This window comes from Nelusetta ayraudi, unplaced genomic scaffold, assembly GCF_046127955.1.
Source record: "Nelusetta ayraudi isolate G7.1 ecotype Tasmania unplaced genomic scaffold, CSIRO-AGI_Nayr_v1 ptg000001l, whole genome shotgun sequence".
Classification (NCBI taxonomy): domain Eukaryota; kingdom Metazoa; phylum Chordata; class Actinopteri; order Tetraodontiformes; family Monacanthidae; genus Nelusetta; species Nelusetta ayraudi.
Window position 1 is genome coordinate 2,176,019 of NW_027466051.1, and position 63,982 is coordinate 2,240,000.

At 46.7% G+C, this 63,982-nt stretch overlaps 2 protein-coding genes and 1 pseudogene across 8 annotated transcripts in view; 2 read left to right on the plus strand and 1 right to left on the minus strand.

Annotated features, from left to right (window-relative positions):
- The window catches only part of farp2 (FERM, RhoGEF and pleckstrin domain protein 2), a 29,576-nt gene extending 29,216 nt beyond the window's left edge, over positions 1-360 (minus strand). For all 5 annotated transcript variants that reach the window (XR_012926697.1, XM_076026714.1, XM_076026629.1 and 2 more), the window contains exon 1: positions 223-360. The gene's annotated coding sequence lies outside the window, so the exon portion shown is untranslated. The remainder of the gene's footprint in view (positions 1-222) is intronic.
- A 3,375-nt stretch (positions 361-3,735) lies between these two features.
- hdlbpa (high density lipoprotein binding protein a) lies at positions 3,736-16,513 on the plus strand. 3 transcript variants are annotated; one of them, XM_076027575.1, is made up of 28 exons: positions 3,736-3,863; positions 5,662-5,733; positions 7,708-7,819; positions 8,080-8,237; positions 8,561-8,776; positions 9,002-9,208; positions 9,300-9,515; positions 9,821-10,027; positions 10,133-10,240; positions 10,337-10,441; positions 10,539-10,617; positions 10,988-11,127; positions 11,205-11,309; positions 11,392-11,505; positions 11,596-11,682; positions 11,784-11,915; positions 12,004-12,222; positions 12,321-12,542; positions 12,625-12,843; positions 12,935-13,073; positions 13,157-13,308; positions 13,420-13,524; positions 13,637-13,771; positions 13,905-14,048; positions 14,142-14,321; positions 14,596-14,712; positions 14,814-14,954; positions 15,194-16,513. In XM_076027575.1, exons 3-28 carry the CDS (start codon positions 7,747-7,749, stop codon positions 15,281-15,283), a joined length of 3,810 nt encoding a protein of 1,269 aa, XP_075883690.1. In that variant the 5' UTR covers positions 3,736-3,863; positions 5,662-5,733; positions 7,708-7,746; the 3' UTR covers positions 15,284-16,513. The 3 variants fall into 3 exon arrangements, with proteins under 3 accessions (XP_075883690.1, XP_075883863.1, XP_075883781.1); XM_076027748.1 differs by having other exon boundaries at positions 7,708-7,816; XM_076027666.1 differs by lacking the exon at positions 3,736-3,863 and adding an exon at positions 4,051-4,117.
- A 20,587-nt stretch (positions 16,514-37,100) lies between these two features.
- On the plus strand, positions 37,101-39,738 carry LOC142889676 (uncharacterized; annotated as a pseudogene).
- The last annotated feature ends 24,244 nt before the right edge of the window (positions 39,739-63,982 follow it).

Genomic DNA, 63,982 nt, shown 5'->3' on the forward strand with positions numbered 1-63,982 from the left:
GGGGAGAGAGAGAGAGAGAGAGAGAGAGAGAGAGAGAGAAAAAAAAATCCAATAAAATCGTCTGAGCTCGGGTTTCTTCTAGAAAAAAAAGAGAGAGAGAGAGACGGGCGGACGGACTCGACGGGCAGCAAGTTGACCACCAGTGGACTTGTTTGAAAACTTTCCCACCTCCGTTAAATCGACATTAAAAGTGTCCCGTAAGTGCGTTGAGAGCCAACTCACCTTCTGCTTGTCCGTATCGAAAGTAAAGGCTAAAAGTTTGCAGGGGCGGCAGGGACTCCGCTCCACTCCATGACCGTCGCCGCCGTCCTCGTCCTCGTCGCTGCTGCGGCGGCGGCAGCCAACCGAGTACGTGCACACTCAGGCCGCGCCCTGATAGGCTGACACGTCCCGGTCGTCGCCGTTCATTGGCTGAGCCGGGACGGCGGCGGATTGTATTGGCAGGCTGCGGGGGAGATATTTTTTTTTTCCGCCTCCTCGTGGCTTTAAATAGACCCAATGGATGGATGGAGGGATGGACGGAGGGTTAAAACTTGTTCGCTTTGAAAGAAATGACACGGTGCGACAGAAGTTTTCGCAGGGAGTAGTTTATTTTAGGTGGCGGTTTGAAATGAGAGGGACTGAAGGTTACGTGTGTTTGATGTGCGGTGCAATGGTTGACAACTCGCTCAGGAAGCAAAGTGTGACCACCTCACATCTGTCTCAGCAGAGACTAAATTTAACCTCGCTACACGGATAAACCACTAAATACAAGGTCTTGTTTAATCTGTTGTGTTTAGAATTTTGCATGCAGTGACACAGCAAGAAAAACATTATATCATAATGTCAACAGGTTAAATGAAGAAAGTTACTAAATATGGATGGTCTCACACTTAATGTTTGAGTTTAGTTAGATAAAAAAAAAAACACCCCAAAAATATTTACTATATTATATTCATAAGTTAATATTCAATGTGTAAACTAAGTTCAGGTTACATTAATATAACTGAAAGCTCTTTTGAGCACGAGTGTCAAAGTAGATAAAGGTTATTTAACAGGCATTGTAGTAAATACTCACCAAACCCACAGAGTAAATATTTGCATGAATAGCTGATATAAAGCCAATAAGAGTACAGTGCCCATTCCACTTTTTTTTTTTTTTTTTTTTTTTTTAAAGAGGGAGTGACACAACACAAATTCAAATAGAAAAAAGTAATACAAACTGACTCTATAAGCCTGAAACTGCTCGTTCAGTCTCTTCAAATTCAGGCTATTTTGGAGCTTGAGAACAAAGAACAAGAGTACACATTTGCTCTCTGGCCAACTAAAGTAAACCTCAGAAATCGACATTATTTCAGTGGTCACAGAGTTCATGTAGAAGCTGAGTCAACCTTTTGCAGTGCAGCCTAGTGGACTAGCAAACAAACATATCAAATGGCCGGAGGAGCCTCAGTGGTCTTTTCATTGCTCTTGTGCCCTCTGCTGGCAAACTAAGGCAACTGAACCTTTGAAAGGAGGATGTGAAGCTTGTTCATCATAAACAAGTCATTTGCACAAAAATTCAAGCTCTCTCTCTCTCTCTCTCTCTCTCTCTCTCTCTCTCTCTCTCTCTCTCTGTGTACTAGTAGCAGCAGTAAAATAATAAACAAAATGCAACTTCAAGCTAATTCAAGCTAATCAAAACGTTAAAAGGCTCTCTCTCTCTCTCTCTCGCTCTCTCTCTCTCTCTGTGTACTAGCAGCAGCAGTAAAATAATAAACAAAATGCAAAAACAAGCTAATTCAAGTTAATCAAAACGTTAAAAGGCTCTCTCTCTCTCTCTCTCTCTGTGTACTAGCAGCAGCAGTAAAATAATAAACAAAATGCAGAAACAAGCTAATTCAAGTTAATCAAAACGTTAAAAGGCTCTCTCTCTCCCTCTCTCTCTGTGTGTGTACTAGCAGCAGCAGTAAAATAATAAACAAAATGCAAAAACAAGCTAATTCAAGTTAATCAAAACGTTAAAAGGCTCTCTCTCTCTCTCTCTCTGTGTGTGTGTGTGTACTAGCAGCAGCAGTAAAATAATAAACAAAATGCAGAAACAAGTAATGATGGAGACAAAAATAATGAGGACAAATGACACTGCCCTCCCGGGGAATAACTGGTAGACACAAGGTTTGAGTAATATTGTTTGATGATGATAATAATAATAATAATAATAATAATAATAATAATGATAATAATAATAATAATAATAATAATAATAATAATAATAATAATAATAATAATAACAGTGACAAATAGTTATAATTCTCAACTGTCGCTGACGCTCCTCAGACGTAGCCATGCAACACGCAATTCGTGCTGTGTTGTGCTGTCCTCTGCGGCCAACAACGTGTTTCTGTTTTCCTGTACCGTGTTTTGTGGTCTTGATACACGGAAAAGTTGAATGACACAAAGAAACTCTCCTCTCACACTCTGAGACAGGTAGTCTGCAGTGGTCTCTGTGTCAGAACCTGATTGCATCACACACGATGAAGCTTCTGCCACCATTACAATATCAACATCACAACAATCACAGGTTATCAACAGTCACTTCTTCCATTTTTATTGAGGCGCCCCCTGCTGACGCAAGTTACAATCCTCATAAGAAATATGATGGGATACATTCTACGAATCCAAAATGAAAAAACAAACAGTTCACATTTTGTTGCAGTGGAATGTGTCAGGAATTGATATTTCCGAAATGTAAACACGTGAGTCTCTGTTGATGTTTACATGCATTGATATGTGTATAAATACATGTGGTTTTTATGTACTTTTTATGTCAACGGTTTGGTGGAAAACCAAATGCATATGTTGCAATGCTTGTGTTCATGCTTTTGAAGCAACGGAGACCACTTGGACTGACTCGCCTTTTCACTAAATGCTAATAACTTATTTATGAACTTCTTTCTACACACCTGGGTGGTGTTTTCTGGACTCCCTGTCACGGTTGAAGGCTGGACTCTGCGACCCTGCTGTCAAACCGCCAGCAGCGAGGTTGGGATTGACTAAAGACCAGGGAATGTGACGCCTCTCCAAACCTGTTTGAGGGAGCACTTTGGTCGCCGGTTCACAACAATAACACCACCACCACCACAGGTCTGTGGACTGTGCTGTGATTCACAGCATTAAAAAAAATGACAGCCATTGATTAAATTTAGTCACGTCTAAAACGGCCATGTCTTTATTTTTCATCCAGCTAAAGATGTTACTTTTCTTTGTTTTGAAATCAAACAGCACAACTTATTGTACCTACTTGTGTTTCCCATCTTCAACCAGAAATACTGTATGTCAAAAAGTGGAATATTGTCAATGAAAAATAATCACATTACTAGTGTCATATATATATATATATATATATATATATATATATATATATATATATATATATATATATATATATATATACATTAATAAATAATGATATTTAAGGGTAGTCATAACATGTCACAAACGTCTGAGGAGACAACATTATACTAGCGAGGAGGCCGTAAACAGAAGGCTAAATGCACAGTTTCAAGGCACCTTGTGCGTTTTTCATCATGACTATTTATTTATTTATTTGCTGCTCTCCTAAAGTTTCGGATGAAGGAAATAAGACAAATTACATTTGGTGGAGCTGAGCACCTTTAAATAATCAAGTGAAGCAAAAATGACGGCAAACTGCCGTCTCCAAGTTCCTCCAAAGTCAGTGAAATTGCATCTGGCCTATTTGGAATCCGACCCCGTGACGTAAGACGTCGGAGGATGTGATTGGTGGGCGGCGCTGGTATATATCCGTCACACTCGGATCCCACCTTCTCGCCAGTGGAATCATCTCAGCTTCTGCACCTTCAGGGCAGACGAGTACAGACAAACAAGTAAGTACTTTCGGGACTTTCTTAAATCAAACAAAAAATCCCCCTCGTCTCAGCGGGCACGAGACGTGTGTCGCGTGCAGGACGGCGTCGGACTTGTTGCGGGCTCGGTCTTTTTTCTTCTTTCTTTCTGACTGTGTGTGCGTGGCCGAACCCGGGACGTTCCAGTCTATCCCGGCCCTGACTCCGTGTCACTCTCTCCCCCTTGCACTCAGCTGTGTGCCTACGTGGACTTTAGCGAGCTAGGAGAGCAGAACGTAAGCTAACGCGAGCTGGCTAGCTAGCGGCTGCCACCTCAAGTTGTACTTTTTCCCCCTTCACGAGCTTGTCACTGTCGGCCACGTTCGAGAAATACTTGTGGTGTTGTGAAAGAGTGGAACGCGTGTTTTATTTTATTTTTGGATTGATTTAGTTGCGGTGCTCAATAGCCGTCTTCGGATTTACCGAAGGCTCAGAGCCAACTTCTGTGAATGGCTGTCTGGGTGAGTGGAGCGACGTTTTAGCCGAGGAGCTACGTGTCACAGTCGCAGACGCCGCACTCAAAGTTTTTAGCGAGTTTGCTAACTAGCTCGAGCCGCGGCGCTAATCCCCGTGCGGGGACTCCCCCCTCCTTCCCCCCCAAACCTTGCCACGCAAGATTCCATTTTTAAGAAGAGGGGCCGTAAGCGTTCGCGTCGATTTTCGAACGCTCCCCCAGTGACATTTTTTCACTCGTACTTCCACGTCGATGTGTGACCGATTTCACGGTCGACCTGCGCTAGCCGACAAGGCGGCTGCTGCTTGCCGCTGCTAGCATTACTGTAATGTGTCAGCTAGTTATCTTGAGATCTCGTTAGCTAGCGACTGGCACTAACCGCACACCTAAATCCTTAATCGGGGATTTGGAAATAACGTCGAGTGGGCTCCTGAGGCTGTCACGCCGATGTTAGCGGTAATGCGTGTCCGACTAGCCGTGGGGATGAACACGTCAACTTGTTCGCAGCTCGTCATTACTAACGATCCTCCCACCCCCCACCAGTGTGTAGGCTTTGCGGATTTAAAAACGGGGCGATGGGATCGTTATTGGAATAACTTTGGTTGGCCTTTATACTACGTGTGTCCGGCCGGAGCTGCCGTCGTTGCGTCGGGAAGGTGAACGTCAGTGGGGACGTGAAGCCACCACGCATTGTTGGTTCTGAAGATGGACAACTTGGCGTGTGTCACGTCACGAAACGTTAGAAACTGTGTTTTTAAAGGCGAAAACCACCGAGTTGAGCTCGTTTTGCCCTTTACAATGTGCAACACCCCGGATGTACACATGTTACAAACGGCAAACAAGGCAATTATACAAAACTCACATCTATTTTATATAGTTTTATTTTTATTGATGCATGTGCAGTCCTGAGTGGGAACATAAAACCCTGTGGATGATCTTTGTGGAGGTAGTTTGTTGACACCGCCGTCTAAACGATTCCAGATGTTGCATCGAAACCCCCTTTTTTTCCCCTGCGAAAGAAATCTACAAACATGTTCGCTTTGCATTTCTGGTTTTTGGGCACCAGAAGGAAGCAGGATGTGTCGGTTTCCATGTCGAGAAGCTTCTGCAGCTGGTCATGGCTGAGGAGTTCCAGTCAGTTCTGCTGGAGTTTCTAGATGGGCCTCCTTGTCTCTTTTGTTTGCCTAAACGGATGAATTCAGTTTGTCTGAAACCAGAAGCAGCTCAGCTGTGCTAACTGTGTTTTGCATGCGGTGGCGTCACTGTTTTAAATGTGTAATTATTGAGTTTTTATTTATTGCCTTTTTCCCCGTTTGCCCTCCTCAGGCAAAAGCTGGCAGGCTGACGGGAACTTGCATCTTTACAGGACGGATTAACTGGTAACTGACCATTTAGCTGGTGAGTTCTTACACTTATTAGCATGGCAAACACTGACACTAATACCGCCTTAAGCCTTTAGCCTATTGCCGGTTTGTTTACCCTAAATGTAATTCTGCCCTCCCTCCACCCCTCCCTTCTGTCGTCTGTTACAAGCAAAAAAGAAAGATTTGGCTCCTCTTAAAATTTACATAAATTTGTTGCCTCACCTTTGGGTTTTGGCTCACTGGGCTCTGTTCTTGTATATTTATAGTCAACATTGACGGTTGCATCGTAGTTTAAGCTGAAGATTTTCCAAAAGTAATTCAAATGTCAACGTTTCCTGCTTGACAAACAAGCTCCGTCCAGGAGAAATCCTGTAAAGGACTTCTTATTGAAATGGTGCAGCAATGAAAAGCAGGCTGTCTTTGTTGCCTTAGTTTCCCTTCTGTTATTGGTGTGTTATTATTTTTTTAGCCTCTCGGGCCACAAAACGGTAATTATTAAAGGAGCTGAATTTCATAAAACGGAACTAATAAGATATCAATAAACACGCGGTTAGGAATGGGCCCTGTTTGTAAATATTAACTCGAGTAACGGCAATAAAAACCCTGTCCTACTTTTCTTTTTTTTCCCCTGAGGTGCCGCTGCTCGCACACACACAGGACGTTTTAGCCACTTTCATGCTGCCCGAGTGTTCAATGCACAGCCGCCTTGACTTTATGAAGCCTGACAAGAAAGAGGCCACGTAGGGGGCGCTGCGAAATGCGAGGGGTGGGAAGACCATAACCACCACCACCACCACCCTGTTACAGTCCGAGAAGAATTCTTTTCACTCGCCCCGATTGTGAAAGGGGAAGGAAAGAAAATAACTCATTCATTCCCCCTCCCCACCCCAATAAGTTCTTGCTTTGAGATTTTGCTGGGCTTCCCCATAAAAGGCAGGTGTCCTCGGGGGGGGCCAGAACCCACCCTGAAACAATCCACATTCCTCTCCTCGTGTGTGGCAGCAGCACAAACAGCGAGGTGGCCGGCCGTGTCTTGCATTTCATCGCTGGAAGTGGCGCGGCTGAAATTAGTCAGCACTTTTCGGAGCGCGGCTGCGGGGTCTCCGAGGAAGCGCGGAACCTTGAGGATCCTCGCCCATAAAGACTCATTCACCCGCAGAGCACAGCGCAGTGTCTCTCTCTCGCAGTGATCCTCCAGCACGGCCGTCTGGAGGAGTCTGGAGAAGAAAACAAGCCTTGCAGCCTCGCTGCTACCTGCCCGCCTGCACAGTCGAGCACAAGACAAACTGGTTTTGCCGAGGAAGCCGCAAAGCGTGGCCCCGCCCACAGCAGGATGACCTCTCCGCTCTTCTCCCCCTCTTCACACACTGTTCATTTTGGGAGGCGGCCCCGCTCACGTGCTGCAGATGCGGTTAATCCAGGGGGCGATGTGACATCTTTTGATCTGAAATAGATTAGATAGTGTTGGACGGCCCAAAGTCCGCCAGCGATAAACTGGTTTGTCACGCCGAGCACGTGCACGCAACTCCTCGCGGCGCAGCTTGTTTACAGGAAGGATGTTGTTTGGCCCCGACTTTCCAGCGGGAGAAGGATTCTGATCAGAACCAGGCGGCGCCGCCACGGTGCTTGTGTGCAGCATGGTCAGGGTGGCGGCGTTTACGCCTCCGTTAACGCAACATTTGTGTACACTGTGACGTAAACGACACGCCGGTTTATTTTTCAGCCCTGGCGCCGCACTCTTGTGGTCCTGCTCTCACACCACAAGGGGGCGTATGTCCTGTCAGTGGCTCTGGAGACGGTGACAACACCTGTCAAGCTTTTATCAACTATAAATCATTTAAAATCTGATAATTAATATTTAACTATTAGTTATTGGAAGGGAAGAGTGAAGCCCTGACGATGTCTGGTCGCCGCAAAGCAAACTGGCACAATATAATCACTAGAAATACTAATTGATCTATTTATTGACTGATCTGTTCCCCTCTCCTCTCTCCTCCTCCTCCTCCAGTGGCACACTCGGACTCTGTGTTAGCGTGGGATTTTGACCATGAGCTCAGTCGCTGTACTTACGCAGGAAAGCTTCAACGAGCACCGCAGCGGCCTTCAACCTGAAAAAGGTGGTGAGTCGTTCTGGTTCCCCGCTGCCTTGCAGCCTAATAATGAGTCCCAGTTGACTGGGTTATGAAAAGAGTCCATCAACTGTACCTGTTGGCTTTACGTTTCTTTTAAACAGAAAAAGTGTTTTTTTTTTTGTTGTTTCGGCCCAAACGTGAAAAGGTTTGAAAAAAACCTCAGTCTGTTTAAAAGATGGATATAAATCCATTAGAAATTGACAACGTCATGAACACAACTGATGGACTGTTGTTGTTGTTTTGTCCAGCTGCGGGGGCCGGCGCTGGAGAGGAAGAGGACGCTCTTCCTACGTACAAGGATGCCTTCCCACCCCTGCCTGAGAAGATGGCGTCGCCCGAGGGCTCCCAGGACACGACCAACGCCTGGAACAAGATCCGCCCTCTCAAGTCTTCCATCATCACCCAGGTACGACGGCGGCGCAGCAGCAGTTTGCTGGAGAACACGCACTGTACTCTGTGCACCAGAGTGCAGGGTTCTGGATGCATTCCTCTTATTAAAGTGACTGGAGTCTTTGTACACGCAAGCAACAGTTTGCTCACTTGCTAGTCAGTGTGTATATCTACATACATACTGACACCCCACCTAGAACCGCGATGCCTGTTCATTTCCACTTGGCCACCAGTCGGCCCGCCCGGCGACCTCCCATCAAAGCACCAGTTGAAAGCGGCGACGGTTCCAAACATCAAAGTGCCGCCGCTCTTGATGTGTCCCCCTTGTTGGCGCCGCAGGTTTTCCACGTGCCGCTGGAGGAGCGCAAGTACAAGGACATCAACCAGTTTGGGGAGGGAGACCAAGCGAAGGTGTGCGTGGACATCATGCACAAGACCGGCGCCCACCTGGAGCTCTCCTTGGCCAAAGACCAAGGCCTGTCCATCATGGTGTCTGGGAAGCTGGACGCTGTGATGAAGGCCCGCAAGGAGATCGTGTCCCGACTGCAGACTCAGGTGAGGAGTCGTCCTGACGGTCGAACCCGCTTCACTACAATGACTTCCTGCTACGGTGCAGCAGAGTGGATGGATGCTGTAACTGCGCTGGTGCCGCAGCTCAGCTCCTGCGCCTGCATTTTGTCGTGGCACATTTTCAAAATGTAATTTTTGCACTCATTATAATGTTGCAGTTCATTTTCAATGAACCTTTTCTTTTGCATTTTAAATCTCGGACTCCTCCAGGCTTCATCGACTGTTGCGATCCCCAAGGAGCACCACCGCTTTGTCATCGGCAAGAACGGGGAGAAGCTCCAGGAGCTGGAGCTGAAGACGGCCACCAAGATCCAGATCCCACGACCTGACGACCCCAGCAACCAGATCAAGATCTCTGGAACCAAGGAGGGCCTGGAGAAGGCCAAGCACGAGATCCTCCTGATCTCTGCTGAGCAGGTAGCGCACGCCAGCCTCCGCTCAGAGCTTTTCTCTCCTCCTCTGCTTCTGGAAAATCTTCTCACTGACCGCCTCTCGCTCGCCTGCCCAGGACAAGCGTGCGGTGGAGAGGGTGAACATCGACAAGGTGTTCCACCCCTTCATCACCGGTGCCTTCAACAAGGTGGTCCAAGAGATGTCGCAGGAGACCGGCGCGCGCATCAACGTCCCGCCTCCAAGCGTGAACAAGACAGAGATTGTCATCACTGGGGAGAAGGAGCAGGTGGCCCTTGCTGTGGCTTTGATCAAGAAGGTTGCTGAGGAGAAGGTTTGTCAATATCTCGTTGTCTTCTGAGGACTTGCAGAAGGAACGGTTGTAGTGCTGGTGGTCGGACCCCACAAAGAAAGATGTAGAGATGGGTGTAGTGCTAATGTTAGAGTTTAGCTTCTGGCTGACTTTAGCCGAGTGCTAACCGCGACTGCGCTGCAATGGGGCACTATAGTATGTTGGCATCATGTGGTATTTAATGTTAACTGAAAAGCCTTTAAGATTTTTTTTTTTTCCTGAGTCATTGAACCTGGTGCACCTGGCTCCTCAAAGCTCATCACAACTTGTATGTGGTTGTCTCGCAGAAGAAGAATGCCACCACCATCGCCGTGGAGGTGAAAAAATCCCAGCACAAGTACGTGATCGGCCCCAAGGGAAACACGCTGCAGGAGATCCTGGACAAGACGGGCGTCTCGGTCGAGATCCCACCTTCTGACAGCAGCTCAGAAACTGTCATCCTTCGCGGGGAGCCTGATCGTTTGGGCCAGGCCCTCACTGAAGTTTATGCCAAGGTGCGGAATCTTGCGTGGCCGTCTGGCACCAACTTTTGAAATTGTGGTAAGGACGAGGGAAGAAAAAAATGTGAGGATTAATTTTTTTTTTTGGCTCTTTTGCAGGCAAATAGTTACACTGTTTCCTCGGTTACGGCTCCTTCTTGGCTCCATCGTTTCATTATTGGAAAGAAAGGCCAGAACTTGGCCAAGATCACCCAACAGATGCCCAAGGTCAGTCAGAGTTCCTCTCCAGAAGCCACTTCCCATTCCAGAAATCCTTTCTTTGTTGAACCCATAGTTGATGTTCTGCTGCTTCTGTGCCTCCAGGTGCACATTGAGTTCACCGAGGGAGAAGATAAGATCACCCTGGAAGGTCCCACTAAAGACGTGCAGATGGTGCAGGGTCAGATTGAAGTCATCGTTACGGATCTGGTGAGTGTTGAGCTGCTGGAACCCGAAGAGTCTCAACAGTTGCAACGGCGATGACCACGATTGTTGTGTTGTGTTAATCTTGACCCTCATCTCACAGGTCAACCGCATGGACTACACTGAGATCAGTGTGGACCCCAAGTTTCACAGACACCTGATTGGAAAAGGAGGTGTCAACAGTAAGTACAGCTACTACGTTGTTATGCAATCCCTCTCGTAATCCAACACGTCCATCTGGTGAAGAGCCCACAGAAAGTATTTGGCCGCATTCCAGAGGGACCAACCAGATTTGTTTCCCCAGACATGAGCTTCTTAGCGCTGCTGCTGTTTAGCAAAAACTCTCTCTGGAGTCGAGCCAAGCGGTGTCACCTATGGGTTGCTCCGTAGGAAGCCGATCGTTTATTCCATTTAAATGATATGAGCGGTCTGTTTGGAGGTGGAAGAGATGGATGAGCTGATGTGCGGACTTGAAATCTGAGCGACTCGTCTGCTCTCCAAGGCTCCCCAACCCCAAACTGTGTTTGTTGACCGGCTTTTGTGCCTTTCCAGTTAACCGCATCAAAGAACTGCACAAGGTGACCGTCCGTATCCCCCCTGACAACGAGAAGAGCAACCTGATCCGCATCGAGGGGGATCCCCAGGGGGTGCAGGAGGCCAAGAAGGAGCTGCTGGAGCTGGCGTCACGCATGGTGAGTCGGGGCCCGATCGAATGCAGCCACGGCGGGAGTCCAACAGGTGCACCGCTAAATACTTTGTCCCCCCGCAGGAGAACGAGCGTACAAAGGACCTGATCATCGAACAGCGTTTTCACAGAGCAATCATCGGCCAAAAAGGGGAAAAGATCAAAGAAGTGCGCGACAAATTCCCAGAGGTCAGTCGGATCGTCTGCGTGTCTGCGCCAAAATCAATATCCCAGTGTGCTTGACCAACACTGTGGTGCTTTTTGCTTCCAGGTCATCATAAACTTCCCTGACCCCGCACAGAAGAGCGACATCGTACAACTGCGAGGGCCCCGAAACGAGGTGGAGAAATGCGCAAAGTTCATGCAGAAGATTGTGGCCGAAATGGTAAATGTGGTCTCACTAGACTTCCAGGTGCCTCTCTGGTGGTTTTTTTTTTTTTTTGTGTCTTAACCTCCCGTGACATCTTCTGCCCAGGTGGAGAACAGCTTCTCTGTCTCAGTCCCCATCTTCAAGCAGTTCCACAGGAACATCATAGGAAAAGGAGGATCGAATATCAAGAAGGTGCCGCGCCGTTCCCACGATCAAAGTCCTCCGTCAGGTTTTGGTGCCGCTCAGGTTCAGTTTGACGTTGTGTTTTTTTTTCCTCCCCCTTTCTGCTTCAGATCCGTGAGGAGACCAACACTAGGATCGACTTGCCGGCTGAGAACAGCAACTCGGAGATGATCGTCATCACGGGGAAGAAGGCAAACTGCGAGGCTGCACGAAACCGCATCCTGGCCATCCAGAAGGAACTGGTGAGCGCTCGGAGGGCCTCGCCTTCACCTGCCATCACCATCTGGGAAGATGATGGGAATTCTCATCTGTGGATTTCTCAATCCCCAGGCCAATATTTCCGAGATTGAGGTGTCCATCCCATCCAAGCTGCACAACTCCCTGATTGGCTCCAAAGGCCGCTTTGTGCGCTCCATCATGGAGGAGTGCGGCGGCGTGCACATCCACTTCCCCACCGAAGGCTCCGGGATCGACAAGGTCACCATCAGAGGCCCCGCTGAGGAGGTGGAGAAGGCCAAGCAGCAGCTGCTGGCTCTGGCCGAGGAGAAGGTCCGTCGGAGCGTCTGTAGCCTTGACGCAACTTTGTTTTGCAAACTGAGCCACTGAGAGGTAACGTCTTTGCTTTTTTCCCCACGTTCCTGTGGCAGCAAACGAAGAGCCACACCGCCGAGCTGCGCGCCAAGCCCGAGTACCACAAGTTCCTGATTGGAAAAGGTGGCGGAAACATCCGCAAGGTCCGCGACAGCACCGGCGCCAGGATCATCTTCCCCACTGCCGATGACAAGGACCAGGAGCTCATCACTGTGATCGGCACCGAGGAGGCGGTGCAGGAGGCCCAGAAGGAGCTGGAGGAACTCATCAGGAGTTTGGTGAGTGTCGCCACGGCAACAACGTTAAAACCTCCCATCCCGCTTCTGCAACCAACCTCCTCAATTTGATTTTAATTTGCAGGACAACGTCATTGAAGATACCATGATCGTCGATCCAAAGCACCATCGCTACTTTGTAGCTCGCAGAGGACAAGTCCTGCGGGACCTCGCCGACGAGTATGGCGGCGTGATGGTGAGCTTCCCTCGCACAGGTGCTCAGAGTGAGAAGGTCACTCTGAAAGGAGCCAAAGAGTGCGTGGAGGCGGCCAAGAAACGCATGCAGGAGATTGTGGAGGACCTGGTATGTAAACGCAGGCAGCTCCTGAAGTCTGCTGAGTCAGTTCAAAACAAACTGAACTGAAGTCCCTTTCCTTTTTCCTTCCTCTTCCCAGGATGCTCAGGTGACCATGGAGTGCGTGATTCCTCAGAAGTTCCACCGGTCCATCATGGGCCCCAAGGGCTCGAGAATCCAGCAGATCACCAGGGATCACAGCGTGCAGATTAAGTTCCCTGAGCGCGAGGATCCACAAGGTAGCGGCGCGTGAATATAGGAATAAAAGAGAACCTGCAGATTTCAGGATGTTTTTCCTCATGAAACTGGGGCTCTTCCACAGCGGCGCCCCCTGCTGAGGCTCCCGTGCAGGAGAACGGAGAAGCCAACGGCGAAGTGAAGGAGCCCGTCGATCCCAACGCCCCCAAAAAGTGCGACGTGATCGTGCTCTCCGGGCGCAAAGAGAGGTGCGAGGCCGCTGTGGAGGCGCTGAAGGTAAAACTCTCCCGATGGTCTTTGAGCAACCAACCGTCTCACCTGAGCGATGAGAAATTCTGCCTCGGCCTTGTGGTCGGTTCATGATGGCGTCTTGTCGGCCCTCCTCAGGCGCTGGTCCCTGTCACCATCGAGGTGGAAGTGCCTTTTGAGCTTCACCGCTACATCATTGGACAGAAGGGCAGTGGAATTCGCAAGATGATGGAGGAGTTTGAGGTGAGCGAATGGATTTCAACCTCCCCGCAGGCGACCGCAGGCGACCGCAGGCGTGACCAAAGTTGCGCCGTCCCCTCCCCCATCCTGGCAATGACCCTTCGTTCTCGTCCAGGTTAATATTCAAGTGCCTGCTCCTGAGCAGCAGTCCGATAAAATCGCCATCACCGGCTTGGCCAATCACCTGGACCGCGCCAAAGAGGGCCTCTTGGAGCGAGTCAAGGAGCTGCAGGCCGAGCAGGAGGATCGGGTGAGTCTCATCTCCTCCTTATTGCTGGGCGTCCCCGAGGCCTGGCCATAAGTTTAGCAATTAGCGGAAGAGTCGGTTGTAAAGATCGCCACCGCTCCTAACTGCGACTGTGCCACACCGTCGCCCCCCGCAGGCTCGCAGGAGTTACAAGTTGACCATCACTGTGGACCCCAAGTATCACCCCAAAATCATCGGCCGCAAGGGCGCCGTCATCACCAACATCCGCACCGAGCACGACGTGAACATTCAGTTCCCGGAGAAGAACGACGAGAACCAGGTACAGATTATTGTGCACAGCAGGGGGGGGGGAAGCACATTTTTCCCTTCTGAGGTTCCAGTGTTGTTGACGTGGCCGCCGTCTGTCCCACAGGATCAAATCACAATCACGGGATACGAGGACAAAGCCATAGCGGCACGAGGCGCCATCCAGGCCATCGTGGACGAGCTGGAGGAGATGATCTCCGAGAACATCACCCTGGACAGCAGGGTCCACGCCCGCATCATCGGGGCCCGCGGCAAGGGCATCCGCAAGATCATGGACGAGTTCAAGGTGAGGCGGAACTGACTTTTTGTCCTCGTCCGATCACACGGAAGGTCACGATACGGCATCTGTTTCAGAGAGGAGGCTGTAGACGGAGGGCTCAGTGCGCAACTGTGTCGGTGTTAGCTGAGTTAAGACCAGGATGACCAGCTTTGTCTTAATGGGCTTAACCGAGAGCTGAAAACCTCCTGGAGGAACCTTGTCTCTGTTTCCTCTGACCCCCACCTGATGACCTGCTCTGACCCCCACCTGATGACCTGCTCTGACCCCCACCTTTCCCCAGGTCGATCTCAGGTTCCCTCAGAGTGGAGCTGCAGACCCCAACCTTGTGACGGTGACGGGCCGTCCGGAGCTGGTGGACGAAGCCATCGACCACCTTCTCAACCTGGAGGAAGAATACGTGAGTTGTTAGTTCAGTGTTAGTTTGTGGAGGCGGGGGTGGGGGGGAAATCAGGAGTGGGAGGTGGGGCTGAAATAACTTTGGCGCTGCTTTTCAATCAGTTGGCCGACGTTGTGGAGAACGAGGCTAAGATGGCCTACATGCGGCCTCCAGGGGGCAGTGCTGCTACCTCGGACGAACAGCGTGGCCAGTCCAACAAAGGTTTCGTGGTGAGGGAGGCTCCCTGGGCCACCAGCGAGAAGGTGAGCAGAGTTTGACATGGAATCTAGTAAAGCCAGAGTTCTGCACTAGTTCTGTCACCAGAACTAGTGCAGAACATGAACTAATTGAAAATGGGAGGATTTTTGTTATGCTCATATATTGGCAAAGGAGGCTAAAACTATCCAGAGTTTCATCCACCTCATGCAGTCATCAGCCATAATCCTCACCAGGAGCCAGGCCAGTGTTCTGCCACGTGACAACATTGTTTTTCCTGCCGCAGGCTCCCGACATGAGCAGCTCTGAGGACTTCCCCAGCTTCGGAGCCCCGGTGCCGACCAAGTCCTCCCCCTGGGGGCCCAAACGCTTCTGAACAGCAGCAACGGGATGCTGAGCTGGAGCCTGAAACTCGACCTGAAACCATCGTCCCCCCCCCTCCTCCCCGCCCCCCCGACCAGGACTGACCGCTGACCCCACAAGTCTTTGCTGCTGCTGAGAACATCCTCCTCCTCCTCCTCCTTCTCCTGCAGATCCATCAGTCTGGAAGTGCTTTCACATCATGTGCTCGTGAGCTTTGTATTTCGCGGTCGACGGCTCCGTCGTCGTGCCGAGAGAATAAACAAAAGAAAAAGAAAAAACAAGACGACAGATGCGGCGGTTGGAGTCTCTTTGCCGACATTGACGGTGTTTATGTCAGACCTTCACGTTTCATCGTGGTCCCAACTGTAAAAAAGAAGAAGAAGAAAATTTAAAATAACGGTGGCTGTGCGTAACTTTGATTGGAGCTGCCCGTATCTCAGTTGCCTTGGCAGGCCTCCGGGGGTCGTCGGGGGAGGGCGGGTTCCCCCCACCCCTCTTGTCCCCAGTCCTGCTTTTTTTTTTTGTTTTTTTTTTATGTAGCCGAGTGAAACGTGTTCCTCAGACGCAGTGTGGTCGTCCTGTCCTGTCCTGTCCTGTCCTGTCCTGTCCTGTCCAACATCCGCCGTTGTTCTGCTCGCGCACCTCCGGAGCCTTACCAGTCGACGTACAACACTAGAGCCCTCACACTAACACACACGAACGCACACAGTTTTTTTTCATATTTACAAGTCATTTAAAAATTAAAAGGAAAAGGAAAGGAAAAAAAAAAAAAACGCAACTGTATAGAGCAGAACGTCTTGTGCCAACCATCAGTCCAGTGACATCCCGTGTTGTTGTGGTTCTCGCCCGCTCTACCGGGTCAGTGTCCAGTCCCTTTGTCTTCCAGTTGATGTGCAGGTCACTTTTCTGTTTGTTAGCAAATGGCCCTCGTCTCTCTTCCTTTTTTTTTTTTTTTTTTTTTTTTTTAATTTTCTCAAAATCAGCCTTACAAACTAGAAAGATGCAGACCAGGTGGAGGCGGTGACGTCTTGATGAAAAGGTCTAACAGAGCCGCACGCACACGTTCTCCTGCCAGCTGTTGGACGGGGTCGCCTGCCCGGCCGGCCCCTGCCCCGCCTCGCTCTGTCTCCTCCTAGCAACCAACGAAAGATTATGCAAAATATACCATTGAAGTGAACCGTTGTGGGTGACACTGGAAAAGAAACTGTCCAAAAAACAAAAGTCAATAAAAATTGAAAATATCTGGCGCTTCCTCCAAGTCTTTTCTTTCCTGGATTCAGTTGCTGGCTGTTGAAATGAAACCTGCAGAAAATTCAGGAGGAGGTAAAAAAACAAAACTGGTATGTGGTTTTGAATTTTATTCTTAATGCATGTAAAGGTTTGTCCACAAGGTGGTGCCACAGTAGAGGTCGTGCTCAAGAGTTTCAGGTTTCCTTGTGGGAATCAAAGAGAAGCTCAGCTGTTTAAATGACCGAGTCCGTTTCCTGTGATGAACAGCAGGGAATCTTTCATGTTCTGTGTCTTCAGTTTGCGCTGTGGACAGAAGGTCTGCCTAAAAGGTCGAATTCTGCCCAGTTTGAATTTTTTTTTTCTTTGTTGTTGCTGTCCTAGACTGCAGTAAAGCTGTGAACTGTGACTATCCAAAACAAACAAAAACCAACTATTTATCCACTGAGCTGTATTCGGAGTCATGACTAGCAGAACTGTTTTGTAAACACTTTTTATTTTGCAAAGTATAAATACATGCTTTAATATTTCCTCTCAGATGTGTTTCTGATTGAGTTTGTACTAACTACGCTACTCTAAATCCTTAGTCACATTTGCGCGTTTTGCGCAGATTAAAATCTCCCTCAGACGTGTTGAGTGTTGAGGTGAGCAATGTTCACTTTCCTGTCAAATGCAACTTGTCTGTATGTAACTGCCCAGGCCACACGGCCGCCTGTGGCCTGGGGGACAACTTGAAGGTGTTGAAACAAGGTGCGATTTGATTGAAACGGGCCAGAAATTAGCCGTGTGCTCATCTTCAGCAGGTTGAAATCAGTCCAGAGGGGAATTTGTCTCCTTCAGACTGAAACTCAGACACCTGTGAAGCATCCCAGCATCAGTGTCAGACACTCCGTCTTGGTTTTCTCCGGAATATCAAACCTCTCCTCCCCGTCAGGGTCGAACACGTGTGTGCTTGCGAGACTGTAAAACCTGAATTTTATTTCTCTCCTGAAGAGCTGCTCCTGTGTTGGAGTGTTTGGGGGGCGGCGGTGGTAGTGGAACTCTCACCAGAGCTCTGAGGCATAATCATGACACAATTAAGATAATTTCCCGACGACCGCTGGTGGCGAGAAAAGCAATTTTTACGCCTTGTAATCGAGTCTGGCTGTCAGATTAAGATAGCAACTGATTGGAGGGAAATTGTCTTGGCGAACTCTTTGGAGTGGCATCCAGGTGGCCTCAGGTGTCTGCGTGCACGTACCAGGTTGCCCGACAGGTTTTTTTTTTTTTTTTTTTTTTTTTACCACCCCCCTTGATTCTTCACCAAATGAAAGAAACATTCTGAGGGCTGGATTTGTGTCTCTGGGCACTTTGTGGTCTTATTACCTGCCTGTGCTGCCATCTCCTCCTGCATCTTCTGACTTAAAAAGAGCCAAGTGGGGCCTTATCGTCGCAGCGCTCAATGACAAACTTAAAATTCAGCACAAGCGTCTGTTTGAAGAGGTTGAAGCCCAGTAAATGGTAATTTCAACAAAAAAAATGGGGAAAATATCTTCTTTAAAAGTCATTTCAGGTCTCTCCAAGGCGACACAACTATTTGTCATGACAACTTTAAACAAAAATGGAATCCCCCCCCCACCCCCCCCAGAAAAGTCTGTCAACATGTAGCTTTATGTGCAACAAATAAACAATATCATAAGATTTAAGCAGATACATTTTAATGCAACATGAGCTGAGAAAATCAGGGGACGTTCCAGGTGAAAACAGAGGATTAGAAATATTTGTCAAAATTATTATAAATTATGAATTTAATCTAGTTTATTAACGTTATTAAATCCATGCTGTTCTAAAAACGCTACAACCCTCTTGGCCCAAAATTTAGAAATAGTGGAAAAACAGTGGCAGTGACCGGATGGCACAACTTCATCTGGGACCTAACATTGATGAAGCACAATACTATCCTGATAACTCCCTCCCCCCAAACAAATAGGAGAATTAATCTGGTCGAACTGGTTTGACTTAGAAAGGTTCTTGCTGGAACATTTGACATTAAATTAAATTAAATTAAATTAAACTGCTGTCTCTCCGTAAGTCCTAACTCTGATGTTTCAGGTAAATGCTGGATTCTGTTCTTGTGACAAAAACAACAACAACAACAACAAAATAGGCCATTACTGATTCTTTTAAGCTCTCTGGGCCTTCAGCAGCCGGTTGACCTTGACTGTGTCCTCTGGGACATTAACACTGTTGTCAAAAAAAATTGAGAAACAAGCTTTTGAAGCTTTGAGGTGCAACCTGATTCATATTATTAAAAAGATACGGTTCCTCAATTAGAATGAATCGTTCTGTGAAATACCCCAAAAATTGAATATCAGATATTAAAAGTACATTTCCAGCATCTTCTGATGTGACGAAGCATCTCTGGACTTTTCAAGAGCTTCATTAGGATAAAAGACACAAGGAGCTATTCGCCCTCCATCCACTAGGTGGCAGTGTTAGACCTGATTTTGGTTGTTCTGGCACGAGGCCTCACCGGTTGGTTTAAGTCAGTGTGGAGGCAACAAATGAGCTAAAATGTGAGCTTTCAAATCCAGGGTGAAAAAAAGATAATGGAGAACCGCTGTTTAATATTTACCAATCAGAGGCACTCATACATTCACAATATAATCCTGGAGATTATTGGACGCATTGCACTGTTATAAGGATTATTATTCTAGAAAATTCTTCCCATCTTCTCTGAATTGTCTCTTGGCGAATCTTTCTTTGGATGTTTTTTTTTTTCGTTTTATTTTAGCACAAAAAGAGAGAAAAAAAAAAATCTGATGATATTTTGCCCCCCCCTGAAGGAAAGCTGGTGTAAAAGCAGGAGAACAATCAAGCCAGACGGCCTGATGACTCTGGAACAGGTTTATTTTTTTAGGTTTATCCCCGACGGACTGAGGGCAGGAGCTCGTCATCACGGCTGCGGCATCACCCGTCTTGGAACTTTCTCTGCAGTTTGGAGGAGGAAAAAAAAGAAAAAATTGAAAAAAAAAAAAAAAAATGCAGAAGTGTCTTTGGACTCGAACCTCTAATTTCAATATTTTATTTTGCCCATAAAAGAAGAGGAGCCCTCTCGTCTGTGCGCCTGTCGAGGTCAATTTGGATTTCAGGGCGGCAGCGGTTAAAGGCCCGGGCGGACTGTGGAATCCCCTGCGACGGGAAGGGCCCAATCAAACGATGAGAGGCGACACATTCACATGCCAGTGATACAATGTTCCCCGACACACTCGGCCAGAAAAGGCTCGCCTATGTGAAATTTGGCCAAACTTAAAGACTTCTATTAAAAGAAAAAAAACATCCAATTTGCCTCCTGATTTGTCCTGCACCGGCTTTTTTTCTGCCTCGGCCAACTCGCAAATCAGCGACACACATTTTTTTCCTTCTTCTTCCCTGGCCCTCTTCCAGGGTCCGTCGATGGGACACGAGCTCCATATTTCTGAAGATTTGGGCGAGAGAATGGGCCCGCGGACCGCCGGGGATATAAATATATATATATAGAAATATACGACTGTGTCAGCGCTTCCGCAGTTCAAAAGAAGAAATGGGAAGGGGTAAGAGGGGAGGAGGGGGTGAGAGGGTGCTACAAAGAGAGAGATGAGAGAGTGTGTGTGGGGGTGGGGTGGGGTGGGCGGGGGTCTCTAGCCGGAGGAAGGGGTGTGTACTGGTGTGGTGCGGTGCAGGGACCAGTCACTGTGCATCAAAAACGTAAACAAGAGGGTCAATGACTGCTGAGCTGCAGGTTCCAGAGGAGACCTGCGGGGGACAGAAAGAATGTTTAGGGTTAAAAGTATGGCAACAAAACCATGGGATTAGAGGAAAAAAAAAAAATCTAGTAGCTTGGATGCCAAATAGAGTGACAGTGTAAGAGTTGTGGACATTGACAATCACTTTTGTTTTATGAGCAACAAAAGAATTACAACAAAAACTTTATTTATTTATTTTTTTTGGATCTCATGTTCAAGGTCCAAAGAGTTGGTCCACAGACCGCCGCCTCCCCACCCCGCCATCATCAGACTGTTGCATAATAAAGGATTCAAGTTGTAAAAAGTCTCATCAGTTGGTTTTAAATCGAACATATGACTTCCATTCACGGCAGCTCCGAGGATCCAGTGAGCAAAGACGTTCAAACGGCACATAGAGAGACTCATGGTTTTGCCTGTTGGTCCAGCAGGGGGAGGGAGAAGAAGCCGCGGCAGGATGGTAACAACTCCACACCGCAGCAGCTTCTAAAGAGCCTCGGCAGCTTCTCAAAAGAACCAAAACCAGTGACCTCATGGCTGCACACTGCCAGTAGACTTTAAACTGGAATCCTGAACCAGAAAGTTTTGCAGAAGGACAAACAGCTCCCTATGGTAATCAGCTGACTGTGGTGTGGGTGGTTGTGGGTTCAGGTCTCGTCTTTCAGAGACAAAGACGTGAGTCCGTCTGGACAGGTAGAACAGGGAGTTGGTGGAAATTCTGGGTTTGGTAGGTGGGGTCAGGGTTGGGGTCGGGGTCAGGGTTGGGGTTAGGGTTGAGGTTGAGGTTGAGGTTTAGGAGTTAGCATTAGGGTTAAGGGTTTAGTGTCGGGGTTAGGGTTAAATCACCGCTACATTGGCTGATTATCTAGTTAGTCGCAGCACTGACAAGTTATGAACAGTTTAGCAGTTATCTATAAAATGCCTCTTTTTTATTTTCGTCAAAAACAGACACAAAGGAACTTAACAGTCTAATCAGGATGTGTGCATACATACAGATCACAGAGAGGCTCATTGAAAGGAAGTGGAATACTAATCACTCGTGGTTTACGGCGGGTGGGGGCTTCTAACCACACCTGATTCATTTTGAGAGGAAATGCAGAGGCATGTTTTGGATTTTTTAAATTTCAGCCCTTTTCTTTGCGGCTTTCGCCACCATGCGGCTCTTTCTGCGGCGAGTCCCCGCTCCAACACCCACAGTCCTGCTTTCAGCCCAACAAAAAGAGCTCGCCCGGAATTATAATTTCATCAAATGTCGCTTTCTTGCCCTCTGAAAAAGGTTCAATTACAGACTCTTAAAAGCATATTTACACCTCCGAGCTGACTGAATCCAGAAATCTATGAATATGCAAATGGATTTTTATTCATGGCTGGATGTCGCCGGCTGGACTTCAGGGTTCATCCTGGGGGTAGCGGCAGAATGGGGGAACGGTGCCTTTCAGAGCTCAGCTGAAACAGAAAGTTTGAATTGGAAGTCACACCGGGTTAATAAATGTGGCTCTCCTCAGGTGCCTAGGAAAATGACCACGAGGCTTCCTTCCAACGTCCTAAACCAATGGGTGACACCGTGATGACCCCACCCATCTATACATAAAGTCAATGGGAGACACGTCACGGGAATGTGTTTGATATTTTTAAAGCCTATTTTGTGTTAAACTGATTGTGGTGACAGACTAGTAGTGTGTATTTGTCCATTTTCTCCTTCCAAGCACACACACGTTAACGCAGACCGGGTCTGACAGTGAATGCATCCCATGCCAACGTGTCCCACGGCATTGTGGGAAAGCATGCACTGGGGTCAATGTGATGAAGAAGAAGAAGAAGAAGAAGAAGAAGAAGAAGAAGAAGAAGATCCCAGCTGTCGGCCTAAGACAGCTGGGATAGGCTCCAGCAGACCCCCGTGACCCTGAATAGGAATAAGCGGGTATAGAAGATGGATGGATGGATGGCAGAAGAAGAAGAAGAAGAAGAAAGGGAAGAGAGGATTTGGTGAGGCGACGTCGCACAACGATGGCGTCTGAAGTGCGGCGCGGCGGCGACAGCCCTTTAGTACTTCCTGTCACACGGCGCATTGTTGCCTTTAGTTCACCTTAAGTGTCTAGACAGTGGTTTTGCTGCTCCGTTGGCTCCCCTGGATTGAGGCCAAATCTTCACTCTTGGGGGAGATAAGAGTCTTATCTTGCCGTTAGAGGGGCGAGAGACTGGAGCGGCGCTCAAGAGAGAGTGTCACTCAGGTGGGAGTGTGGGCACCTTGAAGAGCAGCGGCGGCGGCGATGGCGGTGGCGGTGGCGGCGGCGGCGGTGGGGACAGTTCAGCCGGCTTACAGCGGCGACGGGCCAGCGCACACGAGAGGCATCACACCCTCGGCTCTCACTCGGAGGCTCCGAGCAGCACGATTTTTTGTTTGAAATGGGCGCCGGAGGAAATCATTTTCCCCAGTTTATTTTGTCTCCGCCGAGGGATTTCTCCTCCGCTTATCTTTGTTTTTTTCTTCTTCTGGCTCTCATCACAGAGGAAGCTGCGGAGCGTGGAAACAGCAGCGACAACACAGAAGCCGCCACCAACACACACACACGCGCACTTTTTTTTTTTTTTTTTTAAAGACCTTGAGTTTTACTGACCTTGATAAAAAAAAAATAAAATTCAATGAATTCAGTCCTGGAAAATCTCACACATCCGTCTTGGAAACGTCTGATCTGAAGCATTTTCCAGCTTCCTTTCAGTTGCAATCAAAGCAGGAGGTGACTGCTGGTGGCCGGCCTTGAAAAGTCCAGAAGAAGAAGAAACCTGCTGCTGCTGGAGTAGTTTGGATGTTTATCTTATCTACATAAAAACTCCTCAGTGGTCTCTGTGGTTTTAATCCTTGTGCTCGTCCAACAATTAATCAAATCTTCTTCCGTTGGATGTATTTTGCCCTCAAATAAACGTGTCAATGCTTTTTACTTTGAAAATACAGTTGACTTGATTTGTTTTTTCTGTGATTCTGTCGATGTTGCCGCAGTACATTTCTGTTAGTACTGTATGTTTTTACATTATTCAGTAATGTACATACATTTAATTCAAGTCAGATTTAAGTGTTTATTTAATTTTGAAGCGTTTGGATTTTTTTTTTTTAATGCTGCTGCTAATGTTTTATTGTCACATTTGTGTTGCTCTATCCCCCCCCCCCCGTGACTGCTTTATGATTTATCGTAAGGTTTCACTGCAGTTCAATGTTGCTTTGGTGCTCTTTAGTTTGGTGAATGATTATTGTGCATGCTGTATTTTCACTCTCTGTGATTTTCTGGTCGCTCGTAAAAAAAACAAAAAACAAAACAGGATCTCGGCCAATTACCAGCTCAATCGTCTGGACTGGACTGCAGGAAATGTACCTCAGTGCGATTCACTTGTACCTTGAACTCAAGTAAAAAAAAAAAAAAAAAAAAAATCAGCCTCACTGCAGAAGATTTCCTTCCACATTGTGGTCATAAATTGTCTATTTCTGTTTTTTCCCCGCTCTGTTGTCTAATCAGAGGTTTGTTTTGACGCTTCAGCGCTCTGACAGCTGATGGCGCCTCCTGTCAGGCCTCGTCTCCTCAGGATTAAGGACAGCGTCAGCCAGACGTGTGTCCTCACGGCTTTTGTATCGGCCTTTTTTTCCCTCTTTTTTTTCAACCCGATCTATCGGGCTGAAATATAATTTTTTTTATCTCACTTCATTCAGAGTGACAGTTCCTCAAAACGCCAGCACAGCGAGGGATATTCATTACTTTTTGTGCAGCTGCCTGGGAAAGCCGTCAACTTTCCATCTCCCTTCATCTCTCATCTATTTCACTCTCTCACTCAGGAAGCCTGATGCCTTTTTCTTCTCTATTTCCCACCTCCTCTCTCTCTTTCTCTCCTTGGCAATATTTTTTTTTCTCCTCCTCGCCTTACTTTGCTATGACCTTCCTGCTCGGATTGCCCGCCGTGTGCCTTATTCACAGTTTGAGATTTACAGAGAATAATATTGCACCGCAGGATTTCCCGCGCTCTTAGCTGCCCAATAACTTGTGACAGAATTCCTGCCACCCGCTCGTCTGTATTTTTCTCCTGCTGAGCTGCAGGTGATGGCAGAGTAGGAGGAGGAGGAGGAGGAGGAGGCACTAGAAGCTCATCCGGCTAAAGCAGAGCATGTTTGTGGTGGAAGAGGGGATGAAATAAATAAGGAATAATAAAAGATTATTGCCTTCATTTCAGCCGTGCATGCACGTTAGAGCCGCAATGAGGCTGGAACATTCTGGAAGCCTGGACCTAAACATGCTAACATACTACAGCTGGTGATGAACATCAGTAAAGATTGGTCGAGAGGCACTGAGGCAGCTCTACTGAAAAATACCTTAAAAAACCCGTTCTGATGAAAAGAACGGTGAATGAATTGGCAGATGGCGCTAAAGTCGCCTTCATGTTGTTTCAACAAGAAACAACGGCGCCTGCCAAGAAATCCATTAATTCACGTCTCTATTAGCGGCGCAAAGTGACTTAACTGAAATAATTTTTGTCATGTAGCAATTAAAGTTAGCATTTTTTTTCTTTCCATCGGATTTAAAATAGTCTATTATCTCTGGAGAAAATTAGCGTCATTAGCTCAAGCATAATTGGCCTAAACTTAAGCCGGCTCCCTTGGTTCCCCAGTAGTGCTAAGAAGGCTAACACGTTAGCCACAGCTTGTAGCAGCTGGTGCGGAGGAAGCGCCCTGTGCCAGAACTTTTATCGAGGCGGATCCGACGTCAGAAAACGCAACTTTCTGCCGGGTCAGTGCACGTGCTACCAGCTAGCCACAAGCTAACTGGTAGGATGTGGAGTTATTTGACAACTGGTCTGGTCATCCGTGAGAGCAATGGACCATCAGGTTTAAAGATGGGATAGCGCCACTTACAGTAGCAAGTCTGACCCCTGTACCTCTGTGGCTTGGACCGAGGTCAGCTGTCCAATCAAACACCTGGAACTAGCCGGAGCGGAGGCGAGCGAACCGTCTGGCAGGCAGAGCCGGCCATGTACAAAATCCTCTTTTAAACTTTTTAGTCCATTTAAGTCGGCGGGGCGCTTATCTCTTGTCTTGTCGCCGCTGCACAAAATGTATAAAAAGCGGAGAGACGTGCGCAAGAAGCCCTCATTCGACTTCCTCCGCCTCAATCTGCCAAAGAGGCTTTTTCACATTGTCACTGCCTCATTTTGGGATCATAATAGTGTCTGGAAGTCTCTGTGGTCCATTGTCGAACCGCGGGACTGGTTGTCCATTTGGAGCATCTAAAATACTGGGGGGGCTTTAATCTTTCTTCATTATTTCCCAATTTGGGATAAATGTGCTCATAATGCCTCCCTCCTCCTCTAAATGAAACTCTTTGACTCGGCTCCACATCTTTCGGCTTTTACTCTTTTTCCAGCTTTCATCTTTTTTCATTCTTTTTCTTTTCTCCCCCTGCACAGGACAAATAATCCGTCCAAAATGTGTGCTCCCGAAAAATGTGGAGATAGAAGGATAATTGAGTCGATAAACATTCGGGTCGGGGTGAGATCATTGTTGGGGCTTGTTCATTCGGGCGCTTAGTTCCAATCTCCACGGCCGTATTATCATATTTTTTTGTCATTTCTGGCCCCGGCAAGAGTGGGAATTGACCCGGGAAGGGCTGCGATTGTGCGGCTGCTTAACGGGAGGGTCGGGGTCGCGGCGTGGACACCCGCCTGCCTGCTTCTCTGCCTGCGCGTCTTAATGCAACATGCAACCGCCGTGCAATTCATTCTGATGTCTGAGATGGAAAATTCACGGGCCGCTCTTAATCCCGCGGAAGGACTCGCGCTCGCCGGGCAGAAATTTGTAATAATTTGTGACATACACGGTGGAAAATGGGCCACAGGAGATACGGACGCGCCTTGATCTGACCCCGCCCCTTCCCTCCTCCCCCTCCCACGTCGACGCCGTGACGGATGTGATGTGAATATACACACGAGCCCCGAGTGGACGGCGGCTAGAGGCCGCTAACCAGACCGGCGCGCGGCTCCAAGTACGGAGACACGAATTACTGGCCGCCATGGCGCCGACTTATTTCTGTCGGTTTCACTTCCTGGAAACCGTCCAACGGGAGGCCGTCTTGAAATAGTTTGGAATCAGGCCAAGTGTGAAAAATGGTCACATCTTCACATCATCTGCATATCATGAAAGGCAAATTAAATGGGCAAACGCATTTACACGCAATAAAATCAAATACATGTTTGAGAGTGCCGCTGATTTTCACTACTTGAGTTCATTTTCATTTTTGTAATTTCAGAAGTTTGGGTGAAAACTAAAATGTTGCAGTTTCCTGGTTTGAAGTGACAGAAATCTGAACTTCTTCCATGAACGGCAACAAAGTTTACATTTGTCAATGCTGTGTGTTTCAATTTTACACTTTGTTGATGTTTTTTTTGTTGCTGTGTTTCAACTTTATAAAGTTTGTTTTTCATGTTTGTACGTCTGAGGTAAAAAAAAAACCCCAGCAACCTTTGACTCACAAGAATTAATTTACCCAAAACATGAGCTTTCCTAATTTTGTTTTCCAAGCCACAAAGTACCACAAATAGTGGACAAATAATTTCTTTGGTTGTTTTTAAATCAATCAATCAGTCAATCAACTTTTATTTGTGCAGCCCTAAATCACAACCAAAGGCGTCTGGAAGCTGAACGGAACCCTCCAGGGCGAGCGAGGTGCGACAGTGGCCAGGAAAAATGACGCTCATCTCGTTCGAGGGGTTAGGTGAAAAAGAAAATTAAATTCAAAAAATGAGGAGACAGAGAGAGACATAGAGACAGAAGTAGTCAGAGTGACGGAAAGACCAGAGTAAGTTGCAGGGTGAGTAACCAAACACTTACAAAGCTCTAATAATATAGATATAGACATAAATATGAACATAAATGATTTAAATACAGAGATATAGAATGACATGCATGACTACGTGTACTTATATGCAAATATAAATACGCATAGAGATAAATGTTATTGTATAATTATACCTCAAATTATTATGCATTTTAAACAGTCCTAAATGTATAACAGTGGAGTGTTTTTGCTGCTGCCCATATAGAAAGCATTAGTCCTCGATGAGAAGGGGAAGAATTTTGGGAGGGGGGGAGGCCAGGTCAAAAAAAAAACAAAAACATTTTGGATTTTTTTTTTTCCCTTCAAATTTCACCTCCTTTTTCAACAAATTGTTCTGAGGAACTTGTGTTTGAATTGGACACGGCTGCGGCTCTGTGGAGGAGCTTTTCAAAGATCACCTCAACAACAGACGGAATATGATGAATTACATCTCGCTGCCCCACTTTCTCCACGCCGGGGATTTATGCTGACGAGTTCTGCGATCTGGAAGCCAAAAGCATCACCAAATTACAAAGAAAGCTCGGGAGCGGCGGCGTGGCGACACCCCGCTAATTAGAAGTGTCAGTGCTTCCGACGGGATCACCTCAACATGGACGACTTCCTCTCCTCTTAGCCGCTGCAGATCTGAGGAAAAAGGAATTAAAACGTTTAAAGAGATCAGTGTTCGTTCGCCGCGGCGTCGCAGACAGCTGCACAAAGACGGGCGTTGCGTTTTTTTTCCTCCTGCACGTGCTGCAGCACCTTCACTGGAAAAAAAAAATATATATATTGAAATGTTAAGGTAGAAATCATTCGGACTGGCCTGAAAGGTAGCCGGTACTAGGCCAAGGGGTCAAACCGCTAGCTGTTTTAAATCATTAAAACTTGTATAAGAAAAAAAAAGAAGGAAATATAAAATGGAATTATTGTCGACTTGTTACGAGCATTTTACTTCGTCCAAATCCTCCCAGCAGCAACAGTAACCACGCGGCAGAGGTCATTTTGCTCCAGTTCTGACTGTCAACTTAGCTAGCAGCCCGGACTGTAGCGTTAGCACTAACACAATAGCTAAACAAAACACCCCAGCTACTGAGTGAGTTCCTGTTCTTTAGCTATTATTGTCTTGGTGTTGCGGAAAGCTAAAGTGCGTCCACATTTCTCCTTGAGTTTATTCTACTTATGTTTAAAGTTCTTCTTTCCGGGGGCATACACTACCATCTGTGCCACAAGCAAAATATTGCGGTTTCTGCTCTCTGATGGAAGGATTCACCCCACTGATGAAGCTATGGACATTTAATAATGTCACTTTTTTTTTTTCCCCGACAAAAGAATCAACTTCTGCCTTCTCAGAAGGTAGGCAGTGGCGTCCCTGAGGAAGAAATCACGGAGACAAGGTGAATAAGTATAATAATAATAATAAGGAGGCCGAATTAAAAGCAGGAGGAACATTTTTGAATTAGGCATTCATTGAAAAAAGACGTATAAGAAGGAAAAGACGAAGTCGAAGAAGGAGACAGAGAAGAGGGCGGAGGAGGTGGAGGAGGAGGAGGAGGAGTGAAAATATCTAACATATGAAATGTGAAATTCCCCGGGTCCTAATCTTTAGCTCGGAGCGCCGCTCCCGCTAAGCCCTGCTGTCGGGATGACAGGTCCCCCACCTGGACAAGCTTGGACAATGTCTCTGCCGTGTCTGGTTTTCTGCGGGAACAGTGCGCCGCAGACGGCTAATCACGTCCGGAACCAAAGGCACCTGCCCTATCTGCTTCTCTTTTTTTTGGGTGGTGGTGGTGGTGGTCGGGGGTGGGGGGTGGTGGTGGTGGTGGTAGTAGGGGGTGGGGGGTGGGGGGGGTTTGGGGATCTGCTCGCAGAGAGAGGCTAAAGCTTCATGCTCTTCATGCTTGTCTCTTATTCACGCTAAGTGCTTATCGAGCAGCGAGCTGTTGCCTTCGCTGCCGCCGCCGCCGCGGCCCCATCTTCCCTCCCACCAGCTCGCAGGATGCTTGACGTAAGTACAGCCAATCTGGGTAAATACCAATCTGTGCTCGCTGTCACTGCTGGCATATTATGCCCCTGAGGGAACATTCTTTTCATAATATCATAAGCTGCTTAGCGGTGTGCTTCTATTTAAGGCATACATATTAATAGCTATAAGGAAATCATATTTGAACTGTTCCCCGCAATCAATGTCTTTGGCTCTTTTTTCCCCCCTTCTTCTTCCTTTCCTCCCCTCCGCTGTTACACTTTGTATAAGAAGGTGCTAATAACTGGGAGGCCCTTCACACCGGCCCATCTAATCCGCCTTTGTGCGACGGGGAGAGCCGGCGTTTGGCAGATCAGAGGACGAGGCGCCTGCATTCCCCCCCCCCCGCCTCCCTCCCTCTCTTCCACCTCACCACTTCCTGCTTCCTGGCCCACTTCCTTCCTTCTTTCGTTCCTTCCTTCCTTCGTCCTGCGCTTCCTCTTTTCAGACGCGAGGCCATAACTTGGTTGCGTGCGATGCAAAAATGCTGCAGTCTGTTTTAAAAATTATTTGAAAAAAATTGTTTTCTTTAGGGATGTATCACCGATGAAATTGTACATTATTGAACATGGTTGAATGACGGAATTAATGAGTTATATCTTCCAGGAACAGAGATAATTGTCAACTGATGTAACTCAAGAATCAACTAAGGTGTATTTTTTTAAAAACTGAAAATAATATATACAGTATATATACATTTTTTTTTCATGATTTTTGCAGCTTTACGGGGATCAACTAAGGATAACGATCCTTGATTTTGCTATTTTTACGATATATTATTTTCTAGAATAAAGTGTAATCTTACATTAGCTATGAAAACGTCTTCTCACTTTTGTCGGCGCAGTTACAATGAATATTTATGTGTTTCAGGAAACTTGAGACTTGACGTTTTGGGAGGATCATGTGTTTGTGCGTATGGCTGAAATATTTCCACACACAATAATTTTGTGGGTTTTGAGGCAGAATTTTCTTCCCCCCCACTATGAGAAGCCTTGAAAAAAAGCCAAATCCAGTAGATAATGATGATACCGAAGAACAGCCTGTTCTAGAATCATTATTGGAATTCATTTCTGTATTTCCCCCCCACCCCCTCTGTTCCGGATGAGATCAAACAGGTTTGCTGTCTGTGAATCAGAGAAAAATGTTTTGCATTTAAATTATAATTTCCTCTTTTTTCTTTGTGTCAAAATTCTGTTTTTTTTTTTTTCACCTCGAGGGGAAATCAAAATCCGTACTGGAGTTTTTCATTCTAACCTGGGACAGAACAAGTCAAATGTTTGCACTGTAACTGTACAATTTTGTTCTTTGATGTTTTGTTATGTTCTTCATCAAAAATTATTCTTCCTACCTCATTTTTTTCTTTTTTAGGCAAAGCACCCCAAAGTGAAACCACACAAAAAAGCATCATTAGACATTTCTAAAATGTAAAAACGCACCACTTAAAATGTGTTCCTGAAAAACAACAACGACCTTCCATTAAAAGCTTTGCGTCACACCGACAATGCAAACATTTAAGACCTCCGTCGGCTGTGAAAACTCTGCTGCTTTACTGACTGCCTCACTTCCATCCTATTTCAAAGTTTTTAAAGCGCCGTGGCAACTTTTTCTCCCTCCTCCTGTGGACGGAGGGCCGCTGCAGTATCCGCACACACCAGCAGGGGGTGCTGGTCCACAGGCCTTCGGCAGCAGCCACTGAGAGCGGCTGATGCCGCGGCGGCTCCGGTCGCTCCCTGAGCCCAGATGAGTGCTTCAATTGTGGGGATATTTTCCTCTAAGCCCGCGGTTGACAGCAACACAGTGCACTTATTTAAAGCAATTTCAAACATGTCTTGTCTGACAAGTTTTAAATCCTGCTTAACACCCCGTAACAGCCACCAGTTTACTGTCAGAATTAAAGAAGAGAAGAAGAGTGGGGGGAGGAGGGCCGTGTGCGGGAAAGGGGGAGCGGGGTGAGGAAGGGGGGAGAGAGAGAGAGAGAGGGAGAGAGAGAGAGAGAGAGAGAGAGAGAGAGAGAGAGAGAAATCATCACGTGCATTCCGTCGGTTGTTTAGAGAGGACGAGGCAGCCGTGTTTACCTGCGAAGCTGTTATTACTCAGAATTCAGTTCATCAGCAAGCAGGTGTGCTGCTTAAACGTCAGTTGCAGCAGCAGCAGCAGCAGCAGCAGCAGCAGCAGCAGCCGAAGCATCATCATCATCATCATCAGCAGCAGGAGGAGATAAATTCTATTATTTCCCCCCCATTAAAGCTCTTTATTTCCCACTCTCTCTTTTTTAAAATAAAAAAAAAAATTAAAAAAGGTCTTTAAAAAATAAAAATAAAAACAAGAACTAAATATCTTATCTATTTTCAAACACTCGTCTCACCAGTAGTCACCTTTATTTTTTCGCTCCCCCACACGAGGACGGGGAAGTGGACGGATCCAGGCCTGCCTCCTTCCCGCTCGGATTCCACACTCTTTATCAGCAGGAGGGAGGAGGAGGAGAAGAAGAAGAAGAAGAAGGGGAAAAAAAATGAGAAAACAAATCGGCAAATGTAACAATCTGGGTCCTGTCCCTCCTTGTGATTGCGTGTTAGGCGGTGGCGGCGATAAGCGGTGGGCTACGTGTTGTTGCTGTGTGAAAGACACCCTTTATCGGCTCATACCTCCGACTTGTGCTTAGTCTAGTCAGCCGGGGAAATATGACGGAGATCTGATAGAGGGGGGGGACGGCAGGGGTGTGTGTGTGTGTGTGTGTGTGTGTGTGTCGCTCCCACCATCTCCACATCAGGAGCAAAAGTAGCACGTTGAGACGTTTCCCTCCCGCAGGCCCTCCGCTGTTTCCTGCAGCGTGCGGCCAATAGGAGGCCCTGGAAAGACAGCGTTGTACGGAGATTTTTCTTTTCTTTTCTTTTTAGCATAAAGAAAACATTTCACCATCTTTGAATGAATTCACAGCTTGGCGCTGCAGTAGCTGAAATCCCCTGCCTGTGTGTGTGTGTGTGTGTGTGTGTGTGTGTGTGTGTGTGTGTGTGTGTGTGTGTGTGTGTTTTACCTCACATGTTACAATGAAATAGAATCAAGACTAAATCAAAAAACGCACTGTGGAAATGTAATTTTTTTTTCCAACTAAATTGTTATCAAATTCTTTTTTCTTCTGAACGTCATATCCAGGAATGATGATTGTGTTATTTCAGGAGCTGCAGGATTTTCTTTTAAATCATATGCCAGAACAGCAGGCCTGGGAGATTCATCCTGCAGGTCTCTACGTTAACCCTGAGTCGACAAAATACCTTCTTTTTTAAAAAAAAAAAAAAAAAAAAGCACAAAGCAGGTGTCTGAGAAAACAAAACAAAACACACAGGCACAATTTTACACAATGCACCTTTAGATGAAACTACACTCTCTAAATTAATATATATATTTTTTGTCCTCGTAATTTTTCAGAAACTGACCGAAAAATTCAGTAAAATTAAGGATCCAGGAATGCTTCAGGAACCTTCTGGAAAAAAAAACTTTCCTGAAGATGCAACAGATCTGATCTGAGTCACACCGTCCATGACCTGTCTGCATGTTTCAGAAGAAGAAGAAGAAGAAGAAGAAGAAGAAGGAGAAGAAGAAGAAGAGTGACCAGGACGCGAGCCACCCTCCCCCGCCTTTTCCTTATCTGGTCCGCGGGTCTTCGCCCGACTCTTCCCAGCTGACTTTGTGCTCGTCTCTTTGAGCACCTTTTGATTCCGTGACTCTTTCCAAGGCTCGCCAAGAAAAAAAGGAAAAAAAGGAAAAAAAAAACTGTGACCGCGGGGGTCTGCGGGAAGGTTGGAAAAAAAAAGGCGGAACAAAGGCGTTTGTTTGCAGCTACGTCGCCACCATCGCCGGCAACATCTGGCCCCTGTGACGGCGAGCGGCTGGGATGCGGGTGGAAGAAAGGAGATGCTATCCGGCTAAATGAGGGAAGATTCACGCGGAATAATGAGATGGCCCGAGCCGATGGGTATCTCGAAAGGCCGGCCGGTAAATACTGTTTCGGAACGCTGCCAGGCTTTTATCTGCTGATATACATTCCCCCCCACCGCCACCAGAGGCCCCACATGAGGGCCGGAGATATCTCCAGCTAGCATCGCCGGCTAGCACTGCCGGCTAACATCGCCGGTTAGCATCACCATATCAATCCCGCTGAGAGGCGGAAGCACGTAAGACCTCGCTGCCCGAACTATCGGAGAAACTGTCGCAAGACACACAGAGGCTACGACACGTTTGTTATTTTTGTCGGAAATCTTTGGGGAAAATTCTTGCCAATTTTTTTTTTGTCCTTTTACAAATTTTTTGTCAAATGAAACAACTGAACCGAAACGGCTCATCTGCCGCCAGAGAAACAACACAATAATGACAAAAAACAACAAAATCCACAGATTTCTTTTTTTTTTTGCGGTATGATTCACCAAATTTCCTGTTCATTCCATTGAACACTGTGTTTGTTGTGTCCGTTGTACAACTTTACTCTGCAGGAGACAAAATTTGCAGACAGAACACAGTCTGTAAATAAATGTTATGTTTTGAATCAATAGAATCTGTCAAAAAATTATAAAGAAAACAGGTGAAAGATGCTGTTGCAAAATTCATCAGTGTGTTTTGTAGATTTTTCATTTTCACTGCCCCCTGTTGGCTGTTGACGAGTTGTGCAGGTATATCGGGTAAGGCGTTGGAGCTACAGTTGATACACGAGACTTCTAATATCGCCACTTCACTCAAACGTGAGATCAATTCAAATTCCAAGTATTCAAATAATTTCAGAACTCTCGAGAGTTTCAAGTTTTCTAGTGGCTGCTGTTGTTTTCGCTGAAGGTCAGAATCTCAAATCTCATTATTTATATGTTACATATATCTGTCTAAGAATATATACAGTACTAAGTCCTCAATAAGGCTGCAATGGAAGTGCTTTCATTTTTCTACCACCAGTCCAAATGTTCAGCAGAAGTACCACTTCGCTTTCCAAATGAAAAGATGCTTCTAAAATCGCTGGAATTAATGAAAATGAATGCCTTGAAAGAAATCTTTTCAGCTGAGTAGCTCCTTAAAATAATAATAATGTTTAATAAATCAGACCCCAGGTCAAAATTAATTCCGGCTAATAATTGAAGCCACACGTGTCCTTGTATCAGCGGTGCTTTCACCAGGTTCTCCTTCATCGAACATTTTGCCGGATGAAAAGATAGAATGTCTCTCTGTCCTTCTGTCGTCAAATGGGTCTATTTTAAAGTTTCTCAACTTCTTTAACTTGTCACTTTTCTCACAGAGCGACAAGTTAAAGGAGGTGTCAGTGCGTTGACACCTGGACCAGAACTGACTCGGAACTGACTTATAACTGAGCCCAATCATTTTCAGGCTGAGAGACTCAGAGTGAAACCAGCAGCATGGGGAGAAAACATTATAATCATCATCTTCATCATCATTATCATTATCATCATCATCATGGAGCTTCTGAATAATACTAGACAACAAAAGACAACTGCTTATTAAATGTAAAAACACAAACTGACAACATTAGTCATTAAAGGTTAAGTGTGTCATATATGGAAAAGTTTGAAGAAGAAACAGCAACATCAAGTGGTTACATTTTAGACTGCAGCGTCTTTCACTCCCCCTCCCCCTCCTGAGCTTGCCAGTTAGCTACGCTGGCCTGCGCACCCAAACCTGGATACCTTGTCCACCTTCTTCTTTGTTGGTTTATTTGCATACACAAGCGTTTATATATGTATATATGTATATGTTTATATATATATATATGTATATATATATATATATATACACATACATATGTACATATATATATATATATATATATATATATATATATATATATATATATATATACATATATATATATATATATATATATATATATATATATATACATATATATATATATATATATATATATACATATATATATATATATATATATATACATTATTGTATTTGTGGGCAGAATGTTAAATTGTTCACCAATATAAAAATCACAAATCAAGCCAAATATTACACACTGGACCTTTAAATCCTTTCAGGGGAGTTTGGTCAGTAAATATTAGCAGTATTGCATAGCATAGCATAGCATAGCATAGCATAAAAAGTACAACAAGCACAAGTTGTGTGATTTCCAGGAGTTTGTGCGACTCTGGAGACCCCGACGATGGAAACTGATGGACGAGAAATAACGAGTGTGAAGCCATTTGATCTCTTTGAGGCCCGCAGGAAATCTCAGCGCTGATGACCTCTGGGCTCAGGTTGTGTGTGTCCTATGTGTGCTTTTCTTGCTGCGCGGCAACGGCGCTATTGCAAAGAAAGAAAATAAATAAAGAAAAATAAACCCCCTGGACTGCCTGCTGTTATCTGCCATCTTCCCTCCGTAAGCAGCTTGTTTCTGAGCCGCCGCCGAGTCGAGCGTGAAAAGAATATAATTTCGGGGCCAATCTCCCGCTAGCATGGCTGCACACGTAGCCATTGTTGGGTCTGGAGGAGTGGAGGCAGCGGCCGGTGAGATAAAGATCTGCATCGGCGATGCCGACATTCAGCCTCCGACCGACCGGCTGACCGAGCGGCCGAGCGAGAAAAGGTAGTTTTTGTTGGGAGTAATTACTTGAGTCGGCGAAGTCTCCCGGCAGGACCGTTAGCGCCGTTAGCCTTTTTAGCCTTTTGACCACTTGTGCTGTGCTGTTTAGTGGAAGAGCCGCCAAGGGCTGTCTGAGTGACTTTGACAGATCTGAAACACTTTCAGGGCTTTTAGCAAAAACATTTGGATCAGGTTAAAGAAGCAAAACCTGGGAAACAGTTGCTGCTTTGGTTACGTCTCCAGCAGAGGATTCAACAACTTTGTTGGAACATAATTCAAAGAGGAAGAAGAAGAAGAAGAAGAAGAAGAAGGGAACAAAGCTGTGCAACCAAATCTAAACCTGTTTCTGAAGTGAAGAAAATGAAAGAAAGCTAAAAAAAGATCTATTTTTTTTAAAAACAGCTGTTATTATGTAGTTATTATGTAACTCGGATACTTGACGGAAGTGATGTTAACGCTTTGTTTCTTTGCAGCAAGATGGCAAAGAGGAAGTACAGAGGAAAAGAACGGACTGCTGCACAGGTCAACTGTGTTGCCATCTTGTGGGACCAACTGGAACAACAGACAATAAGACTTAAGTCTTCATTGCAATCCAGTTGATACAATGATCAACAAGCTGGAGTGAAAGAAAGAAAACAGCCAACAGGCTGCAGTTCATCCATCCATCCATCCATCTGTCATCCATCAGAATCCTGAGTCAAAGTCTCAGATAAATCCCCCGATTGTAAGGTGAAAAAAAAGCCGAGACACTTTTGGGCCGTTTAGCAGGAAACTAAGATCCATGTGTACGATTAACTTTTTCTTCTTCTTTTTAAACAGATTTTCAAGGACGGAGAAAAGTGAAAGACGAGACTTGTTTCATTGCAGGCAAGCAGGAGAGTAAAAGCAAATTTTTGGAGACCTGACGATGACGAGCCTTGAGTCTATTTTTTTCTTTCCTCCATCAACGTTAATCAGTGAGAATTGCTTGTACAGCATCCATCTGCGGAGCCTCTCAGAAAGAAAAAAAACCCCACATTAGTCCTTAAAACGGCGTCGGACTCATAAGTGCGATCTCACCGCTTTTCTTTCCTTTATTCCTCATTTCAGGGTTCACATGTAGAGGGTGCCGTTTTGTATTGCCATTGTAAGAGAAATGAAAAACAAAAGCTTTTTCTCTTCTTCCTCTTTTTCTTACGCGCGGCCTCTCTGAATGGGATTCCCGACGTTTTCATTTAGACGAAATACACAGGAAAACAAAGTCAAGAAAGTAAATATTTGTGTTTGTGTGTGTTTTTCTGTTAACATGAACATTGTCAACACTTCACTTCACTTTATTAGATTATATTAGATAGATACTTAATTGATACCCAGGAGGAATTCATTTTGATTAATTGAAATGCATGCAATGTTCTGAACTACAGTATATTATACAGTATATTAGTATACCATACCACAGAAAGAGGCGAAAAGAGGGAGCCAGGAAGAGGGCTTTCTTCCTGGCAAATCCCTTCAAGTTGACCAAGCAGCTCCTTGGTCAAAAGAGGACCGGCCGCCTTACCTGCTCAAAGGAGGTCATGAACAACCACCTCAAGGCCACGTACATCGACCCGGCCAGAGAACAACCGCTAGGTCCATGCGATGCACTCACAACACCACCAGAACCAACAGTGGACTTCAACGTGAAGGAGCCCCGCTTAAGCGAAGTGGAGGAAGTAGTGCGGAGAGCAAGATCAAGCTCAGCACCAGGCCCAAGCGGAGTGCCGTACAAGGTGTACAAGAACTGCCCGAAGCTACGGCATCGGCTGTGGAGGATCCTGTAGGTGATATGGAGGAAGGGAAAGATCGCCCAGTCATGGAGGTACGCGGAAGGAGTGTACATACCAAAAGACGAGAAATCTGAGAACAGCGACCAGTTTCGGGTCATCTCCCCTGCTCAGTGTGGAGAGCAAAATCTTTTTCAGCGTCATAGCCAAGAGACTCTCCAACTTCCTGTTGAGCAACAGGTACATCGACACGTCAGTGCAGAAAGGAGGAATACCGGGAGTTCCTGGCTGCCTAGAACACACAGGCGTGGTAACCCAGCTCATCAGGGAGGCAAGAGAAAGTGGGGGGGACCTGGCTGTTCTATGGCTGGACCTCACCAATGCCTATGGCTCGATACCCCAGAAAGTGAAACACCTCATCCTGGACTACTACGACAGGCTCAGTTTGAGAGTCTCCTCTGGCCAGATGACATCGGACCGGCACCACCTGGAAGTGGGCATAATCACTGGATGCACAATCTCATTGACCCTCTTCACACTGGCAATTAATATGCTGGTCAAGGCAGACCAGAATGCAGGGGACCCTTCAGCAAGGAGTAAGGCAACCTCCCATCAGAGCCTTCATGGATGACCTCACGGTGATAACAACAGCTGTACCAGGAGCCAGGTGGATCCTCCAGGGGTTGGAACGCATTATGGCGTGGGGACACATGAGCTTCAAACCTGCAAAGTCCAGGTCTCTGGTTCTAAAGTAGGGGGAGGTCACAGACAGATTCCGCTTCAGCCTGGGAGCGCAGTAGATTCCATCAGTCACGGAGAAGCCAGTGAAGAGCCTTGGAAAGGTATTCAACTGCAGCCTGAATGATAGAGAGTCCATCAAGGCAACCAGTGCTGATTTGGAGGGCTGGTTAAGGACAGTGGACAAGTCCGGGCTCCCTGGAAGATTCAAGGCCTAGATATACCAGCATGGAATCCTCCCAAGAATCCTCTGGCCTTTGCTCATCGACGAGGTCCCCATGACTGGTGGAAGGCTTTGAGAAAAAGGTGAGCAGTCATCTCCGTAGATGGCTGGGATTGCCACGCAGCCCGAGCAGCATTGGACTGTATGGGAACACCAACAAGCTCAGGCTTCCCTTCAGCTCAATGAAAGGAGGAGTTCATGGTGGCATTGGAACAACTGCAGTACTCTGGATCCAGAGATGCCAAGGTGTCTGGAGCAGGGATTGTTGTGAGGACTGGGAGAAAGTGGAGGGCAGCCGCCGCAGGCCAGCAAGCGGAAACGTGACTGAAGCACAAGACCATCCTAGGAACAGTGGCGCAAGGCAGAGCTGGACTAGGGAGTTCTACAGCAACCCGGTACGACTGTGCCAGCGGAAGGGAGAGGCAGAAGTTGGTGCAGGATGAGGTGCAAGCTTCAGTTGAGGAAGAGCGAACCAGCAGAGCAGTGGCCATGTGGCAACAGGGGGCCTGGATGAGGTGGGAGCAGGTGATGGAGTGGAGTGTCACCTGGAAGGAGACCTGGCAATGGGATCCCCAGAGGATCAAGTTTTTGATTCAGGGGGTCTACGATGTCCTTCCAAGCCCATCCAACCTGTTCAGATGGGGAAAAGTAGAAACACCTGCATGTCCCCTGTGTTCCAAAGCAGGGACATTGGAACACATCCTTAACAGCTGCTCCAAGGCTCTGTCTGAGGGTTGGTACCGATGGAGGTACGACCAGGTCCTGAAATCCATCGCTGAAGAAATCAGCAAGGGGATCAAGGGGAGCCGGTACAACCAAGCCAGAGCCAAGGCCATCCGATTTGTCAAGGAAGGACAAAGGCCAGAGAAGCCATCAAAGAACTGCACTGCTGGTTTGCTCTCCACGGCCCGCGACTGGGTGATGACAGTTGACCTGGAGAGGCAGCTGAAAATTCCACCACACATTACCCAGTCCACACTGAGACCTGACATTTTCTTGGTCTCAGAGGCCACTAGACAACTTGTTTTGTTGGAACTGACTATTCCCTGGGAGGAGAGGATGGAGGAGGCGCAGGAACGAAAGAAGGAGAAGTACCAGGAGCTGGTGGAGGATTGTCGGAGGAATGGGTGGAAGACCAGGTGTTTGCCAGTGGAGGTGGGCAGTCTGGGATTTGCAAGCCACTCCTTGAGTAAAGCCTACGGCACTCTAGGCAATACAGGTGCCAACTGGAGGAAGGCCAAAGGCAACAACGTGGAGGCAGCAGAAAGAGCCTCCACATGGCTCTGGTTGAAGAGGGGTGAGAAGTGGTTGTAGTTGTGGTGTAGTATGCCACTTGGACACAGGCTGGGATTTGATCACCCCAGTCGGGTCGCCAGGAGGAGGGCGTCCGTTGTGAGACCGAAACACCCCATGAATCCAGGGAACAATGCTGACGATGTGTCCAAGTTTTTGCATCAGTAGATGTATCGTTCACAGTATATTAGGACATAAAAATGTTCAATTGCAATTAATTAATTAGTTAACTAGCGATTAATCACAAATTAATTGCAAATGTTTTACCCTGCTCTATATGTAGCTTAAGATTTTTATTTTATATATTTATTTTGCACTGAGCCAGCTGCTCAAACAAGTCTTTTGACATTTCCGAGATTGGCCATTTCACTGTGTGCCTCTCCATCGCTTGTGTGTGTGTGTGTGTGTGTGTGTGTGTGTGTGTGTGTGTGTTTCATCTCTCTCGCACTTTAATACTAGATACTGACAAATATAACGTGCAGAAATATGATCTCATTTGTCAATCACGGTATTTTATTTTGAACATTAAATTACTTCCTGTCCAGCTTAATGTGGATTGCTCGCTGCTCGAGCATATTATTATTATTTTAAGGAGCTGTTCAGAAAAAGAGACAAGGACAATTCAAAAGAAAGTCGTAACGAGGAACTAAGGAACAAAAGACCTGAAAACAACTGAACACCGTGGCGAGAACAGGAACTACAATTCACAAACCGGGACAGAAAACAATGAACCGATAGGCAAAGGGAGACAAGATTATTTATAACCTAGGGCAGGGGAACACAGGTGAGAGCAATCAAGGGCACAGGTGAAAGACATCAAGAAAGACACACAGGAAGTAAAACAAAGGATGTTGACAACAGAATAAACAGATTTCAAAATAAAACAGGAACGACACAGAACATGACACACAGTGCAGTTGTGCATAATGACAGTGTGTGTCAGTTGTGAAGTTGATGATTCGGATTAATATTTAAGATTCATGCAATTTTAAACCGAGCTAATAACGTTCTCAGATCATTTCTCATTTCTGGTAAATGAATGAAATGAATATTCTTTTTGGGGGATCATTATTAAAAAGTCACTTTTTGCTGCACTGTGCTGACTAAAATCCAGCACTGGCAGCAACAGAAAAAAATCTCAGAAGAAACGTAAAACCAGCAGAATTTGCGAAGTGACATATTTGCCAACAGCAGCGTGTCGGGATCAGCTGCTTCTCGACCGCTGCCGTGTTTTGCTTTGCCGATGCTCACAAAGGCGGTGGCGAGATAGCCACCTTAGACAAAACACAGGGCAGCTCCTGGGCAGATAAAATTCTCTCCGTCCTGTGAAGTATCACTTCCAGCTGCTGTCACAAACACACGGCGGCCCACACCGGCCCTTTGTCTGCAGCCTCCGTAGCCACAATAAAGATTCCACTCGCCGGCTAATCTAGCGCACACATCCAGAGAGCTGCGGCCGGCCGAGAAGAATGTCCAGATAGCAGCGTTTTGTTTTTTCCCCTTTCGGGAGCAGGAATTCCTCCTACGCGTCTCAAGCGTGAATACTCGCTGATCGGTCTTTGAAAAAAAGCACCTGAGTTTAGAAGAAGCAACGAGCGGACCAATTGGGGGAAAGGAGGCGGTGCTACAGCCTGGGAGTTTACAGGAAGCTGCTGTGTAACCCCTGACCTTCCAACAGTGGCTCCAACACTGAGAGTCCAGCTCAGAATTTTTGTAGATGCATGTTTTCAGTCAGTCGGATATTTGAGACCGGACCAATCAGAACGCTTTGACGGGGGAAACAGGGCGGAGCTACAGACAAGGTAGCTAGTTTAGCTGTGACGGTAAACAGGAAGTTGCTGTGTGACCCCGACCTCACCACAAAGGCTAGAACACCAAGAATCCAGTTCGGAATTCTTGTAGATCCACATGGAAAAGTTCCAGACTCAGTCGTTTTCAGCCGGACCAATCAGCCTGCCTTGAGCGGGGAAGAGAGCGGAGTTACAGTCAGGTCAGCTTGCTAAGCTGTGATCAGAGGACAGCTTTTCCTGTCTCAAATGTGCTAGCCAGCCAGCTAGCTGGCTCGTGGGTATAATTTTGGGTGTATCGTGTGACTCAGGCCCTGTGTGCACTTGGTCATTTCATGCGTTTTTCGTATTCCGATCGGCAAAAAACACACAAAGTAACCAAGTGCAAACAGTCCAAATCCGTTTTGTCATCCAAATACCAAAACCCGAGGTGGTTTTGGTAGTCGCATCGCATAAAAACGCATTCGTCACGGATGTGCGAACAGAATGCGAGCTCAGTCCACATTAAGGACCGCCTACTCCACCCACCTCTCCCGTGTACGTGCTGGGTCGGCGCCCCACCTCCCGGCGTCGTCATTATAAAGTTACAAACAAGAAGCGAAAACAAATCATTTTTGTTAGACTCGTTTATTAGCATGCTAATAAATTTCATTCCGGATTAGCGTATTTTGTCAGCGGAGCAGCGGTCGCAGTTTCCCCACATATGAGATTAAATGTGCGACGTTGCATCCGAAAATTTGCCAGCCACTGTTGATCCGAAAATAAAGTCGTCACCCCTCTGTCCCACCAGTCGTTACTCCTCGTTCGGATCCATACGAGCTGCAGTAGAATTAAAACCAGTGACTTGATATAGTCCGCAAACAGGAAGTTGATTCTTATTCACTGTCATGTAAAACTCGCCGTGGTTTTGCGCTTTACTGCCCCCAGTGGTTAAAAACGGAAATGACGCATGTTGCATTTGCATAGGTTCGGCGGGAGGGGGGGTGTGATGCGATCACAAATGGCACGCTCGAGACGCATGTTAATGGCTACGTGCGAACAGATGCTTCGAGATCCGTTCTCGTGATCCAATCCCCAAAAACAGTTCCAAGTGACCCAGTGCAAACAGGGCCTGAGAGAAGTATCCTGAGAGAATTTTTTTTTCCCAAATGAAAAATCTTTCAAACTGACAAATAAATAATGAATTCTTCCTGTGCAACACAGTTACTGTATCAAATCAAATGAGCCACTGACCTATTTGACTCTTGAATCTATGACTCCTTGTTTACTAACGTCGCTTTCGTTATCCAGTGATTCCCGGTCAGGGAATAAACTGAAGTTCAGAAAAACAGAGTCGCGAATTGAAGTCTCGGACGAACGAAACCTCCCGATTGTAACGCGACAAAAGCATTTAGCCGTTTCTCTTGAAAAGAAGATTCGCATTTTGTGTCTCACTTTCTCTTTTTTTCTTTTTTAACACTTTTGCAAGGACGGAGCAAAGTGAAAGACGACAAGGCTTGTTCCACTGCCGGCGAGCAGGAGAGTAAAAAGCTAATTATTGGAAATGAGCTTTATGACGGCGAGCCTTGACCCTTTTTTTCTTCCCTCCGCCAATGTTAATCAGTGAGAATTGCTCGCACAGTATCACCATGCTTTTCAGAATTATCTGTGGAGCCTCTCAGGGAAAAAAAAAAAAAGAAAAAAGAAAAGAAAACATTTGTCCTTAAGCGCCGGCGGACTTGTAGGTGCGATCTCGCCGCTTTTCTCTCCCTTCTTCCCCGTCCCAGGGTTCACAGGTAGAGGCCGCCGTTTTGTGTTGCGATTGTGAGGGAAATAAAAAAAATCTTTTTCTCATAGATGAACCTTTTTTTCCCCCCCTCCACCGTCTTCTTTTTTAACCCTCAGCGCTCGGGAGTGAAAAAAAGAAAAAAGCAGCACACGTTTCGAGAATAAAAAAAGGAAGGGAGGAAGAAAAAAAAAAAAAAGCCACATTCTCTCACGTTAGCCCGTCTGGCGGAGAAGAATGCTGATTTGCTTGAGGTAAGGAGAAGCAATGGCCGTTTAATTAACCTCTCCCGCTTCAATCTGCTCACAACACTTTCGCCCGCGACTCCCTTTAATAGTTTAATGACCTTGCTGTCAGTAAGACTGAGGAGGAGCGAGTTAAGGTATGATTTAATTAAAGGAGTCCATATGTTTAAGGCTGGATGTCTGCACAGCAGCAGCAGCAGCAGCAGCAGCAGCAGCAGCAGCAGCAGCGAGTGACAGCGCCTGACCTCACCGGCGAGTTCGCCTAGAACGCCGGCGGTGAGAAATTTTCCATCTCGTCCCAAAGTACCCACCTCCTCCACACGGCGGTGCCACTGTTGCTGAGACACTTTCTGCATCCGAGGCTTGGAGAACAAAAGATTAAAAAAAAAAAACGACTGAGGAAGGATGAATAAACTAATGATCGAAAGTATTATCAAACCTGATTTTTGCAGTGAGGACTGAGTGGGAGGAGCTAACTAGGCCCAGTAGTTAAAGCTATGCTGGCATTAGCATGTCCCGAGCATGAATTACTCGCTGAATACAACCATGACAATGGCTTGTACAGTTTGTCATTGTGCTGTTTTAACCTCTCGTAATAATAATGCTTGATTTTTTTCTCTCACAATACTCACTGTGGAGTTTACGTAGGTGAATTTTGTTTTTCTATATCTTTAGCTAGCCACGGCAAAAACAGGGACTTGAACTGGGCTATCGTTATCGCGTACGTGCCCTGTTAGCTCGTTTGTATATCACAGCACAGAGCAAGTTAGGTCTTCCAATGTGCAGTCACACTGAGCAGCGTGTGAACGACAGTGTACAAACTACAATGTGTGAACTACATTGTGGAAACTACGGTGTGGTTGCATCTCTGCCGCTGTCAACCACCACAACACCTGTCGTTATGCTAAAACTGGCGCAACTTTAAAGAGTAAAGGCACCGCTGTAACCTTATTTTCCCACTCACACGAGGTTTACACGGTGCCAGACCGAGTCTGAGTCTTTGACGGGGAGGTGCGTTGGATTCCGACGCCTCGCCGTCCTCCTCTGAGCCGCGGCTGCGGTCACCTGCGACGGCTCAGCCGAGTGTCGTGCACGGCAGCGGCCGCGGCCGGCAGATGAGGGTGAAATTACTTCATAATAGTCGGGGTGTTCCTGGGTTTATATAACGATATGATAATCCTCTTTTCACACAATGATGATAATGATCGTTATTATGGCAGGGGAGTAGGGGGCGAGGAAACCGCTCGGAATGGAGACTTTGCCGCATAATCCTCATGCCTTGAAAGGTTAAATACGGATTTGAATACTATGATCCCCCCACTCTGAAAATGATAGTTCCGTATTTGAAGCAAATGTGCTCATTGTGCACTTTAGCCGGCGGAGCGGCGCACTTCTGCCAGAGGAGACTGTTTCTGCCCGTGATTGGTAAAAAAAAAAAAAAAAGAAAGAGAAAGAAGGAAACGTTGCTACGCTAAGGATGACTGACTGACTCAGTGCCTGCAACAAAAAAAGACAGAGAAAAAGTTGTTGTTGCACTTTGAGTTCAAGTTGGGCTGCAGTTGCTTAAAAAAAAAAAAGCAGCTTCCAGAACAGAAAGGATCAGTGACAGCAACTCATGTCTTCAGCTCATGTTTGTTCGTTTAATTTCAACTGAAAACTTAGCAAACATTCCAGCCCATGACTCCGTTCTCTCCTTGGATGGACGATCGCTATTTTGCACACCGCATCATTTCCACTATATGACACCATAGCTAACTAGCCAGTCCATCCATCCATTCAGGTAGCTAGCTAGTCAGCTAGCCAGCAAGCTAGCTAGTCAGCTAGCTCACTTCCTGTGGATTTCACGCACTTGTACGACACAGAGGGAGTGTTTTCATCTCCAGAACCAGAGTTGAGAGCCGTGTTGGAAGTTGTCGTTCTCCTCGCTAACCAAAAGCTGGAGCCACTTCAAAGACACGGCAGACGGCAGCGGGTGGGACGGCCTGCCAGCCAATCTACTCATAAAAAAGACGGGATGATTGGCTGAAGGTGGGCCACAAGTTCATCTGAATCAAAGTTGCCAAAAAACCTTTTTATTCACACAGCAGGAGCTCTGTTGCACAGTGTCTTGCTTTTTTTTTCTCACCAGGTTGAATCTGAGCGACCTGCCCGACTGACCAATGACCTGCTGATCTGTTTACAGCTGCCAATCATCATCCTGCGCTGGGGTATCGAGTAGGTGGAGAGTATTGCAGCGGTCACACCCTGGACCAGCCATCCAGGGGGTGGTCCCATCATTCAAGTTCAATTCAAGTTGAGTTTCATGTGTATTTTTCTGGTGGTTATTGTAACGTCATTAACAATGTGCTAAAATAATTAAGAAAAACTAAAAAAATTTTGGAATGCTTTGCTCACAGACCAATGGTTTTTTTGTGAGGTCGGTGCAGTTACAATGACAACCAGCTGACAAAAATAAACAATAAATAAATAAGCTTCAACTTCATGTTTCTTGTTGAGAATTTATGTACATTTTTTTTTTTAATTAAAATAAATAAGTACGTTCCTGAGAATAAACAAGCCAGACATTCAGTTTGGGTTCAGCAGCAGCAGCAGCAGCAGCAGCAGCAGCAGCAGCAGCAGCAGAGGCCAGGGATCCACGATGCACCTGCTCGCTCTCTCTCTCTCTGTCTCTCTGTGTGTGTGTGTGTGTGTGTGTGTAGTTGTGTGCACGCCCTCAGTGTCGTGTATTAACAGGAAGCGGCTTCACAAGATGCTGCATTAGAAACTCAATTTCTGTGATGAATCGCCCCCGAGCCACTGAATTACAAACTGCTCCCCAACACCTTCACCCCCCCCCCGCCCCCCCCCCCCCACCCCCGCCGACCCCTCCCCTACCCGCCGTGGCTCAGAGCGCCCTCCCCCTCCCCACTCCCCTTCCTCCTGGTGCCGTGTCAGAATCTTCTTAAAGCTCTTTCTTAATCTGATCTGCTGAATGTGAAGAGGGTGAAAGGATTTTTCTTCCCCACTCAAAAGCACTCACTTCATTTTTTAGTTCATTTCATTCCCCCCCCCCCCCCCTTGTTGTTGCGTCGCCTATTCCAATGCCGCCAACTGCTGGGTCAGTAATATTCACAAAGTTGCTGCTGCTGCTGCTGCTGCTACTCTTCCTGTCTACGGGCTTATGGATGTGCACACACTCCGCCTCCAGTCATTATGTGTGAAGAGCTGCCACACTGCTGCTAAACACCAAGTGTAAGCATTATTAACTAAACACCCTAACCCCCCCGCCCCCGCCCTCACTCCACCCCATATATAATTATATATATAGGTGTGTGTGTGTGTGTGTGTGTAGAAGGTGAGAAATGTGTCTATAGGCTGCAGCTGCTGTGATCAACTCGCTGCCCAACAGAGTGAATTTCAAAAACTCTGCGGGTGATCAGTCAGCCAGGCGGGATTTATTACTGTAGTTTATTATGATTATTTTTTTAAATATGGACGAGATGATCAGTTAGCGCCGAGCTTTGAGCCGCCATGAGTCATTTAGGAGCAGAGACATAAGGCAGCCGTTACCTCAGATTCATTTATGAAGGATTTTCGGGATCGGCTGCACCGAAGCTGCAAGCAGCGTTGAGGTTTGGTTTTGTTGTCTTGTTCTTGCTGATTTGATGTTGATAGAATGAGATTATTTGGATTTTCTGGTGCTGGTGAAAACTTTCTGAGGAGAGATAATTTTTTTTTTTGTGTGGGGTTTCATTTTTAGAATTTACCATTTTGGTTTAGCAAACATTTTCCCCGCTGCTTGCAAAAATTAGCGTACACAATCACTTACGCTCCGTTGTTGGGGTCTTATTGAAAGACACTGAGGGAGTTTTTAGCAAACGTTAAAAATGCTGGTCCCCACGAATGGATTTGGTTTCATTCTGAAGCTATGTGAAGCTATGTGACGCCACATCATCATGGCGCTACGTGGTCACAGGAAGTAGCAACAGTGTTTTTTTGTTGTTTTTTTTGTTTCTGCTTCGGGGTCAAAGACGGTCAGAGGGTCTCAGTATCACGAAATGAATCCAAAATACGATGCAAGTCTGGAAGTTCGACTCACATTTGTTGGACAGAAGGTTCTGATTGATTTTTATCACTGTAAAAAAAATGAGAGGACACCACCAGAGGACAAATGAAGCAACTCGGCTCTTCTGGAGTGGCTCCCCCCCGCTGGCCGGAAATAGAATTGCCAAAAAAACAACATAACAAAACCAAACAAAGCAACAAAACTGAACAAAACGCTTGGCGGATAAAGACGACAAAACGGCCGCAGGCGGAAGAGAGGAAGGGGAGAACTTTTTCCGCTGCGTCTGATTGGCTGGCGCTTGGCTCATTGTTGCCGCCGCCGCCGTGGTGGCTGCAACAACGACAACAACAACAACAACAACAATGGCGTTTGCGGTGTTTGTTCGGCTGCGAGGAGATTGTGAGTCACGCAAGTCGTCCTTTTGTTTGTCGCCTTGATTGTGACAAGCCGTCAGATGCAGTGGCCAATCAGAAGAGGAGGAGGAGGGAGGAAAAAAATAACAGATTTAGTTCACTGCTACACACACACACACACACACACACACACACACACACACACACACACACACACACAGGCATTAACGGAAATCCAAATATTCCAGCATTACGAGAGGATGATAATGTAAATTCAAGCTAATATTGGTACAATGTGTGCAATTTGTGTGTGTGTGTGTGTGTGTGTGTGTGTGTGTGTGTGTGTGTGTGTGTGTGTGTGACAGCTCCGGCTGGATTAGTCCTTCATTAAACAGGTTCTCCATGCAAAGCCACTGTCAGATTCTTGTCATGCAGGACAGAAGGAGCTTCGCCAGCGTCGACGCTCACAATTAAACAGCGGCGGCTGATTAGCGGCGAGCGCTAACGCTAATCTGGAGGCTGCCACTTCCTGCACAAGATGAGTCCCGCCGCCAAATAAAAAAAAAGGGGGGGGAGGGAGGGTGAGTGGGGAACAAAGCGCTGCGCTGCATGGGGCTTTGTGGGCCGTTTTCACATTAGATGTTGGAGAAGAACGACGTCTATTTATATGAGTCTTTTCTCCAGTTCACATTTCAGCAGCGGCTTATTGTCCACATCCTATGCAGATTTACAGCAGTGGTTTTTGTTGAAATAAAACAAACAAAAAAACAAAACAGACCCAACAACAACACGTGAGCTTATTGTAGTTGGAACTGTGGAAACAGGAAGTGGTGCCACACGCTGCTCAGGGGCCGTCAGTGCGGTTCTGGTTCCGTCTTCAGTTCTAATCAAACACAGAGACCCTGAAATGGATGACAGTGACTCAAAAAGGAAAAAAATGGGAAGAATATGGGAAATTCACTTCAGACAAAGTACATACATTTTTTTTTTATGAATAAATATGTTATTGTGTTGCTCCTATTGGAACTAATTGAGTAAATATGATATGATAGGATATAATGTAATATAATATATATGGAAGGGCATTGCTGCCACCCTAGAAAAAAAAAAACAGGGCTCAGTATCACGTTATAACGTGATAGTTTCATGTTTTAACGTGAAAATTTTCACGTTTTTACGTGATAATTTTCACGTTTTAACAGGAAAATTAGGATGCAGTTGAGATGGTGGAACTCGTACCCATGGAGCCTTCCGTGCCCCTCCAGCTGATTAATGAGAAAACAACGCAACTTCAATCGGGTGGGATTCATTCTTCCTACGATACAATCCCATACTGTTGGATTTTGTATGTTCTCATATTATTTTGCTTTAAGATTTTATTTTGAAGTTAATCAGTCAGTGGGGGTCACATGATCCACTAACGCCAATAAGGTGTATGAGCGCGTTTTGTTGTTCTCTGTTGTATTATGGGATGTTTCGATACCGTGAAAGAAGAGCTCTGTCCACGAAAGTTTTCATGTGATATATATAACAAAGAAAAGTTATTAAAGAGAGAAACGGTATCAAGTATTTCCCTCCAACTATGGACGAGCTGTGAGTTCCAACACATACTTACCTCCTCAAAGTACGCAAACTTATGTTAATTTCATCGATGGTGCTTAATAAATTTAAGGTCTCACCATGCCTCAAACCACATTAAAATACAGTTTAATCAACTCATGCAGACGAGACACGGTGCCTCAGTTTGCCTCGCTCCATTTAGTTTAGATTCATTAGGAAATTATGTGAAAATTATCACATAAATAAACATGAAAATATTTTACGTGTATCACGTTATAATGTGAAACTATCACGTTATAACGTGATACTGAGCCCTGTTTTTTTTTTTCCTAGGGTGGCAGCAATGCGCTTCCGTAAATATAGCATAATATAACATCATATAATAAACTATAGTAAAACAATCTGCCCGTTAAAATAGTTGGTTGATGAATAAAAACCAGCATCATGTTTTTTTTTAGTTTTTTTACCATATGATTATTCTTTATATTGGTCTTTTACAGCCAGTTAAAATGTGAAAAATGTGCTTTTAATTTTAAAGGTCACAACCCGTCGCACCTTCAGCCCAAACGCATCAAGCATTTTTCTTTTCTTTTCTTTTCTTTTCTTTTCTCCCCTGCACTGCACCGACTCGGCTCTTTCCCACTCTGCGCCCTCTAGAGGCGGCTCCGAGCAGCTGTAGATCTTCTTGCCAGAAGTCGACTTGCCCGCTTGCGGCAGGAATAGCGGCGTTCTAATCTTCCTGCTGTCATATTAGTACGAATTTAGAAAAAAAGAAAAAAAAGAAAATAAAAATAGTCGGCGCTTGACAGGAAACATTTAAATCAAGTCTGTTTCTTCGGCCGCCTGAAACCAGATTACAAGTCTGATTTCTGCCTCTTTATCTGACACCACACACACACACACACACACACACACACACACACACACACACACACACGGATCAGCAGATCAGTGATGAGGAGTTCAGCGCAGTTGCCAAGTGTTATTATGACACCAGATGCAGCTCTCTCTCCCTCTCTCTCTCTCTCTCTCTCTCCGATAACAGAACGAAATCTTGGGCAACTTTAAATATTCATCTCTTCGAGTCTCCAGCAGCAGCGAGACACAATCGCTCAGCCGCAGCAGAAGACAGACCGGAGGAGGAGTCCTGGAAGCCCCGCCCATAGACATCGACCAATGGGAACGCTTGTGCTCTCAGACCAGGACTGACTGCCAGCTGACGCGTTTTGCTGCATCATGGTTAATTTGGGCCAATCAGAGGAAGTTTCTTTTTTCTGTTGCTGCTCACATAAGTTGTTCTGGTCCGATATTGTTCAAAACTTTGATGATCCAATGGGAAAAAAGCTCTTTGACAATGTTTGCAAATTGAGGGGCCTCTAATAAGCAGGTTCGTTAATTGGTTCTTTGGATAAAGCTTTTCAGAAGGGCCAATCACAGTTATGCACCAGTGGTTGAACCACCTGGCAGTAGTATGAGGGTTCTGATTGGTTCTGAATGGAGAGGGGATGGGTGGAGCGTGGCAAGTAAGGAAATGGGCGGATTTTAACAACAGCAAGTCCAGAACCAATCAGCAGTCAGGAGGAAAAAGAAAACTGCAGTGGCTTCCGTTTCTTTGCTCCATTTGTGATCAGACGGACCAATCAGCAGCGCCCACGACGTCACTGGCTGAAGCCTCTTTCTCCTCCGAGGAGAGGACACTGATTGGTCCGGCCGCACTGTGACCCGCTAGCGGCTAACGCAGGCATGGGAAAACTATGGCCCAGGGACTATATGTGGCACGTCAAGGTTTTTAATCCGGCCCGCCGAACTTGGAGAAATTTATATTTGTAGTAAGTTAGTCATAATACAGCTGCATTTTATTCACTTTTTCAGTGTTTTAAGAGTCATCTCAATAAAGAGCGAATCACCGTGGGGCTTCAGAGACACATATTTTGTTGTAACTTTGCTTTTGCGCTTCTCCAGTTGACATTAAAGCAAACTATTTCTACTGATGTCATGATGCATTTTGTTCTGCTATGAGATGGGTCACCAGAACACTCCATCTATATGCTCCTGCGCCGGCCCCTCTGCCAAATTCTAGAACCCATTTTGGCCCATGAGTCAAAAAGTTTGCCCACCCCTGGGCCGGCGGCAGCTAACGATTCAGACTGGAGCTTTCCAACACGGGCTGAGAGTTTAGCAAGGAAAATTCTCCCTCCTCTTGCAGCCATTTTATGCTTTCCCTTTCTTCTCTTTCTCGCCTTCTCTGCCCTGTGATTGGATCGGTTGAGGATTTTTTTCCCCCTTTCAGCCTAAGAAACCTGTCGGGAGGTGGGGAAATAAAAGAGGTTGAAGAAGGATGAAGATTTTTCCGCCGGTCGACGGCTTTTGTCCGGACGCCTTCAGCACACACAGGCTGTTTGTCAGTGAGGGCGGTGATGAAAGCTGATTGGTCCCAGGGGCCTCGTGTCGCTGTCGTAAAGAGAAGGACACGTCCGCGTTGTCATTACTGGTTTTTATTTATTTATTTCACTCCCCCCACCCACCTCCTGACACACACACACACACACACACACACACACACACACACACACACACACACTGCAGGAGGCGCCGGGCGGCTCTTTTTTTAATCTGCTGCTGTGCTGCTGGCCACCGCTCGTAACTCCGCCCCCCTCAGGTCAGGTGGTCAACATCAGATGGACGGTCAGTGGTGCGACCAAACGCATCACTTCACCGCCAACAATGTGTTTAAAAAATATGTCAGGTTTTATGTCTGAGCTCACCAGTTTCTGAAGACCAAGAATTGACTTTTTTTCTTTGCACGTTTCTCTTCTTTTGTTTCGTCTGTTTTGTTTCTTGTTTTATATCAGCTTCTGATGTATAATGCATGTGTGTGTGCGTGCGTGTGTGTGTGTGCGTGTGTGTGTGTGTGTGTGTGTTCCTTTCAAATAAATCATTTAAATCTTTTGAAATTGTAACTTTGCTTCCGTTTATGACAGTGTTTAATCTATTTGTTCAATATTTTTGTTGAATTCTTGTCAATTATTATTGATTTTCTGTTTTTTTTTTTAAGAAGATTTCCTTTGGCGAATTTTTAGACAAATTTGTTTAAATATGTTGGTTGTAATTTTCAATTTTATTTCTTGCAGTATTAACAGGTTTTATGATGTCTTCTCAATTGCTGCTATACGAGACTCTATACATAATGATAAAAATAGGAAAAAATATATAAACTATTTCAGTCACAATTTATATTATATTGGATAATTGTGGATTGAATTTGGAATTTTTGTCTTCGAGATGATGATCAATGATAACATGTGTTAACTATATTTAAACTGGACTGCAGAAAGTGTTGATGAAGCATTCCGGCGGCTGAAACGACTTAAAAACTGTTGATTCTCCTTTCAGGTGTTTGATGGCTTTAAAAAAAACATGACAGTGGCGTTGAGTTAAAGAGACAAAGGGCGGCCGGGAGGAGGGAGGCGACCCAGCTGTAGGGGGCGCTGGCCCCGCCCACCGGCTGACTCTGGTTATTGTGCTCACAGGGCCAGTTTGCTTGATAATCAGTCAGGTCGCGTGGCTGCTGCGAGCTGTCACGCCTCAAATGGCTCTCATATGGAGCGCCCCCGCGGGACGGACGCCGTCATTAACTCTGGAGCACCCCACTCCTCCTGCGCCCCCACCCCCCCCCAACCTCATTGATTCCGAGATCAAGCGGCAAACGGCTCCCAGTGGTGGCGGCGGCGGTGGCGAGCCTGTTGTCTGACCTGCTGCTCAGCGGCTCAACGGCTGCACGCCGGCTGTCGGAAACAATTTACACCTCGTAAAGAGCAACAGGGCGATGGAGGGTGGTGGTGGGAGGGGTGGGGCCGCGTGAGGTGGGGGCCAGGGGGCGGGGCTGGGATGGTTTGGATTGGCGGTGAGATGAAGGAAAGAGGGGGCAGATCAGGGGTCAGGTAGCGCTAACGCTAACAGCGTTTGATTAGATTGTGAGGAGACGTCGCAGTGAGACCGAGTCAAAGGAGGCGTCCAATAGGAAGCCGCCGACAGTGGACTGGTGGGTGGGGCTTTGGTCGGTCGAACCTGGGACTGGTTTCTTTGAATCAGTCAATGTGACATCAGAAATGGTTTTATTTTAGCGCTGACACTGCTAAGAGTGGAGCTGCATGAGAAGGTGGGGTTTTCTCATTGGTCAGAAATTCTCTAAATACCATCAGAACCTTTTTAAACCTGGGAACTATTTCATGGGTCCTGAGTCATATGCGGGGCAACCAGGTTGCTACAAGCGACTAAAATCGTAAACTCTCTCAGTTATATATTATTATTAATGATACTGATCTATGTGAAGACACTGATCACGTCAATGGGTTCTCAATCATTACCAACAATGACTCAACAAGGTTGGATAAAATTGAATTTTGGACGCACGTCAAAGAGTTGTGCTATTTTTCCAAGAGGCCTGCAGGGGGCGACTCATGTGGCCCTGGGGTGGTGGTGGTGGGGGGGGGGTTGGGATGTATCTGGTGACAGCGGGCATAGGGTTGGTGACCCCTGCTTTAAAGACTGGAAACTGTTTCCACTCCGCTACTTAAAAATATTTAAAAAATAAAAAAACATATTGAAGTGCGTTTGACAGCTGCGCGGCCTTCAGGACATCTGACGAGCAGACACGCGAACCTTGACCTCTGCGGCCGCTTTTTTACATTTTTTTTAATCAGGTTGACTCAGAGAGAAATGAGTGGAGGCTCAAAACGACGTGAAAGAAGTTAATTAAAAATACCACTCCCACCCCCCGAGACCCTCCGAAAGAATAAATAAATAAATATAAAAACTAAAAACTAAAAAGCCTACTTTTCATTAACTACCACTTCACCATTGTGGGAGTGAAGAGGTCAGAGAGAAATGTCTGCACAAGGACCAACTGGCGAGGTAAATAAAGAGCGGCGGCGGTGGGTGGGGGGACGGGGTGGGGAGAGTGGGGGGGGTAGGGGGGGGGGGCAGTGGCCAACGGCTGGAACCAGCGAGGAGGCCGAGTGAAAACGATGCATTTAGGGGAGGAAACATTAGCATGTGAAACGGCCTCAGCTGTTGTCTGTTAATGAGGCGTCCTTGAGCGCCGAGGCCTCGAATCCCCGAAGCCACAAAAGACTCTTTTCATGCTTTTCTATGGTGCCGCCATTTAGGCCGCCGCCCCCCTCCAGACTGTTCAAGGCGACCGACCACGACGAGAACCCCCCCCCCCCACTCCTCCTCCTCCTCCTTCTTCTTCTCCTCTTTTTTTTGTCTATATCGTTTAGAGTCACTGTTATCCTTATCTAGATATTTCAATTACATGGCTTCTTTGCCACGATGTCATTTATTGAATCACTGGTCCACTGAGGATCAGTAATGCTTTTTCTTTTTTTTCTTTTTCCCTTTTTTTTTTCTCCTCCTCCTCCCCCGCCGGCGAAGCACAAAAGCCGCCACTCGTGTGTCTGTATCGGCCACCGTCCACTCCACGAAGCCACTCCGGGTTTATCGGGAACGCTGTTGCTTCACCTAAACGTGACTTGTTGCTTTGTTTAGTGTGAAAAACAAACGCAAAAACATTTATGGTCTTGATTTAAACAGATTAATGAATATCAGCATATGTTGCTTTAGCCGCTATTAGCGTAGTTAGCACCACTGCTGTTAGCTAGTTAGAAAAAGTTCAAAACTGCGACATCTAGTGGTGAAATCACGTTGTGGTGAAAGCACATCTAATGTCTTTGTTCGTGCTTGTGAGCAGTATTGTGTAGGGCTGCAACCAACAATTGTTTTTGTTGTCGACTCGTAACGATTATCTTCTTTATTTTCACACTGGCAGCATACATTTTTGACAGCATTGTAGCAAATATATAAAATATTGTTGTACATAGTGGTTACATTTTTCAATGTAAAACATCCTAGCTACATTAATTCACGAATTAAAGGTTATATGCAATGTTTATCACAGTTAAATACCTTCAACAAGATTTCCAACTTAAATATCAAATGAATACGTCCTTAATGACAGTTGATAAGTGATCAGTGAAAGAGCGTTACAATTCAGTATAGACGCTAGTATTGACAGGGACCGTAATTACTGCCGTAGAGTAGCATTTACCTAAGTAAACGTACGATGTGCTTGCGTCATAGGCTGGTGATTAATTAACATACAAGCCTGTAATTCAAAACATAACTGGGAAGTATTTATCCTCGACATTATTTGGGAACTCCACTCGTTGATGCGTGATGTTACAGCGACTCCGGGGTGTCGGCCTATAAGGTGTTTGTGAATCATGGTGGTGCTATCCTGGAATGCTAGGTGAGCTTTATTGAGTTTGCACCTCATGTGCTTCGCTGCTTCATTTTCTGTGAAATATTCCTAAACTTTAGAGACTTTGCGTCTGCGTTTTCGAGCCTTTTCAGAGTAGCAGCCGTTCTTCTTCTCGTTTTTTTTGTTGCAGGAAACGAGCGACACTGACACCCTCAGCGCTCAGTGCTGCACCGCAGGCACAAATGAGCATGTCGCAGCCGGAGTGTGATTTTATCATTCAACAATTTACAGTAGCAATAATACAAAGCGTCGACGCTGTATGTGTGTTTATATTGTTGACGTAATAGATGACGTCGATTAATCTTTGCAGCCCTGGTATTGTGTCACCTCATGTATCGGGTTCTGTGATGTTGTGTTTATGTTGTGTGTGTTTTTGCGCGGGGTCAAGTTGAAAACGGGCATTCTGGATGAAGAGCTCCTCTCAAAAGTGGTCCACACAGTGGTCCACACGGCTCGCAGGCAACACGGAAACTAAACAAACTGTCCACACCATCAGAAGCCAACAGAGGTAAAGAATGAACATTTAAATAGGAAAAAAAAAACATTTCTGAAATTCTAAAAAACAGGACACAGCTGATATGGTATTTTGAAACGCTTTCACAAGAAGTCGAAAAACTTGCATCTCAAATGACAAAGATTGGACGCTTGGTTTGGAAACCCATTCATCTTTTGTCGCTTCCAAGTTTCAGCAAAAGGTCAAAAAACAAAAGGTTACCTAGCAGGGTTACCTAGCAGGGTTACCTAGCAGGGTTACCTAGCAAAAGGTTACCTAGCAAAGAAGAAGAAGAAGAAGTTTGTCGTCACTGAATCAGCGGCACTAAGAGCAGTGTCACCCCAAAAAAAAAAAAGCATGACGTAGAGCTGGAGGAAGAAGAAGAAGATGAAGGAGGAGGAGGAGGAAGATGAGGAGGAGGAGCGAGGGGAGGAGGGGGAAGGAGAGAGGAGGAGAGAGGGCGGAGGAATTACAGCCAGCTCGGTTTCATGTGTTCTTTGTTAACGGGTGACAATCAGACAGAGGCCCCGCCCACTACAAACTCCCACCCGACCTGCCCCAGACTGCAACGCCAGCAAACTCCCGTCAACTTCCGTGTGTGTTTTAATAATAATAATGGTAATAATAATAATAATGATAATAATGATAATAATGATAATGATAATGATAATAACAACACCCCCCCTCCCTCCTCCCTCTTGCTATGGAACAAGCGTCTCACTGGAGAGACGTTTTAATTACACACAAAAGCAGCGGCGGCTAATAAAGGAGGGAATTAAGGCGAACGCGTCGAGAGATTGCGGGAATTTGGCCAAAAGGAAATGAGTTGCTGAAACCAGAGCCCCCCCCCTCTCCCCCAAACCCCTCAACACCACCACCTCCTCTTTTTTTCCCCGCCATAACAAAAAAAAAGAAAAAAAAGGCAGCAACTTCAAGCAGTTTTTTTAATCAGCTAAAAAACATATGTGGCTGTGGTGCGGCGGCGGCTTGGCCGCGCTGATAAATGCCTATCACTCATTTGCATACGGTGGAAGCCACTTTAATCACAACCTCTAATCCCTGACGGTATTAATGATTTTTTTTCTCTTCCCTTCTCTTCTCTCTTCTCTTCTCTCTCCTCTTCTCTCTCCTTCCTCTCCTTCCTCCTCCTCCTCCTCCTCAGTATCATGTTTGCTAATTCCAGAGTGATCAGCTCCTTGTATGCGTCTCTTTTTTTGTGGCGGCATAATGGCCGAGTTGAGAACTTCTGTTATCCTACTTTGGCACATAATTACGACTACAAAGGGGGACAAATCGCTCTGAATGGAGACTCACAAAGAAGAGAGGGAGAGAGAGAGAGAGAGAGAGAGAGAGAGAGAACCCTCTCCCCACCCTTCTCCCCGCCCTCCATCCTCAGCCGAGCTTCTCGCTAACGCTGGTGACACTCAAAGCTCTGAGAGAAAGAAGCAAGCAGAAGAAGGAGAAGAAGGAGAGGGGGAGAGGGGGAGAGGGGGGGGGTAAATTTTGATGCCAAATCTGGGGAACATGATGACGACGACGGCGCTTAAGAGTTGCAGCAAGGCGGAAAAAAAAATGAAAAATCTGAAAATTCACCATGTAATTAAAACGTCTATCAGTCGTCGGCTGGGAAACGCTCGTTTCTGCCTCTCGCTCCTCCTGCTGCTAAGCACCTTTTGCACCGCACTCGTGTTTGACCTTATTATTATTATTATTATTATTATTATTATTATTATTATTATTATTATTATTATTTTTAGCAGCGGTACTAGTAGTATTATTTATCTTTTTTTTTCTGCATTTCAGCGAAAACAAAAATTAGCTTTTTCTTTAGAATTTTTTTCCCTTCCCCTCCTCAGCAGGAATGGCAAAAAAAAAAAAAAAAAAAAGGGGCAAAGTTTCTGGGATGGTGATGGCGGCGGGATATCGATGGTGATGGAGGTAAAGAGAGAGAGAGATAGATGGATAGATACAGAGAGAAAAGAGAGGGAGAGAGAGAGGAGGGCTGGGGGTCACGGCGCCGCCAGGGCGGGATTAGAAATGAAAGGCGGTGAGCGGAGGAGGAAACACGGCGACGGCTGATTTACACAATTCATTTGGGCCATTACTTTTCACCGCAGATCAAATGAAATGGGTACTTAGTCACTAAGAGGCCTTTGGGGGCCTCAGCCAGCAGATTAAACTTTACATTCAGGCCCCAAATTTAATTCAGAAGTAATCAATCGCATAATGGGGCCGGGCGGGCGGGCGGCGGCGGTCGGCGCCTGATTGAAATGAAATTACCATATTTTTAATCTTAATTCTCCACACTGTTTATCTGACACTGTCAATATAAAACACAAACAGATAATGAAGCGGCGCTATATTGACACTACAATCATCTGCGCCGCAGCCTCCCTGTGATTAAACCCGCCGGAATGTTTGATTACATTTTCTTGGCCGGCGTTACAAATGAGGCGGCGGCGGCTTCGCCGGGACTCAGTCGGCCGCGGCCGCCGCTGCCGCCGCCGTCGGCACTGGAATGAGCCGATCCATCACGCCGCCGCTGGCAGCCGCCGCCTTCCAGGTCGATGGCGAGTGTGCCAGCGGGTCCGGCCGCCCGTCTGTCAGGCCGTTTAGCACCCCGCGGGGAGGAGGGGGAGGCTGTGTGTGTGTGTGTGTGTGTGTGTGTGTGTGTGTGTGTGTGTGTGTGTGGGGGGGTGACGGCTGATTCACGGCTGCTCCTCGCTAACGCTAATGACACAAAAGCAAAGTGAAGAAGAGAGTGGCGGAGGTAAGGTGGATGGAGCGAGGGGGGGCGGGGGGGTGAGGAGGGGGAGAAAAATGTCCCGGGCAACACATCGGCGTCTCCTGGCGAACCATAAAGGGACCATAAAACTCCCACAATGCATTGCCCCGCAAGTCTGCAAATCAGCGGCCTCATTCGCCGCCGCCGCCGCCGCCATCAGCGCCGCTCCGTCCCACAGCCACACCCCCCTAGAGCAGCAGGAGGCGGAGCCTAATGACTTTTTAAGCGGCTCATCAATTTGCACCTTGGACGAAGTTGAATGCCGGCGAGGAAACAATGCGGAGTGGAGAGAGAGATCCACGACGTCCAGTCCAGCCCAGTCAAACTTTCTCTCAACTTTGAACCAATTGCAAAACCATCACTGGACCAGTCAACTGGGTTTGACGGGTTTTAACCAGATGTTATCAGGCGGCAGCTCTGTGAACTCGACTGACGCACAATTAAGTCTAAGTCTAAGTCTAATTGCAATATAAATTAAAGACAAGAACGGAAATGTTTTCTTCTATTCGAGACACAGAAATAAAAAAATCAGTTTTCCAAGAAAAACAAGTAATATTAATGCAAAAACGTGACAGAACTACGTTGAAGGTCTAAACTAACGCACACGTGATGTAAAAAAAAAATCTCCCGTTAGCTTCACTAAAACGCATCATCTGATATCAGCTCTGTTTCCCCATTTTGGATTCAAACTTCCTGAAGAAATCGGAACTGCAACGTTTCGATACTAAACCAGTCAACTTCCCTCGTTAATGGCCCCCCCCCCCCCTGCGGGCCCCCCACCGCACCCCTCCCTGACCACAGGTGGCGCCGCGGTGGGTCCATCTGGGAAGCAAAGGATTGTGGTGTTTTGCGGAATCAGTGATATGGGCGGCCCTGAAGGTCACACTGATAAGACCCAGGATTTCCAACCTGAGGATAGCACTGCGCCGCGACCTTGAGGCCCCCCCGAAGTCGATCAAACCGCCACGACGGCGTCCCCCACCGCAGGACCGCCGACTTCAGAGGGGGAGGTGGAATAACTGAGGATCAGCCGCTGAGGTGGAACCGACTCTGGAGGCGCCCAGGAGGAGGAAGCAGGAAGTAGATTCCAACGTGCTAATTTTCCTTCTCCTGAACTCTCAGATGTCTCACGCTCCTTCTATGTACCTCTATACAACATCAAATGACGGAAAAACCCTGGAAATACGCGAAATAAAAATAGTGAAATATCAAAAAAAAACAAACTAATAAGTAAAAAAAACCCAGGAGGAGGGAAAGTTGCTGTTTCCATCAAAAAGAAACCGGAGACATTCATTGTTGTATTGCTTCAAAGGAGACGTGCGGGGATAGCGAAGTGCTAATTCACCTCCTGCTGCTCCACTGCAGCCCTGATATCTGAGCCGCCTTGCTTTCCATCTGCGATGGAAAGGACCATAGCGGAGCGGGCACAGCGTTCAGTGGACTCCTGCCACTTTGCCTGTTGTAGCCTGATCGTGACAGCTAGCCTGGCGCGACCTTGGTGTTAGTGCGATTCCTTCGCAGCAAGACTGATAGAAGTCGTTCTTAAAGTCACCTCGAGACTGACAGACGAGCGTGGATTAGAGCCAATCACGTCGCAGTTTAGTGGCGTGTTAGCATAGCAAGCTAATGTTATTTAATGGGGACGAAAGGATCTAATTGGAGACATCATAAAAGCACCTTCTGTCTTCTGAGCTAGCTAGCTGGCTAATTAACGTACTAACTCCATGAGAATTTTAGTAGTGTGATATTAGCAGATCATCATTTAAAAGTTGAGTGGACAGACTGCTTTTCTGCTGTTCTGGAAAATTTTGAAATTTGGCCGCGAGTACCTTTCCCTTTTATACTGTGCTTATTTTTTTTATTTATTATTTTTCGTTGGGGATGTTTGAGCAAATGTGTTGTTAAGTTCTCTGCTTCCAAAGCAGAGTTTTTCTCGCCAGCAGCACCTGCCACCGTGAGAGATAAAGTCACAAAATGTTGCAAAATGGCAAACTAGCATTAGCTTGCTAGTTAGCAACATTTGTTTTTGCTCTCTTTGAATTTGATTTTGGACAAACCAAAAAAAAAAAAAGTTGCCCCTGAACTGAAGACATTGTCAGAATTTGACTGGCAAGAGAGAGAGAGAGAGAGAGAGAGAGAGAGAGAGAGAGAAAAAAGCATGGCGGTGGCGGCCAGCGTATGGGGCGCCGGTCACCCAGGAATCACGCCACCTGTTTTTCGCTCTTCCCCAACCACAAAGTGGTGCACACACACACACACATTCACACACACACATTCACACACAGACCCCTCGACTCCCCTTTTCATTTTGCCACAAGGCGTAACCTTTTCTCCCCCCTCTGACCCCCCCGGCGGCCCCCCTGGACCCTCCCGGCCGCTGCCCCCCCCCCCCCCCCCCACTTGGAAAGCAGCAACTCTTTCCAATTGAGTTGTTGTTGCTGCCATCGCTATTGGCGTTCAATAAGGCGCGGGGTTATCAAAGAGTGAAGGAGAAATTGCCTCGGCTCTGCCGCGGCCCTGATTGCACTATCGGCGCCGTCAGGGAGGCTCTTTATAAAAGGAGGGCACGGAGGAGGGGGAGTGGGGCGGTGTGGGGGAGGGGGGGGTGCGAGGTGGCGGCTGCCGTCGCCCCCCCCTGATAAATCAGCACTCGCTGGCAGCCGGCGCTCGGCGCAGCCAGGCAGCCGCAGCAGCGGCAGGAGCGCCGCGGTTCAGGGTCGCTACTTGGCAGAGGCCTCGTCCTCCCCAGGCTGCTGCTGCTGCTGCTGCTGCTGCTGCTGTCCTTGTCAAGGCTTGTTTGTTTATCCATGACCCCCCCCGGCCCCCACTCACCCCTGCCCCGCCCCCTCTCCCACCAAGCTCACCCTGCCATATTGTTCCCCAAACCATGCCAAATTCCGCTCTCCTTTGGTGAACTTATTGTGCACATTTTTCACAACTTCCTGGATGACATTAGAGAAAAACTCTTTGCAGCCGTTTGTATTGGAAATTTGCAAAACGCCAGCCGATGATTGCCTGCATTTTTGTTTCATTTGTTTTTTTTTTTATGCAGCTGCGCACAATACAAGACGCTGGATTCTGGACTCTGACAACCTTTTCCCATAAATCCTATATTTATTATAATGATAATAATAATAATAATAATAACAATAATAATAATTATTATTATTACATTATAGACTATTATAGACACTGCCTTCGCCCTATGACAGTTGGGCTAGACTCCCGCAGACCACCGCAACCATGAGTGCAGGAGGAAGCAGGTATTGAAAACGGGTGGACGGATTATTATCATAATTATTTCAATTATTTTGTTAAATGTTCTGCTAAAAACCACTTCAACCTGCATTTTCAAACAACTGTCAGCATAACACACACACACACACACACACACACACACCGGTCTGGAACTCAGCCCCCCCTTTGTGATGTCACAAAGAGCCGCTCCCCTGAAGGTGGGATGACAGATGGAGCACTGGCTCGTCCTCCAGGTCGTGCAGTGTTTAGCCGGACATTTAGAGGCCGTTATCCCTTTAAATCCAAGAGCATCTCGCCATCTGGGCGGGTGGGATGGGATGTTGTGGGGTGGGGGGGGGGGTGATCTCGGCGCCGTTAACATTCCCCGTATCTTTGCCGTAGCTCGTCTCCGATTGGACGGGGCCAACTTTATGACCCCCCCAATAAAAAAACCTGATTTGTTGCTCTTGATACGCTGGCGGCAGCAGCGGAGTCATCATTTCCAGCGGCCCCACCTCCCCCTCGCCCTTCGCCACCCCCCCCCCCCCCCGTTTCCCCCAACCTGTGTCCACCCCCCTGCCCCTCCCCTCTGCCCCTTATCCTCCCCCTCCCCCCTCTCTAATCAAATGAAATTAGAGGAAGCGGCGGCGCTCCGCTTGACTTAATGCGGCATCTACTTCCACTTCAGGTTGATGCAGACATAAGTGTCCAATTACAGGTCACATGACCCCCCCCCCCCAAGCACCCCCATCCCTACCCCCCGACCCCCTCAGCTCCTGATTAATTTCAGATTTACGCCGCCATCAAAACTTTCGCCCTGCTCTAATTTCTCCCTCCGCCGCCGCCGCCGCTAGTTAGTTAGCCGCTACCTGCTCAACTTTTTCTAATTAGACGGACGTGAACACAGGTGTGCATGTCATCAGCAGTGTATCCGTGTCACGGCGAGCGGCGGCGCCCTCCCCCTCCCCCCGGAGATCCACACACGGGATGTTTGGATGGTTGGAGGGTGGATGACGGGGGGGCCGGCGGGAGGGGGGGGAATTAACGCCTGCAAAAATATGCATTAGATCATCCCAGTTGATCGGCCCCGCTGCTTTAATGCAGCCAAGGTTTCAATTAATTTGGTCATTTCGGGGAGGGGAGGGGCTGGGGAGGCCGGGGGGAGGGTCAGGGGGGGGGACGAGCTCGGCGGCGGCAAAACTTGGCACATTAGCGATATTTGACCCGGCGGGCCCAGAGGAAACCAAGCGAAGGTTGTTGAGACTCGTTTCATTTCAGCCTCATTTGACTGCAGAGGTGGCGGGAGGGAGGGAGGGGGGTGGGGTGTCGTAGGGTGCAGAAGGAAAAAAATAACTAACCCAGAGTTCCTTTAAGAACACTGGATAAAGACAGAAAATTCTATACATTTTTTAAAAGAACTGATTGATATTAATTCTTTTAATATTAATGCATCCTCAGAGGGCGGAGCCTGTGACATCACGGACATCAGGAAAGAAGGAAGGACTTCCTGAACAGCTTTTAGCGAGCGCCATGTGACCTTTGACCTCTCGACGCTTGTTTTTTTTTTTTCCTTCCAAAGCCGAAGCAACAAGTGAGTTTGTTCGCCGCTAAAGTGTCTGTTTGCACAGCAGAGGCCCCCCCCTGGTGCCCACCCCCCCTCACCTCACATGGGG

Excerpts from the sequence above, each read along its gene's own strand:
- hdlbpa (XM_076027575.1), top strand. The coding sequence starts at position 7,747 with ATGAGCTCAGTCGCTGTACTTACGCAGGAAAGCTTCAACGAGCACCGC. Across the intron at positions 13,074-13,156 it reads TGAGCGCGAGGATCCACAAG|CGGCGCCCCCTGCTGAGGCT; the intron begins GTAGCGGCGCGT and ends GCTCTTCCACAG. Across the intron at positions 14,322-14,595 it reads AGATCATGGACGAGTTCAAG|GTCGATCTCAGGTTCCCTCA; the intron begins GTGAGGCGGAAC and ends ACCTTTCCCCAG.